General features: G+C 35.4%; 3 protein-coding genes and 1 pseudogene across 3 annotated transcripts; 2 read left to right on the top strand and 2 right to left on the bottom strand.

Moving 5' to 3' along the window:
- Positions 1-21,837: 21,837 nt before the first annotated feature.
- LOC146888274 (uncharacterized) lies at positions 21,838-25,319 on the top strand (annotated as a pseudogene).
- Positions 25,320-40,019: 14,700 nt separating this feature from the next.
- On the bottom strand, positions 40,020-41,424 carry LOC114174174 (peroxidase 5-like). Its single transcript, XM_028058956.2, has 2 exons — positions 41,114-41,424; positions 40,020-41,030 (listed from the first exon to the last, which is right to left on the bottom strand). Exons 1-2 carry the CDS (start codon positions 41,336-41,338, stop codon positions 40,263-40,265), a joined length of 993 nt encoding a protein of 330 aa, XP_027914757.1. The 5' UTR covers positions 41,339-41,424; the 3' UTR covers positions 40,020-40,262.
- A 1,603-nt stretch (positions 41,425-43,027) lies between these two features.
- Positions 43,028-44,942, top strand: LOC146888275 (uncharacterized). The gene is made up of 2 exons (XM_085668688.1): positions 43,028-44,376; positions 44,688-44,942. The coding sequence occupies exons 1-2, from the start codon at positions 43,245-43,247 to the stop codon at positions 44,720-44,722; spliced, it is 1,167 nt and encodes a 388-aa protein (XP_085524814.1). The 5' UTR covers positions 43,028-43,244; the 3' UTR covers positions 44,723-44,942.
- A 3,847-nt stretch (positions 44,943-48,789) lies between these two features.
- LOC146888276 (putative ascorbate-specific transmembrane electron transporter 1) lies at positions 48,790-52,293 on the bottom strand. Its single transcript, XM_085669648.1, has 4 exons — positions 52,141-52,293; positions 52,008-52,056; positions 49,138-49,337; positions 48,790-49,047 (listed from the first exon to the last, which is right to left on the bottom strand). Exons 1-4 carry the CDS (start codon positions 52,291-52,293, stop codon positions 48,790-48,792), a joined length of 660 nt encoding a protein of 219 aa, XP_085525774.1.
- Positions 52,294-72,089: the final 19,796 nt, after the last annotated feature.

The following is a 72,089-nucleotide window of genomic DNA, read 5'->3' on the forward strand; positions in this document are numbered from 1 at the left end:
ATATACAATTAATATATTAATATATAATGGGAGCATATAATGTGAATATACTTGTGTATTTGAGACAATAACCGTCATATTAATTAATATTAAAATATATTTAATATATAAAGGGAATGTCTTTAGTGCCACTATACTTATTGACATGAGAATAATAATAACTATGACATTAATCAAAATTAAAAATATAATAAAGAGATAAAATTAAAATACATAAAAACACTAAATTAAAATTTACATTCATTAAATAATGAATGGAAAAGGGACAGAAAAAAAAAAAAAAGATAGTGAATAAGAGAGTATGGTGTTGGTTTCTGAGTCATTTTGGATGACTTTTGATTAAAAAAGAAAAAAGAAAATTGTCACTAAGAATGAGGAGAAAATCACCTCAATGGAACAGTAACTTGTATTGTATCGAATTCGATTGTATTATTAAGATAATAAATGTATTAAAGTCATTTTTATATTTACAATTGATTATGGATTTGTTTAATCATAATAATAAATTTATTAATAAAAAATTAAATATTTTCTTAATCATTTTTACTCTTTTTCGACTCACTTTAACAACTTCATTTCTTTTATTTGTTTTTTGCTTTATTTTCTGCACACTATTCAAATCAGGCATACAATATTGATTCAACGCAAAAATAAATATTTAAAAGATAAATGAAAATAATCATGTTTTTGAAAATGTGTTTTCTAATAAATTTTTACAGATTTGATTGATAGGTGGAGTTAATCTAAATTCTTACAGATTTGATTGTTAGGTGAAGTTAATCTAAATTCTTAAAGGATTTTAATTTTAAGAATTTAATCCAATAATTACTATTAAGTGTTCGCATTATTTTCATATGAACAAATATACTCATTATAAATAGATTTTAAACTCTTGGAATGGACGCTTTGTTTAAATTATACATTTTTACATTTTAAATTTCTATTTTTATGACCCATATATGTATTTCAATTTTTAGGTAATATATCACATATAATTATACTAAAATTAAGAAATATAATTAATTGTATTTTTAATTAATAAACCATTAAAAAACAAAATTTATTGAAACACTTTATATTTTCAAGTAATAATAGTAAGGAAAATTCTAAATGAAATGTATACATTTTTAAAATATTAAATAAAAACTAGTGAAAAGACATTGTTTTCACTTTTTTTTTTACAATAAAAAATCATAAAATTATTAAATTATTGCTGTTTTTATTATTATAATTATAAAATTAAATATAAATAATTTTTATAATTTTATTGTAAATATTTTTTATTGATTTTTATAGATAAAATAACTAAGTTTAAAAAGCGGTATAATAATCTATATCACTGTATTAAAAGAACTTTTCCTTTTTGATGTACACAATATTTTTCAATTTTATTCTTCAAATAATATTTTTAAAATTAAAATATTTATTTTATTATTTTTACTCTTCAAATTATGATTAATTTAAATTTAACTATTTTTTTAAACTAAAATAAATATCATATTGGTATAATTATTCGTATAGTACCTAGTTTGGGGCTAAGGTGTCAAATAGGTACCTGGTTTAAAAAAAGTGTCAATTACATCACAACTTTTAAAAAAGTGCTTCAATTAGGTTCCTTTCAGAGTTGACTAACGCCGTTAGTCAACGTGCCACCTGTCAGTCTCTAGTTTTTTTTATTTTTTTAAATTATTTTAAAATTTTTAAATTTTTTTAAATTTTTTGAAAAAAAAAATAAAAATGCCACATGCCAAGTCCCTGTGCGTGACACGTGGCATTGTCAGTGCCACGTGACATTGCAATGCCACGTGTCAGTGTCACTATCAGATGTCATTGTGTTGATTTTGATTTAGTCTCCATATATGTATTTTTGTTTCAATTTAGTACCTAAGTATGTGTATCTATTCAATTTTGTCCCAATTTTTTTTAATAATTAAATGTTATTTATTATGTGTATCTCCATAAATGTTATTTTCAATTTAGTACCAAATTTATTATTTATATAAATGTTATACTAATATTTTTTATTAAAAACGACTTTTTAACATATTACTTTATTAATTACTTTTTTATTAAGTACTCATGTTTTGTTAATTTTTTTTTTAAAATAGAACAATATTGTCTCTTACTAATTTTAAACCAAAATTTCTATTGGTTTGAATGTTATACTAATCTTTTTTATTATTAAAAATGACTTAATAAAATGACTTTTACCACTAAATTTTAATATAAATATCAAATACTTAATTTTTGTTAAACTTTTATACTTAATTACTTTTAATTTTATAAAAAAATGGATTTTAATTATTAAAAAAATTGGGACAAAATTGACTCAGATACACATACTTAGGTACTAAATTAAAAAAACCACAGACTGACACGTGGCACGTTGACTAACGGCGTTAGTCAACTCTGTCTGAAAGGGACCTAATTGAAGCACTTTTTCAAAAGTTGGGATGCAATTGACACTTTTTTTAAACCGGTACCTATTTGACACCCTAGCCTCAAACTGTGTACTATACGACTAATTATACCTATCATATTCATTTTAACCTTTCAAGTTGTATTGTCCATCAATCTTGATATGAGAATATTTAAATTTTGCCTTAGCTATATGTGTCTAGTACAAGTGTACACTTTCATCACTTCTTGAAGTAAAAAGTTATGCAACCGAAAAAGATAAGTGTTGCCAACTATCCAAGATGACGCATGTAGAAGAGAAAGGAAAATAATGCCACATAGAGCACATTCAATGTTCTTAATGATCAAGCTCGACAAACAATTGATAGAAGAAAAAGAAAACATTTAAAATGAGTTCAAAACTATTCAATGACTATAAAAAAAATGCAACAACTACTTTTTCAAAGGTCTATTTAAGGAAACTCCTTTAAGAAGAAGAAGATAAAAATAATACTTATTGTTTGCAAGTGCTAAAACATTGTAAAATTTTCTCTATGTCCGTCTTAAAAGCTTTATAAGAACAATGTTTGTATTTGTTAACATGAAACAACAAATGCATCGGTTGCAACGTATCAAGTGATAAATACCTTTCTCTCTTAAGGGGCTTGTGTGACACTTGACAACTCTTGCAATTCATAACTCAATTCGACAACAAAGTTCACAAAAACACAGAAACTTTTTTTTTTGTATTTTTATCAAATAGTTGGTGTACGACAAAAATTAACATAGAGCATTTATAATTGTCAATATTAGATTTCATCCACTTCATTTCCATGCACTCACAATCAACTCAATTCTATATTCATGTCAAAATCAACTCACAAATATACTAAAATTCTATTCCTAGTGACTTTGAGTCTATGATAGCTCATCAATTCAATACATTTAATATCAACAATAAGTTAGCTCTCCCTGGTGGAGAACCTAGGGTTTACAAATTGAAGAGATAAGAAAGAAAATGAAACCATATAGAAGCAGCAAGCCCTTTCCTAAGGTTTATAGCAGTTGCTTCATGCTCTAATCAATTTGCACACTTTGTCAAGTAAGGGAAGCTAGTCTTGATTTGTTGGTGTGAATTTATCAAATTGATGTTGAATGTTGTTGCTCTTTTGAATTAGGGATGAACTTTGGTTGTGATTGATGAACCTGGTATAACATGTATGTAATCTTTTGTGATTTGAATCGGTTTTGTATTGAATGTTTGTGAATTTCTTTGGTTTGTGAATGAGGAAATAAAAATTTGTGTAATTCATCCATTCGGTACAAGTTTTATTTGATGAAAAATTGTTTTGACTCAAAGTAATATAAAAGGAGTACCAAATTGATTCATTTGGTAGGTCCAATTTTTCTATATCACAACACAAAAGTTTTGGGTTTCTGATACAACGCTGAGCCTCACAATGACATCATTGAGTGCCAGCTTTTACGAGTTGATTGGTAGTGCACTAGCCAGGTAGCATTAAGTGTTGAAGACCTTTGTAGGTCTAGGAACATTTTAGCTCTTTAGCGTTGAGCGTTGATATGTCGGCACTAAGCATCCATTTTTATGAGGCAAATGACATTGAGTCATATGCCCTGTTTCACCTATTTTTCAATGTCTGGCTTTTTTTAGTGTTATGTGGTTGATGTGAAGCATGTTTATGGGTTTTCATTATGATGAATTGATTAAAAGTTGTTATGGTGAGCATGTGTGATGAAGTTTGAAGGATTTCAAGGAAATTCTTAGTGATGATATTTTAGTGTATGCCTTGATATAAGAGATGTTTGGAAGGAGGTATCTCACTAGTGCAAATTGGGGTTTTTAACTCGCCTTATAGGCCTCGGTTACTACGGGACCGAAGCCTATAAGGAGGCGGTGGCATTTTTGAAAATTTTCTAACCCTTTTGCCTCGGGTCCAAATTCAACCGAAGCATATAACCGGTTTTATGCTTCGATTCTCCATCAACCGAAGCATGTAACCCGTCTATGGCCCCTAGTATTACAAAATTGCCATTGACAGCGCATGATTTGGCCTCGGGTAACAAGGGACCGAGGCCTATAACAGACGATTTGGCCTCAGGTGGCGAAGGACCGAGGCCTAAAACGCTTTATGCCTCGGGTGTTTACAGAACCGAGGCCATATCCTTTATTTAGGTTCCCAAATCGTGCGAACTCATCACTGTTCATCATCTTCTCTCTCGTGAACCCTCTCCGCCACCGTGCCCTCCGTCACGATTTGCCCTTTGTTGCCCTCCATCGCCAATTACGCCTCCGTCCACGAAGCTAGTGTCGCCGGTCTTGCTCCGCCACCGAACAACAGGCGAAAAGGAAGCAGATTTCGCCACCGTCGCGCCACCGTCGTGCCCTCGTTGCGACCTCTATCGCACCACCGTCGCGCCACCGTCGCGCCTCCGTTGCGCCCTCTTGCGCACCACCGTCATGCCGCCTCTGTTGTGCCCTCTTTCACGCCTCCGTTGCGCCTTCTGTCGTGCCATCCGTCGTGCCTCCGTCACCCCACTTCGCCACAGTCCCCCACAGCCACCACTTGGCGACAAACGTTGCACTGCTGCTCCGTGTCACTACTCCGGCGAGTATCTTGCACCTCCTTCGCCATTTCCAACCACCGTTGCACCGCCAATTTACCCGGGGTAAATTCAAAACGCGTTATTTTTTTTCCGTTTTGTATATTTTTTATGACTTAGGTAATTGTTTTGAATTTTCATGAGGTTTTTGGTTGATTTTTGCGTTGTTCTTTTGCTATTTTTATGGTCTCTTATTTATTTTATTATCTCTTATAGCTCTTGAAGACCTCAATATCGTGGGTGTGCATCATCTTCCATTGTCATTCAATTTTCATGCTCCCAGGTTCCTAATTCTATTATTTTGTAAGATTTTGTTGTCTATTATGTATTACTAATATGTTATATATATGTGGTGTATTATTTACTTAAATATTTGTTTGATTTGTGAGTTAGCCTTAGTTTCCCGTTTGAGATTCAATACGAAAATTATGTATTGTCCCCGAGTTTTCATTTTGAAAAAACTACATTTTTTTTTAAAAGTAGATATAAGGGGATACAATACTAATAATTTAAATGTATTGAATCTTGAATTGTCTGATTGGACAGTTTAAGAAGATTAATCACTTTCTAGTATTTTATTAGTACATATATATATATATATATATATATATATATATATTTTTTTAAAATACATATCTTAAAATTCATGAATATTTGTGAATTGGGTTTTGTATTGATCTTCGGGTGCATATTTGATTGTGGTTTATAATCACTTTCATTTCGTGTATCCTGAAGGCCAATGTGAAATGCTGGCAAAATTTCGTGAATTTTAAGATATGTATTTTAAGAGTAATATGTACCAATAAAATAAAGAAAGTGAATCTTCTTAAATGGGATAGGGTCACACCTTGATTACGACGTGAACATTGATTCAAAGATTACTAAAATTGTTCACGCAATTTCAGTATGGATCGAGATTGGATTAATTTACCATGTATTAGCGTTGAGTATGAGAATGGAGTAGAGGAATTTATAAAATTTGCGCAACGTTATGAGGGGAGAAGTGATGATGAGGTGAAGTTCAGATGTCCTTGTGTCAATTGTTTGAATGGAAGAAAATTGAATGCAACTCAAGTTAGGGAACATCTTATTTGTGATGGTTTCCTTAGAAGTTATACAATATGGACATGGCATGGCGAATTAATACACATTCCAATTGTTTCTCGGACTGAATATCTTGCCAATTCCTCCATGAAAGAGCGACGGGAAGAGCGACGGAAAGAGCGATTTGAAGAGCGAGTAGAAGAAGACAATATGGAGGACATGATACGGGATGTTGGCGCATAAGCTTTTGCACAAGCGCATGTGTATGAGACGATGTTTGCTGATGCGGAAACTCCGTTGTATGTTGGTTCAACTAAGTTCACGCGATTATCAGCGGTTTTAAGACTTAAGAATTCTAAAGCGACCAATGGTTGGACAGATAAAAGCTTCACAGAATTGCTCGTGCTCTTGAATGAAATGCTTCCCGAAGGAAATACTCTACCCACTCGAAACTATGACGCCAAGAAAATTCTTTGTTCGATGGGTATGGAGTATTAAAGGATACACGCATGTCCTAATGATTGCATATTATACAGAAAAGAATTTGAAGATTTGAAAAAATGTCCAAAGTGTGGGTCATCACGGTACAAGCAGAAAAGAAACAGTGAAGATAATGGTGAAATAAAGAAGGAAGGATCTGCTTTGAAAGTAGTCTGATACCTTCCAATCGTGCCTAGACTTAAGCGTTTGTTTGCAAATCCTAAAGACGCTAAAAACCTTAGATGGCATGCAACTGAGAGAAGATGTGACGGACTCCTTCGTCATCCAACTGATTCAATGCAATGGAAAAATATTGATCAGGAATTTCCCAAGTTTGGTGAAGAATGTAGAAATATTCGTTTTGGCTTAGCTACCGATGGAATGAATCCATTTGATAATTTAAGTACAAACCACAGTTGTTGGCCTGTTATATTATTCAAGTCGATGGAATGTAGCAAAGTCATTGATCCTTTAAAGTTAGATGAACTTCAAGCCGAAATTGTTATCATCTTGTGTCAGCTAGAGATGTTTTTCCCTCCATCATTTTTTTACATCATGGTACATTTACTTTTTCATGTGGTGAGAGAAATCAAGTTTTGTGGACCAATATACTTAAGATGGATGTATCCCATTGAACGTTACATGAAGATTTTGAAAGGGTATGTGAAAAATCAATATCGTCCAGAAGCTTCAATGATCGAAAGATATATTGCTGAAGAAAGTGTCGAGTTTTGTTCAGATTACATGGCAAAAGCAAAACCGATAGGAGTTCCTCACAGATCATGGTTGAACAAGTGTTCTACAAGTAATAGCATCTGAGGTGTGAGTGTGGTTACCAAAACTCGCGAAGAGTTGATGCAAGCACACCTATACATATTGAACAACACAAATGAGGTAACGCCTTACTTATCTACACACAAAGTCATTGTGAAAGAGAACAATCCAAGACAATCAGAGAAATGACATTTGATCGAGCATAATAGAACATTCATGCCTTGGTTTAAATTTGAGGTTTTGAAAGATTCGCAATGCTCTGAGACTTTGATGTGGTTAGCAAATGGGTTGAAATTTGATGTCATCTGTTGTACAGGTTATGGAATCAATAATTGCACATTCTATACAAAGTCTCTTGATGATAAAAGCACAGTACAAAATAGTGGAGTCAGTCTTGAAGCTGAGTCGCTACAATTTTCTACATCTAAAGATCAAAATCCCGTAGTAGGATCAATGACATACTATGGTGTAATACAAGAGATATGGGAGGTTGATTATACCATGTTTACTATTCCACTACTCAAATGTAAGTGGATTGAGAAAAAAATGGTGTCAAAATAGATGAATCAGGAATGACTCTAGTGGATTTTCGAAAGGTGGGTTATCGAGACGAGCCATTTATCATGGCACAACAAGCATCTTAGGTTTTCTATGTTAAAGATCCTGCGTCTGAACATTGGTTTGTCGCTCTTCATGGAAAACAACAGATTGATCCTAATGAAGAGAATATGAGTGATCTTAATATTGTTGTCACCCACCCATTTAGAAGAACGATAAATGTTGATGAAATCCATCTAGTTGATTATGTACATGCAATTCGAGAAGATCACGATGAAGGAATATACATATGACCAATCAATAACTTTATGTATGAATTTCATATTCTTGTTAAAATTTAGGTGTTTTGTTAAATAATGTTTTATATATTATTTTATATGTTGCTTATTAATGTTTTTTATGTTTTCATTTCACAGATAGATGGCTGAACATTATACTTCATCAGAGGATGAAGCACCTACTAAGAGACCCACCAGAGGAGCCACTAGGTTGAGAGAGCTCTTAATTAGAAGAGCTAAAGGTCAGAAAACACATATTGATATTAACGTCGACACTGGTGAGCCTAGTGGTCGTTATGGGGACGTCTTCAAAAGCTATTTAGGAATGTTGGCACGAGAGAGAATATCAATCCTTACGCCATCTTTTGATCATGTCACTGAAGCTGATCAGGAAATGATATGGCAAAATTTATTGTAACTAATATTAATGTTATTAACGTTATACTTTGATTTTGTTGATAATATGATAAATATTGTTGATGACATTTTCTATATTGCAGCTAACATTTGATATTTCAAATGTGTCGACGCTTAAACAAAACTGTTTGTCATCGGTGGCTGAGAAATTTCGTGGTTTTAAGACCAAGTTGACGTCTAGGTATGTCTTTGGACATAAAAAGAATGAAAATCTATTGTTGAAATACACTTGGATTGATGAAGACACATGGCGTCAGTTTCTTGAGCTTAAGACATCTGGGGGATGACAGGTATGTTTATTTGAAATCATCAATAGCACAATTGATAATTATGCAAAATTTTAACAGATTCATAAAGTGGGTTTTATATGTTACATGTAAAGAGGAAAAAGGCTCAAAGCATAAGTGCTCAAAATAAAAACCCGCACATTTTATCTCGTGGTGGGTATAGAAAACTTGAAGAGAAGATAATGACAGAAAAGAAAAAATCTAGGCCCCCACCTTCTGAGGGTGAAGATACTGAGCCTCCTTCACCACCATCACGTCATCAGAAGTGGAAGTTAGTCCGTTTACGCTCATCGGGCAACTACACTTCTGAATCTACACGAGAAATCTCTGAGAAAATTGTAAGATACAATTCTTATCTAAATAGCTCGTTCATGTTTTATATTGTACCTTTTTTTATAAATTTTTTTGTTACATTGTAGGATTCGTTGGTTGAGCAGACCTCCCAAGGAGGATTCATTCCAAAAGGTCGTCATGACATACTTGTTGCTGCAATTGGACGACCTGAGCACCCTGGACGTGTGCGTGGTGCTGGATCAGGAGTCGGCATATGTCAATTTTTTGGTTCCTCCTCTCGTCAGTCTTCATGCAGTCATGGTGCTGATTATGAACAAAGACTAAAGGAATGATCACGGCGCATGTGAGAGAAGAACTAATGCGCCAATTTAAGCATTATGGCATTCGTTCGCCAGTGGATCATCCGCCAGAACTAGACCCATTTGTGCCACCCACGGGTAAATTTGTTTTCTATAAGTTATGAATTGAATAAATGATTTAATAAAGTAATTGAATAAAATTAATAAATCGTTGACTCTAACAGGTAGAAGCGGAAATGGGAGTTGTTCAGCTCCACCCGGGGATGACATGGATGACACTTATCCATGTCAGCTACATATTTGGGATGGTACAGAGAAGACACTAGTGGCTCGTGGAAAAGTATTTGAGGCAGCCACAGTTCTTCATGGCATGGAGTTATCAGAGGATGAGGTTAAGGTCACGGTAGAGGAGGTTCTCATGCCGTTTGCTTTAGTTCTTGTGCCAACAGATGAGGTGTATACTATGGCACAGGCATTCCAGTGTTTCCTCGCCTGGCCTAGAGATTTGGTTGTTATTGACCCCCCGGTATAGACTCTTAAACCCACAAATATACTACATTTTTAAGTTTACATGTTTATTATATTCAAACTTAAATTATATTCCATTTTAACTGAAATTGCATCAATATAGGAAAAACCTCAATCAAAGAAGATTCTTCTCTCTTTGGACGATCCTCTTGGTGCATTGCTCCAACTTGTAGAAATCATAGCTGATAAGCCGATGCAGGTTCCTTGGGATGCTAACATTTTTGGGAGAGATCTTGACATCCCACTTTACTTGCATTCCCAAGATGTTTTGGAGCTTGCACGGGGACAAGAGGAACTCAATATTACCATTATTCAGTTATGGATGATGTAAGTCTTCTAGTCATTATATATAATTATTTGATATATTTATCTATTTACTTATATCAAATCAATTTTTGGTTTAGGTATCTGTCTGGTGTCACTGAAACTATGGGGCTGAATGATCTATATAGGTTTATAGACCCCTAACTCACCCATAAAGGCAACAAGTTTGATGACATCCAAGCATATGTGACCAAATGCTTTCAACGTGGAAAAGAAATTTATTTTGTCCCTTATGTTGCTGGGTAAGTCATTTTTGTTAACTTATGAATATAATCAGTCATTTTAATGCATAACAATGAATTTATTTTCTTATCAGGCGTCATTGGCAGTTACTTGTGGTTTCCCTAAAGGAGAACCTTGCTGTGTGGTTTTGCTCTTTGCATCGCCTTCCCCCCAACCATCTTAGACAAGTGATAGATTGGTAAGAACCTCAATATCAATCTTATGAATATGACATGTTATATAAAAATATCCTAACTTATTCCCTATATCATAGTTCAATTGCTGCACATAACATGTTGTTAGGGAGATCAAAGGCTAAGGCAAAAGGTCTTGTATGGTGTTCTCTCCAGGTTTGATATTTCTATCCATATCTTTATAATTGTTTGCTTGATTTTCTTCCTTAATTAATTGTAACGTTGTTGATATAATGTAATGTAATAGACAAATCGGCTCATATGAGTGCGGTTACTATATAATGCAATGGATGACAACTACTATGCGTGCTCGTATTACAACAAATTGGGAAACGGTAATATATATTTGAATTAAAACGAATACTTTGCAATATTTCCATTTTATATACTAACTTAACTTAATCTATTATTTTGTAGACATTCAAGAGTCCTGCAGCAATTCCCGCAAAGTCCATCAAGTTTGGTAGGATAGCATGTGCCAAAACGAATACTTTGTAAATGATTTGTATTTGTCTTTTAAACGAATTTGAATTGTGGATGTGTTATAAAATATTCTGTTCTGGTCTGTGTTGGGTGCTGAACAAAATTTGCAGGTTTAAATGTGGGAATAACACCAAAACAGAAACTACATTAAAAAAAACACCATATTAGGCCTCGGTTCATACCAGAACCGAGGCAAAAAGATGACATATGGCCTCGGGTAAGACCAAAACCGAAGCCAAAAGGTGACATATGGCCTCGGGTCATACTAAAACCGAGGGCAAAATGTGAGCTAATTTTTTAAAAAAGTAAAAATAAGTTGCACATATGGCTTCGGTTAGGCCTGACAACCGAGGCAGAAGAGGTGCTCTATGGCCTCAGGTACGCTGGAACCGAGGCAGAAGAGGTGTTTTATGGCTTCGATTGACAACCGAGGCCAAAGGCTATCATCCTTTGGCCTCGCCCCAATATGCTTCAGTCTGGGAACCGGTGCAAAATATGAAAAATAACCGCTGCCATTGGTGTATTGAACTCTAATAACCATTCACACTCAAATATAGTAGAATGAGTTATGTGATGAGAGTAGCAGGAGATCCTAGCCTTTGGATATGTTCCTTGGTCCTAAGCACAAAATGGACTAACCTTTGGTTGGGTGATAACCCCTTTGTGGCTTTGTACTCTACGAAGTCTAGAAACCATTACAAATGCACACCTTAGTGTATCATATGTAAATGGCATGTATCCAGATAATTGAGTTTTTGTTATGTGTGTATAACCATGTATTGTAATTATATTGATGCTAAAGTGATATGTCTTAATTTCTTCTATATAACTTTATATTGATGCTAGCTTACCATGTGGTTTTTGTGTTGTTTGGTTTCCTTTTGTTTTTCTTTGCAATGATCACTTATTTGTGTGAGCAGATGAGGAGACAGGTGAGGATGCTCCTCTAATGGACAATAGTGAGACTACTGAATACAATTAGATATTTTGAAGATGTTTAGGAATATTTTCCTTTTTGAAAAACTTAGATGCTTTTGGTCTGATTGTATATATTATATTATATAGTTATTTGCTTTAGATAATTGTACTAATATTTTATATAGTTATGGAGGGGAGTATTCTGTACAAAAAGAGGTCGAACCAAGGACACGTGGGGTCGTTTCTGCAAGGGTGAGGGAAGGAATACGAGTTTGATCAATTGTGGTGCAAGATGACTCTAACATTTTTCATTTGAGCAAAGAGAACTCGGTAAGGGAAGCTGAGTAGTTTAATCTCTTCCTATGAAAGAAGATTTTAAGTTTTGTTTGATTGAATTATTGTTTACAACAAAAAAAAATATGTGATGCATTTGTTTTATATTTTAGAAATTTTGATTGTAATGGTAATATAGTATCATCAAATTTTCGTTTGAATGTTAAGTATGTGATTGGTGAATTTTAGTAATACGAAATCTAATATAGCAGGAATGCATTGAGGTTTTCTTGATTTGTGGGTGAACAATGCAAAGGAAAGGTTGGGGTTTATGTTTTTTCCTTTACAGTAGCGTGACTTGGGGTTGCATTCTAGAGCTTTCATTTTTTTAGTTATATGAAAAAGTACATAAATGTGGTGTTATGGTTTGTTATAATATTTTAAGAGGATATTTTACGACATTCATCATCTAGTAATTTATATAATATTAAAGAAAAAAAGGAAACAAATTACCTGCTTTGGTGTAGAGCATCGATTACACTAAATAGTTTTTTTAATATATATATATATATATATATATATATATATATATATATATATATATTAAAGAAGGTTAGAAGTGGAGTTCGCTTTCCTTCTTTTTTTTTGTTGTATTTGATACTATATATGACTTGTAGCTTTTCGGTATTAAGCTTTGTTAGTGACTAAACTTTTAGTATGCTCTAGTTAAGGTTTTAGAATAATTAGTAATTTTCTTTGGTAGTGTTTTCTTATAGAAATTATGATGTGGTATAATTAGTAATTTTTAATATATTATACAAGAGGGGAAGGGAATAGTTATAGAAAGTGATTTATAATTGGGGATTGCAGAGGCGATTTTATTAATTTAAGTTGGTATTTAATTAATTGGCTTTAGTTGCATTCGACTTCGGTGCATGTTTAGAGTTCTTCTTCTAATCACAACACATTTTTTTATTATTATTATTATTATTATTATTATTATTTATTATTATTATTATTTTATTTTACTACTATTATTGTTATTGTTATTATTATTATTCTTATCATTATTATTATTTCTATTATTATTATTATTATTATTATTATTTCTATTATTATTATCCTTAATATTATTATTATTAATTTTACTATTATTATTATAATTATTATTGTTATTTATATTATTATAATAATAATAATTATTATTATTATTTTTATTTTTATTATTATTACTATTTTTATTATTACTATTTTATTTTACTATTATTATTATTTTTTTATTATTACTATTATTATTATTATTATTCTTATTTTATTTTATTAGTATTATTATTTTATTATTATTTTTTCATTTTATTTTATTATTATTTTCATTAATTTTATTTTTATTTTATTGTTTCATTTTATTATTATTATTATTATCATTATTATTATTGTTTTTGTTATTTTTATTATTATCATTATTACTATTTTGTTGCCTGTGCGATATTTTGGGACAATGGTTATGTGTTCTTCTTGGTTTGTATATTGTTTGGTTGTCCATGATTGTGTGTTGGGTATAACACGTTTGTTTTGATAGTTTTATATGAATTTAGAAAGGGATAGATGTATGCTTATAATTGAAGGATGCATATGAGCTATGATGTTGTAAGTTTGAGTATATGAAGTATATGAATGCATATTTTGATTTCTGGATGTTTGAGAATATAATTGTTAGATGCTAGGAATTGAGTTAGAGTACCTAAAACAAGTAGTCACATTACTAGTGTTGCTCCTGACGGTGCAGAGTGAACCGCCAGGCGATAGCAAGAAATAGGGAAGCCTTATGTGTCGTGGCGGATGACGGTGTTGTGGAACTACCAAGTGGTCTACACTAACATTTCACTTGGCGGTGCTTAGGCTACGCCAGATGATGGTGTAGTGGCAATGTGCGTTTGTGATATGTTTTGCATGGCTTATTGTATTGGTCTTGGTTTGGGATATGCTTGACCGTATCACGAGCGGGTAGGTTCGAGATTGGTGATGGAACGCGTGGTTAATATGAGCGAGGAGGTTCATATTATTTATACTCTTGTGTGAGGATACGAGCGAAGAGGTTCGTATGTTCTGTGCTCACACTTGCGAGTTGCTACGAGCGGAGAGGTTCGTAGCTTGATGAATCACGCGTGTTGGACTACGGGCGGGGAGGTCCGTAGAGTTGGACTACGAACGGAGAGGTAGAGTTGGACCACGACCAGCTTGAGTTGTATCTTGTATAGGGTAATGTGTTTTTCTTAATTTCGTTTTAATGTGTTGCGATGTGGACTTGGACATGAGGTGCTTAACCGTGTCATGAGCGGGTAGGTTCATGGTCGGTGGTGAACACGTGATAATATGAGCGGGGAGGTTCATATTATGATACTCTCATGTGAGGATACGAGCGGGGAGGTTCGTATGTTCTGTGCTCACACTTGAGGGCTGTTGCAAGAGGGGAGGTTCGTAGTTGTTGGATCACGTGTGTTGGACTACAGGCAGGGAGGTTTGTAGAGTTGGACTACGAACGAGGAGGTTCGTAGAGGCAGGACCACGAGTAGGCAGGTTCGTGGAAGCATATATATCCTGGGTCCATGGTCATGAAATTATGGGTTGGAAACCTTAGGGCAATAAGGTTTCTTGGTTAAGCATTGACTGAAATAAAGTAATTTTAGGGGGAACTTCTATGTATTAAATTATACATTTATATTGTTACATGAGCTCACCCTTTTTGTGTGTGTTTGGAGATGATCGTGTAATTTGTTACACGAGAGCAAATGTTGTTTCAGGTGGAGTTGATGACACTTAGAGCTAGAGAGGAGTTAGCTTGGGAAGTTTTATAGACTGTATTTGATTATTTTGTAAACATTTAGTTGATCATTTTTGAACTATGTAAACATGGAGTTTACTTTATGGTTTTGAGTTTTGAGACATTTTAGTAAGGTTTTAATTTTCCCGCGTTTTGGGGAAGAACTTTGAATAATAATGACATATTTAATATTATTTTACTTTATTTTATTTAAATTAGTAATATCTAGCCGGGATGTTACATTAGTTGTCTATACTATTAAATGAGATGTTACATTTTTTGTATCAGAGCATTTCGTCCTTAAAATGACTTGAGGGTTGTGGGTTTGTCATGTTAGGCTTGTATAAGAATTAAAGTGTAGTAGATTTTGTTTACAAAACTAGAAGTATTAAGAATAGAAGTCATCTTGATAGAGTAATGAGGGTGCACACTCATAGCTATATCAGAGATAATTTTCCTTTCTTAATTCTAAAGGTTTGGGAAAGAAGAGTGATAGACAACATGTAGCTGAGAAAAAGTGTATAGAATAGTTAGGTTTGTTAGATGGAGAGTTAGAGTTGTAGTTCGACTCTTGTCTTCTATACCTTTTCTTGTCAAGTTAGGCCTATATGGTTTGTGTTCAGTGTCTATAGTGGTGGAGGAATGCAGATTCAAGGTAAACTTAACTTGCTTACCTTCACAAGGGTTGGTAAGGCCTTTGAGACAATCTTTTGCCTCAAAGATTTGAAGATGTAGAATGTGGTATATCGGTAGAGGAGGAAAGTTGAGTTTTGGTTTAGTGGGTTGAGAAATGATGTTAGAGTTCAGAAGCATTGCTTTGGACTGAGGGTAGCTTCAAGAACGGGTTCTTTATAGTCACCATCATAGTTTATGTTAGAAAACTATGGAAAAACCATAAAATAAGACATGGTCTGTGAAAATTAGATTTTGGTTTAGGAATCAGTTACATGTAGAGCCTTCGTCCTAAGATTGTACCTTAAAAGGATGTGATTTTTCAAAAACATTTAATTTTCCCTAAGAAATATTTTTTCTTAAATTTTTATACCAGGCAAGGACTAACCTCACTCATACGTATGGATCATATAGGTCTTAAGAAGAACAAGGGTATTTGAGTGTTGATTTTTTTAGTTTTTGAAAAAAAAAATTGTATTTTATATTTTTTTATTTGTTGAAATAGAAAGGTCATAGTACTAAGAAGACACATGTGGTCACATGAATCCTTGTACTTTATCTTAGGATATCTAAAAGAAAATGGGAAATAAGTATTTTAGAAATTTTTATAATAAAATGATTATTTATGATTGGGAAAATGACAACAAAACAACCCAAAAATAAAAGTCAAAGCATGCAAGGAAAGCATGTTCCCCAAACTTGCAAAAAACTATGAGAAGCAACAATAACAAAATAAATAACAATATTTTAACGTCGCAAAACTCTTTCAATGTGAGAAGTAAAAACCCAGAATATCAAGCCAATCAATCATGTCGCACTAAGATCAAATATGGGTATAAAAGAGTAAAACCAAAATACAAACAAATGTCCACAACCAGCCAATACATTAAAGCAATAATACTCTCAAATATGAAGAATAGAAACCTAAAATAGAGCAACAATATGTGATTGGTTTACCTAACTGCAGAACTCCAATTAATAGTGAATAAAACAGGAATTGACAATTTCTATAATCAAAATAGAGCAATAGTGTGAGACTGATTTCTATAATGAAATACCTCCAATTGACAGTTCCAACAGTCAAATAGAGTAACAATATGTTGCAAACCAATTGTCAAAATTTTAGTCCTATCTAATGGTGAACGAAGCAAGAATCGCAATTTTATTGGGACGACTTGGGGAATATGGCAACAAATTTTCTCTTTATTTTCTCTCTTCCAAAGGGTGCAACTTTTATTTTGTGATAAGGGTTGGAGGAGGAATATAGAAGTTCGATGAGAACTTTCCCTCATTATCTTAGGATTTTCTAGTTTAAAATAAGGTGTGTCTCTCTTGATACAAATTAGGTTTTCATAAGAGAAAATGTTTCGGGTTTTTGGATGTCGTTGTAGCATCATGAGCCACAAGGAAGTTGGTCCAAATGCTTAGAGTGAATTACGTAAATCCTCTCCTTCTTCCTTTACTCTTTTTTTTTTTGCTTTTTTTCTTTTATTTATTATTTACCCACCTTTTTTCGATTTATTCTTCATCATTTATTTTGTTGAATTTTTTTTATTAATTTAAAATATTTTTGTAAAACTTTTATCTCACCTCTTTTTTATTTACAACTATATTTTGACTTTTTTTTTTCAAAATAAATTTTATTTACCTAGATGAAATTAGATGTTGATAGGTGGCAATAATTTAAAGTATTTAAAAGGCTTAATTACTCGCTTGGTCCCAAGTTTGTTTGGAAAATTTTAAGCCGCTCCTTAATGAGATTTTTGTTCAATTTTGTCCCAATTTTTAAAAAATTAACTCAATTAGGTCTTTCTGTTAGTATCATACCAACTATGTTAAAGACATGTCACGTGTCACTTCCTAGTTTTTTTTTTGTTTTTTTATTGTATTTTTTTTCAAAAAAAAAAATTATCCATGTGTCAAGTTCATGGCGTTTGTGCCACGTGGCAGTGGCAGTTGTTGACAAAAAGAAGAAGATGGACATCTTCCTTCAATAAAGAGTTTTGATGATGATGATGATGATGACTTATGGAGAAATGTTGAAGACTTAAAGAATGCATGAAGCTTGGATTCAAGAGATTAATTGAAGACTTAAGAGTTTAGTTGTTTAAGTCTTGTAATATGTGTATGTTATTTAAAATAGTTAAATTAGTAGGTCAAGAGTCAAAAGGGAGAACCCAAGCAACAAAGCATTGAGAGAAGGTTTTATTTTTATAAAACGCACTATGATAATCAATTATCATAAGTATTTTCTTAATTTTTCAGAAACTACTTTGGAATAATCGATTATCACTTATGATAATCGATTATCTATGGTAGTTATGTCTTAAATTTTCATATTCTTAACCTATTTTCTAAATAGACTTATATAAATAAAGTGGTAGGCTTTCATTTGGAAAATCAAAAGTTAGAGAAGTCTGAGTACTTAAGAACTCTTTGTGGGAAGACTTTGAAAAACCTACTGCGAGTAGAACGATAACTTTCATCGAGTAGGATCTTGAGTGATTGAATGTTGTTGTTGTTGCTTAAAGAAGCCAATCATCCTTTGTGTGATTCAAATGAGGTATTCATTCCTTGTGTGATTCAAAGAAGGTGTTTTCATCCCTTTTGGAATTCAAGGGAGGTGTCTTCATCTCTTGTGGCTTCAAGAGAGATGTTTTCGAAATCCTAAACTTTTTTATCTATGATTGTATTTGTGGTTTATTTTAGTGATTAAGTTAATCTCATTTTTGAGAGATTAACAACTAGACATAGGATCTTTTGATCCGAACAAGTATAAATACCTGGTGCAATTTTATCTTCTCTACTCTCTTTATTTTATTGTAATTTTAAAATAAAGAAAAGATTTTTAATTGAATTTTGATATTAAAAGGGAAAAGTTTTAAAAGCATAATTTTTATTAATAACCCAATTCACCCTCCTTTTTGGTTTTTGTCCACACGTGAATCATTACGCTACGTGATTTCTAACCGTAGTATCACATGTCATTGTCTTATATTCAATTCAATCCCTATATATATATATATATATATATATATATGTCTTTTTAGTCCAATTCAATCTCAATTATGTTTAGATTGAAGCTGTAAGACCCGAGAAAAATTAAATAGTTAATTAAATAATTATTTAATAAATGCAGGTAATAGGAGCGTTTAAAGTATTTAATGCAAATAGCTATGACGTGGAAAGGTATTAGCTCAAGTGGTTGAGAGTACTTTATTATGTGAGAGGACTTGAGTTCGAGTCTTATGTGTGTTATTTAATTATGAATTTTTAAGTTTTATATTTTAAAGAGTGATGTGATCACATAACCTTAAAATTTAAGGAATTATCATAATTGTGATTTGGTTGAATTGGTTGTGCACTTGCTTTGTAATTGCAAGGTTGTGAGTTCAAATCTTGTTGAGAATTAAATAATTTCTATTTGCCAATTTTTCCTTTGGCATGAATATGAATGGGTTAGAAACTTAGCAGCCAATAGATGGGTAGGGTTTGGGCGGAGGTTTTTCAGAAGCAATTCTTGTTTTGCCATGAACCGCCTGGCGGCGATGAATTTCTGCCAGGCGGCGCGACACTGTTCGTGTTTTCTTTGATGGTTTTAATGTTGTTTGTGTGGGAATCAATGTGATTACTAAAATTGATTTGTTTAGCTTCTATTGGATACTTTGTTGGTCAGAAATCAATTGAAATTCGGGGTATGGCAACGTTCTAGGTATACTCGTGCATGAATTGAATTGGGTTATTCAAGAGAGTAAAGATCGATAAGCCTATATGAATTGAATTAAGAACAAGAAACTAGTCCTTTATATAGGTATTGCCGTATCTGGGTGAAGGTAAGTGATGGGAATGAATACTGGAAAAAGGGTAGAATCTGTCGTAGGTATGAAGAAGTCTGGTTTGTGCAGGCACTGTTACTCCGCCTGGCGACAAGCATAGCGCCGCTAGGTGATGACACGGTCAGGGGTTGTTCTGCGAAATTCTGGTAGCAGAAACTGAGGGAGGAGCTTTGGAGGGGGTGAGGGTTAAGATAATTTGGTAGCATAGAAAAAGGACAAAATATTATGATGATTAATTGTGTGGATGGTAAAGAGTGGATGCATAACTAGTTATGGTGTTGGATGGAATATTAAGGGAAGAAGGGGAGAAGGGAAAATTGTGGTTAATAGATCATGTTTTTGGAAGCATAGCATTTGTTTACGTGTGACTGGATAAGGGCTGATTATGACTTACCGATTTTAGGTAACAATTGTGGATATATTCAATAGTGGATGATAATTGGTTATGTTATATTGCATAGGGTTAAAGTTATATGCACTGGAGGAAAAATGTGGTTAGGTATGGCTATGCATGAGGAATCATGGGAAAGTATTCTAAGACGATTGGGAGTAAAGTTTTGCTTATTACAGTGGAATATAATTGGGAACGTGATTGAAGGTATTGAATTGTTGATTGTGTTCATAGATATGGATGAAGTTGCTTTACTATGATAATGATCATGTATTGTGAAACTTGTATAAATGGATTTACCATTGTAAAGTTTAGGTGTTGATACTTATGTTAGTTGTAGACTAACCATAATGTGCATTCCATAGAGGAGTCTTTATTTGGGGCTTGGAATTGAGTCATGTATCATATTAGACTAATTGAGGTGCTAAAAAAAACCAAAGGGGTTCTGCTGCTCATACAGAGCCTGGCGGCACGGGTAGGTGCGCCAGGCGGTGGGGCTAGCGTCAGGGGTCCCTGTATTGCTTAGCACCTGGTGGCACGGTGTGCTCCGCCAGGCAGTGACAAGAAAACAGTAGCTCTGGAAGGACGCTGGCGCCTGACGGTGAGTGGATACCGCCAGGCGGTCTAGAACGATTCTCCTAGTGGTGTGTGGGTCGAGCTAGGCGGAAATGCTGTTGTCCTTTGTTTGTTTGGTGCGTTGTTTGAGCAATGATGCTACACTTGGATCGGGAGATGCTGTGCCATGAGCAGGTAGGTTCATGGATGGTGGTTAACATATGATGGTATGAGCGTGGAGGTTCATATCCAGTTACTCTCACGTGGGGATACGAGCGAGGTAGGTTCGTATGTTCCGTGCTCATGCTTGAAAGATGCCACGTGCGGGGAGGTACGGGGCTGGTGGATCACATGTGTTGGACTACGGGCGGGCAGGTCCGTAGAGTAGGACTACGAGCGGGGAGGTTCGTAGAGCAGAACTACGAGTGGGGAGGTTCGTAGAGGCAGGACCACGAGCGGGCAGGTTTGTGTGAGCATCATATTCCCGAGTCCAAGGCTAACCAGTTGTGTGATTAGAAGGCTATAAAGCCTTGGGGTTAACATCTTGGCCAAGAACTATGTAGAATGAATAAGATGGATGTATGATTTATCTTGCGTATTTTATATCTATTATTTTATTTTCTCAGCTCACCCTTTCTGTTTGTGTATGGCGATGATCGTGTGATTCATTACACGTGAGCAGATGTTGATACAGGTGGTGCTGAGGATGTCCAGGCGACGGAGTGAGGGCTAGCTTTGGGATTAGAGCTAGGGTTTTTCTCACATGTGTTTTATTATGTTTTTATTTATGAACACGAATTTTGGAACCTTGTAATACTTTATTATTTATGTTATAAGTTTTGGCGCGCGTTTTTCATGAATTTAAATTTTCCCGCATTGGGAGTATTATTTAATGCGACGTTTGATATAATTTATTTCTTTTATTATTTATTTTATGTAATATTCCTTAGGGATGTTACAGGAGCAATGTTATCCCTCTCCAAATTAGGACCAAATTTGTTATCTATATAAATATTAAACTTTTTTGTATATATTTTTTTGTGTGTGGGTTGGGATAATCCAATATTCTTTATTTAGTATATTTGTTTTCCTCTATGCACATAGGATGAGAAACTCGTATTCACCGCTTGTCGACATTCTGTGTCAGATCGTTGATGAGAGAATCCAGGAATGGTCACTAAAATAGGATTATTTTATGTGATTTCTAAAGCTACTGATTCTTCTATCATATTAAGTGATTCTTCTTCTTCTTCTTCTTCTGATACTTCTGATAAAGATATTTTATGTCACGGACATATTTTAAATGCTTTGTCTGATAATATTTATAAAATATTTTGCCACACCAAAACTGCTATTGAGTTATGGGAAGCACTTGAACTTAAATATGGATCTGCAGAAAAAGGTTTATCTAGATATTCTTGTGAAAAAGTTATTGAATTTCAAATGGTTGATAATAAACTCATTTCTGATCAAATTCATGAGTTTGAAAATATTGTCCATGACATGAAATTAAAAAATATTATTTTACCAGACATTATGCTTGTGGCTCTTTTGATCTCTAAGTTGCCTCCTTCTTGGTCTGATTCTGCTCGAAGTTTAAAACATAAGCCCGAAAATTTCTCTTTTGATGATTTGCTTGTGTGTCTTCGTATTGAGGAAAAACATCGTTTTTTCTCAAAATTCTGTTCAAAATTGTCAGTCTAAAGCCTTTTTTTGTTGAGAACTCTAATAAATCTGAGAACTCTTACAAGCCTAATCTTAAACAATTCAAAAGACATGGTTTTAATAAAAATAAGTTTATGAAAAAACCTTCTTTCTCTAAACCAAAGAACAACTTTTCTTATAACAACAATAAAAATAAAGATAAAAATATGGGGAACGAGATGTTTTGTTTTGTTTGTGGGTGGACTAATGATCTAGCCAAAAATTGCTTTCAGCGTCGTCGCCAACCTGTGTCTAATTCCAAACCTGAAGCTAATACTATTACTATGGGTGTTGCCTCTGATTTCCCATTTGAAAGGTACCATGTCACTAGCCCTGAGTTAAATTATGTTTTTAACTCAAACGATTGGTTTATAGACTCTAGGGCTAATGTTCATGTGTGTGCTGATAGAAAATTATTTTCTCTATATCAGGAAACAAGCACACGCACCATGAGTATGGGAAATTGGAACATCACACATGTTCTAGGAGAGGGTCAAGTGAAATTAGAGTTGTCTTCTACAAATTATATTATTTTAAATGGAGTCTTTCATGTTTTTGAAATTAGAAAAAATCTCATAAGTACTTCTTTGTTAGTACAACAAGGTTACAAAGTTGTTTTTGAGTCCAATAGAGTTGTTATTACTAAACATGGTGTTTTTATTGGTAAAGGATATATTTGTGATGGTTTGTTTAAATTAAGTCTTATGCCTTTTTCTTCTAATAAAATATATGATAGTTCTTCATTGACTATTACCAATGTTGAAAGTTGTGATATGTGGCACGCTAGACTAGGCCATATAAATTTAAATTCTATTAGAAGAATGATGTCTCTTAATCTTATTCCTAATTATTCTATTGATTTGAAGAAAAAATGTGAAATATGTGTTCAATCAAAGCAACCAAGAAAAGGTTTCCATACATGCATTAAAAAGAAAACTAATCTACTTGAATTGATACATAGTGATGTATGTGATAGTAATGATGTTTTAACACGTGGTGGTAAAAGATATTTTATTACTTTTATTGATGATTTCTCCAAATATTGTTATGTGTATTTAATAAACCACAAACATGAATTTTTTGAAAAATTCAAAATATATAAATCTGAGGTAGAAAATCAATTAGAAAGAACAATTAAAATTCTTCGTTTTGATAGAGGGGGTGAATATACATCTTTAGAAATGAATGCTTTTTGTGAAACTAATGGTATTATTCATGAAACAACACCTCCCTATAGTCCTCAATCTAATGGTGTAGCTGAAAGAAAAAATAGAACTTTGCTTGATATGGTGAATGTTATTGTATCACACCTAGCCGGTTCCGCTAGCATATCAACACATATCACCCTTGACCGACACCTATGTCGGTCAAGGCTGGGGGACTGGTGTACCACACCAAGCCAACTTAACAAAAATAATGATAAAATGATCACCATAACAAAGCATTCAAGTAACCGGTCTAGGCTGGTCCACCCGGCCAAAACCAGTAACCTACATGTCTAGGGGAACAACCTGCCTAAGACAGCATATGAGCAACACAAACCACCAAGGGAAGTAGTCGGTTTAGGCCGACTACCTCAATATACTTAGTAAAAGCGAAGCCCCCGTGTTCAATAGGTCCTAAGGGCTTGGGTTAGGGCCCAAGCCCACTTAAAGCCCAAGCTAGGGCCCAAGCCAAGGCCCAGCCCATGGGATAACCAAATATAATTAATGCTCTATAAATACACGTGGACCCCAATAATTAAAGGTATGCATTCATTAATCACAGATTTGACCTTTTTGAGAGTTTTGACTCACTTGAGTTTCGGAGTCCCTTCTGCAGGTAACCCCTCCTGGGTCCAAATCGACATGTACCAACCGGGAAGAGGCCAACTAAGGAGATAGCGTACTACATGGGTAAGGTGACGCTTGTGCCTAACTTATCTTGTTTGTTCTCTGCAGGAACAATTGGCGCCCACCGTGGGGCACGAGACGAACACCTTTAGTACCCGTTTTTCTCCGAAGATTGTTTCCACCCGCAGCAAAGCTGGAGTAAACAAGCAGGTGGATGCTGGTCCCTCAGGACCTGCTGGCATCACCCCTGACCTAGCCGCCATCCTGGACGGCCAAGCGAAGATGCAACAAGAACTGGCAGATATGAAGAAACGCAGCGCTGATGAGATGGAGGCGCTGCGACAAGAGAACTCTCGCCTTAGGCGAAAGATCGAAGCTGATCCCACCCTAAAGGGAAAGGCCAAGGAAGCCTCTGAAGCTGCAAGGTCCCCGGCCTTCCAGCCCACAGAGGAGGAAAGCGAATACAACCCCACCCCTCACACCTTCACCACCACCCAACAAACACCCATTCCTTCCACCCATCCCACTCACTTCCCATCCAGTCAACCAGGGCATACTGGAGCCCCAACCCCTGCCGCTACCCTCCCTACCACCCAGATCCCCTACAACATACCCACCACCCTACACACCACACATGTTCCACCATACAACCCGCAATACCTTCCAACAACCCACATCCCCCCTCACAACCTTACCTCCACCTTCCCCGCTATGATCAATCATCCCATCCCACCCCATCTGCTCCCTCCCCACCAGCCCAGACGTCGTCACCCGTTCACTGACTTTATCGCCAACACCCCTCTTCTTGCCCAGTGGGAACCCTTCACCCTAAACCGCTATACTGGCGAAACCGACCCTGACGAGCACCTCAAAGTCTACATCACCCATGTCGCCCTGAAATGGTTCACAACCCTTCCGCCTTACTCCATCGACAGCTTCAACGTTCTTTCCCACATGTTCTCCACCCATTTTGCTGGCAGCCGTCCACACCAAACTACCACAATCTCCCTCCTGGGCATTAGGCAGGAACAAGGTGAACCACTGAGAGCGTTCGTAGATCGCTTCAATAAGGCAGCTCTTCGCACCCCACACTTCAACCAGGAGATGATCCTCTAGTGCATGGCACTTACCCTACAACCTGGCCCCTTCGCCAACAACGTCTACCTCCACCCACCTGCCTCTATGCACGAACTCAAATTGCGTGCAGCCGACTATGTCCGCATGGAGGAGATGCAAACCCTCCATACCAAATCCTGCAATGACTATGCAACCACTACCGCCTTGATGCCAGCCCACGCGAGCCCCGCTAACCTCGCTTCACCAGATATGCCCCTCTTACCGTAGCCCGCTCCCGCATCCTTGATGAGGCCCTACAAGCTGATCTAATCCCTCCACTACACAAGACAACCAAACCTCCTCACACTGATATGACCAAATATTGCCGCTACCACCACAACCATGGCCACACTATAGAAGAATGCAAAGCACTCTAGGATAAAATAGAAGAACTAGTTCGTGCTGGTCACTTCCTCCGTTTCATCCGTAGAGATGACCATCCCTCTCGATCCGACCACATACGCACTCCACATGACTCCCGTCACGACAAATGCCCTCCACATGAATCCCGTCACGACAGACGCCCCGCCCAACCCACCAACCAAGAACCCGAACCAGCCCGCACCGACATCACCCCAGTCGACCCTCCCTTACGCGGCACCATCAACACCATCTCTGGTGGCTTCGCTAGTGGAGGATCCACTTCTTCTGCTAGAAAGAGACACCTCCGCCATATCCAATCCATCAACCATATCACCCATTTCCACCATAGACGCCGCATGCCTCCCATCATCTTCACAGATGACGACTTTCATGGCCTCGACCATCAACAAGATGACCCCATGGTCATCACTGTTGAAATCGAAAACTACGTCGTTAAGAAAGTCCTTGTCGATCAAGGCAGCTCCGTTGACATCCTCTATTGGGCCACCTATCAAAAACTCCAACTTCTGGACACCGCCATGGTCCCGTATGACGAGCCGATCTATGGCTTCTCTGGCGAACAAGTATCCACCCATGGCTACATCGACCTCCACACCGTCTTTCGTGAGGGGACCCAAAGCAAAACCATCCCAATCCGCTTCTTTATCGTCGACGCTCCAACATCCTACAATGTCCTCTTGGGTCGTCCTTCCCTCAACACCCTTGGTGCTGTCGTCTCCACCCCCCACTTGGCCATGAAGTTCCCTTCCCCTTCCGGTGACATCCTCACCATCCACTGCGACCAGCGCTTGGCACGCGAATGCTAATGGCCAGCCTATGCCCACAACTCCCAATTCAACAAACCAACCACATTGAGCGACCTCTTGGCTCCGGCATCGCTCTGTTAGGCGAAGATCTAGACCCCAGAGTAGGCCGGGATGTTCGTCTCGAACCAGTTGAGGAGACCTCCCGTCTAGAGCTTCCCAACGGTCACTCTATCAACCTAGGCACCGATTTGAACTCTGACGAGCGTGCCATCATCACACCCATCCTCACCAGCAACACAGACCTTTTCGCCTGGTCAGCCGCTGATCTACCTGGGGTGGACCCTCTAGTGGCATCCCACAAGCTATCCATCTACAAAGAAGCCCGCTACGTATCACAGAAAAAACGTAAACTTGGCAAAGAGTGTCGACTAATAGCTAAGGTTGAAGCCGATAAGTTACTGAACGTAGGATTCATAGAAGAAGCTCAGTACACCACTTGGCTTTCTAACGTAGTCTTGGTGAAGAAAGCCAATGGCAAAGGGCGGATGTGTGTAGACTACACGGATCTGAGCAAAGCCTGCCCTCGCGATGCCTACCCGTTACCCAATATCGATCGACTTGTTGACGACGCGGTAGGGAATAAGGTGCTTAGTTTTTTAGATGCATATTCCGGGTACAACCAAATCCCCATGGCCGTATCTGACATGAACAAAACCGCCTTCATCACGGACGATGCCAACTACTTCTATAAGGTTATGCCTTTTGGTCTCAAGAACGCTGGAGTGACCTAGCAATGGCTAATGGACAAGGTTTTCAGTCATCTAATGGGACAATGTGTCGAAGTATATGTTGACAACATGGTTGTCAAGTCTCCAAGCCACCATCAGCATGCCGAGGACCTCTCAGTAGTCTTCTCCGCGCTACGCCAATACAACCTCCGCCTCAACCCTGACAAATGTGTATTCGGCGTCGACCGTGGTAAATTTCTTGGGTTTATGTTGACCCAACGCGGCATAGAAGCCAATCCCAAAAAATGCAAGGCCATTATTGAGATGCGCAGTCCCACTACCATCAAAGAAGTCCAACGCCTCATAGGCCGCCTCACAGCCATTTCCCGTTTCCTACCCAAAATGGCCGAACAAACCCAACCCATCGTTCAACTACTAAAGAAATCCACCCGGTTCACGTGGACTGATGATTGTGAACAGATCTTCCAAAAACTGAAAATAACCCTTACCTCACCACCTATCCTCCACAAGCCGAACACTTGCCAACCCCTCCTTGTATACATCACGACCACCGACCACACCGACAGCGCCGCGCTCGTCCAAGAAATAGAAGGCACGCAGCATCCTGTCTACTTCGTTAGTGGAACGCTGCAAGATCCCGAAACTAGATATCAAATGGTTGAGAAACTAGCCCTATCCTTGGTCCACGCAGCCCGTCGTCTACGCCCATACTTCCAAAACCACAGCATCACCGTCAAAACCGACTACCCAATCCAAAAAATATTGCAAAAACCAGATCTAGCCGGACGGATGTCATCATGGGCCGTCGAGCTGTCGGAATTCAACATTCGCTATGAACCCCATGGCCCCATTAAAGCCCAGTGTCTCTTAGACTTCGTCAACGACCTCCAACACACCCGCAGAGGACCAATGGACACTTCATGTAGATGATTCCTCAAATCCAAAAGGTGCCGGCGCTGACATCGTGTTAGAGGGCCCTAACGACATCCTCATCGAAAAAGCCCTTCACTTTGCCTTCAAAACATCAAATAACCAAGCCGAATACGAAGCTATCCTCGTCGGCCTTTCCCTTGCCCGCAAGGTAGGTGTTAAGACGCTAACATGCAAAACCGACTCCAAGCTCACTATAGGGCACCTAAATGACGAGTTCCAGATTAAAGACCCCATCCTTCTACAGTATTACCATCTAGTCCGTGCAGTCATTCAATCCACCTTCGAACGAGTCCGCATCGAACACATCCCAAGGACCGATAACATCAGAGTCGACATCCTCTCCAAATTGGCCAGCACCAAGTTAAAAAGCCACCATCAAACCCTATTACAACAAACATTATCTACACCCTCCATCACACATACCTATCAAAACCTAGCCCATACCCCAGCTGACAACATCACCCCCTTCCAAAGCTATAACTGTACCACCCCCTTTATCCAGTACCTAAAAACCGACAACCACCCTCAAGATGCGGACAAAACTTGGCTAGCTAAGGCCGCCAGGTATACCATGATAGGCGATGACCTTTACAAACGCGGGTACGGCCAACCCCTCCTTAAATGTGTCACAGAAGAACAAGCACAATATATTATTAAAGAGCTACACGAAGGCATTTGTGGCTATTATTCCGGCGCACGTACCATGGCTACCAGAGTTCTCAGAGCCGGATACTTCTGACCGACTATAGAAGCAGACTGCCAGGATTATGTCAGAAAGTACAAACCATGTCAGAAACATGGCAACCTTATCCACCAGAAATAGGAACAACTACACCACATACTATCCCCATGGCCATTCGCTAAGTGGGGAATGGATATTCTTGGCCCCTTCTCACCCGGCCAAGGGCAGGTGAAATTCCTATTTGTAGTCGTCGACTACTTCACCAAATGGATAGAAGCCAAACCGCTAACCACCATCACGGCCCAGCAAGTTCAGCAATTCGTTTGGAAAGATATCATATGCAGATGTGGCGTCCCACACACCATCATCACAGACAATGGCCGACAATTTATAGATAAGGAGCTAGCCAAGTTCTACACTGGCCTGGGCATCAAACACATCACAAGTTTTGTAGAACATCCACAAACCAATCGATAAACAAAGGCGGCAAATAAAGTTATCCTGGTGGAGCTACGTAAGCTATTAGATACCGCCAAAGGCCGATGGCCCAAAGAGTTAGTAGAAGTGCTATGAGCTTACAGGTGCACCCCTCAATCATCAACAAATGAATCCCCATTCAGCCTAGTTTACGGTGCAGACGCTATGATACCGGTTGAGATTGGCGAACCATCCCTGCGCCGAGAACTATACGACCCAACCCACAACCACCAAAACATGGCTATGCATCTCGACCTCCTACCCGAACTCAGAGAAAAAGCTTAGATACGCAATTTAGCTGCCAAACAAAGAGCTGCCAGAAAGTATAACACAAACTTATGTCCATGATCGTTCGCAATCAGGGACTTAGTATGGAGAATGGCCAGCAGTGCAAGAAAGAAGGATGGCAAATTCTCCGCCAATTGGGACGGCCCATACCGCATACGTGAAGACGCAGGAGGAGGAGCTTATCACCTTGAACATTTATCCGGGAAAGAAATACCTAACACTTGGAATATATCCCACCTCAAACTTTATTTCAGTTAAATGTACGCTGCAAAAAGCCGAACACTTGTAACCCCGGGTGTACTCTTTTTCCTCACCTGGTCTTTTTTCCCTAAGAAGGGTTTTGGCCAGGGAGGTTTTAACGAGGCACCCCATATTCAATATATAAAACGAAGGGTTCTCAACTATACAACTTTCCTACGTTTTTACTCTCATATTCATTTAAGTTCCCCACCCTTACCACAAGTAAGCGGCCTGGGTCGAACACCCTTAACTTGTGCTTAATTCGTTTAAGTTCCCCACCCTTACCACAAGTAAGCGGCCTAGGTCGAACACCCTTAACTTGTGCTTAATTCGTTTAAGTTCCCCACCCTTACCACAAGTAAGCGGCCTGGGTCAAACACCCTTAACTTGTGCTTAATTCGTTTAAGTTTCCCACCCTTACCACAAGTAAGCGGCCTGGGTCAAACACCCTTAACTTGTGCTTAATTCGTTTAAGTTCCCCACCCTTACCATAAGTAAGCGGCCTGGGTCGAACACCCTTAACTTGTGTTTAATTCGTTTAAGTTCCCCACCCTTACCACAAGTAAGCGGGCTGGGTCGAACACCCTTAACTTGTGCTTAATTCGTTTAAGTTCCACACCCTTACCACAAGTAAGCGGCCTGGGTCGAACACCCTTAACTTGTGCTTAATTCGTTTAAGTTTCGCACCCTTACCACAAGTAAGGGGCCTGGGTCGAACACCCTTAACTTATACTTAATTCGTTTAAGTTCCCCACCCTTACCACAAGTAAGCGGCCTGGGTCGAACACCCTTAACTTGTGCTTAATTCGTTTAAGTTCCCCACCCTTACCATAAGTAAGCGGCCTGGGTCGAACACCCTTAACTTATGCTTAATTCGTTTAAGTTCCCCACCCTTACCACAAGTAAGTGGCCTGGGTTGAACACCCTTAACTTGTGCTTAATTCGTTTAAGTTCCCCATCCTTACCACAAATAAACGGCCTGGGTCGAACACCCTTAACATACAATCAAACGCGCCATACATACACCACAAATCATCAAAACCCATCATACACAATTAACATACATAACCATAATCACATTTAACAAGAGTGCAAGAATGTACCAATGTAATGTAATGTACCAAATATTGCAAACATAGGCTCAAATAATATTCTGAACTTAATAAAAACCGAGATCCTATTCTGCTGCGTTAGGGGCCACCTCCTCGGTATCACCTGCTTCCTTCAGCTCTTCATCCGCCTTCTCCTCCGCCTTCTCCTCCGCCTCCTCACCCACATTGCTCTCATCTTCCTTCACAAGCCTCCCATCAATCACATCCTTGTTAACATCAAACTTGGCATCCGTAATATCAACCTCCTCATGGAAAAAGGCTGCTTGACGTAGTCCTTTCTCAAAGCCATTAATGTGTTCTTGTATGATACAATTCTTCAGGTCGTCAAGCTCACCGACAACACCGTCATACTTGTCCTTCAGTTCGTCGTAGTCTTCCTCCAACTCCCTTATTCTTTTGTTTAATTTTTCCTCAGAATCCAAACAGCGAACCCTCCACGTGGCCAACCTCTTTCTCTCTACCTCCTAACCCCCCCTCTCCTTCTTCCATGCAGTCCTTTCTTCCTCAAACTTGTCCACTTTCCCCTACAACTCTTCTACCTTTTCCCGACCTCCCTCCTTCACCTCCCGCCGATATAAGGACCCCACACGGCGGCCTTGCTCCCAAATTCCACCATTGTCCTTACGATATGATCCGCCTCCATATCGTCGATTGAGTTTATAATGGTATCCAGGAGGTTGATCGCGATATCCTTTCTCACGAATATTTCCGGCAACTCAATTAAGCCAGATTCCGGTCCTTTCTCCCCACCAGCCGACCCCGCCCCACTGGCCGACCACGCCCCAAGCAAGACCGCCCTTACTTTCTTCACATCCTTCCCCTTGCCGGCGCGAGGCGGCAACTCGGCTTTCCTCTTCGTTCCACCATGTACATGAACTTTCACCACGGACTCTTGCAAATTGGGAACGTCAACTTTCCCAGCTGCCTTAGCCTTAGTGGCCATCTCCTTCCTCAACGACTGGAAGAGCGCCAAATTCTTCTTCCCTAATTGCACCATGTGCCTTACAATAACACAGTAAACCCCAGATTAAAACAACTTAGAATCATTAACACAGTTTAAGTAACAAACAAATACCTTCAATATCTATAATCGGATGCACCGAATTATAAACTCTAACTAAGCCCTTAGTGGGCAACTTATCAACAAACTTCATTAAGATCTTCACCACCTCCTTATCCCTCGTCGATAACTCATCGGTCCCCATATCCTTGTACCGAGAAGGGGTACCCGTCCAGCTAAATGGGAATTTTGTACTCCCATCAGCGTTCAAGAAATAAGGCTTGTCTTCTTCCTTCACCACAACTTTGAAGTACCTGTCCTTAAAGTGCTTGAAAGACTGGGAAAATGCGTCCAGTCTGCTGATAGTAGGACGACTTATCAGAGACAACCAAGTAGTCGGTCGACGGGGTCTGGTGTCATAGAAGTACAAGAAAACGTAAGGAGAAGGCTCCAGGTATAGAGATTGGCACAAGATGCGAAAGGCTTGCAAGTAAGCCCAACTATTCGGGTGCAATGTGTAGGTGCCACGTTCAGCGCGCGCAACACACCCATAGTGAAATCATCTAACGGTAACCGTACATGTAATTGAGAAAAATGACACATGTACATGTAGAAGAACTTCTCCGTAGCCTCCTCCTGCCTGTGACACACACGGTCAATAGCGCTAACCCTCTCCAAGGAAACGACATCCCCGCTTACACCCATTGAGATGACAGGCATATAGTTCAGCCAAGAGTTCAATAAGCGAGACCACCGGAACAAAGATGATTGATTGCGGACATCGGCAGCCACCCACCCATAACCGCCTTTGGCCGGCCATTCACTCTCGGCCAACTCCTCAGGGGGATCTTCTCGAACCTCCCTCACTGTCTCCATGGGGATCCCACTTACCATACCTCCAGAACTAGTACCCTCTTCGTCAACTTGCCTACCTCTACTACTCTCCGACCCCATACTCTCACTATTAGACGTGGACAACGACATACTATCGCTACTAGACATACCTTTTTTCGTGTTTACGGAAAGATGTTGGCTGAAATTGGGAACTAGTCGGACAGTAAAATGCACACAAGACCTCTGAATACAAAACTCTCGCAAATGAACCAGGTAACCCCTCACTCATTTTGAAATCCATATTTATAGCCCAGAATCCCAAACGGCGAAAATCCCTTCCCGCCAAAACAACAACTCATACCAATCGACACCATCATTACAAGAGACGTGACTCTTAAAAATGACGACGCTATAACTTCCTGATTTGACCCCTGACACCCCTTCACCTACCTTCAAACGGTTACCACTTTTTAGCCTTAACACTGGTCATCACACTTAAAGTTAGGGGATTGGTGTATCACACCTAGCCGGTTCCGCTAGCATATCAACACATATCACCCGTGACCGATACCTATGTCGGTCAAGGCTTGGGGACTGGTGTACCACACCAAGCCAACTTAACCAAAATAATGATAAAACGATCACCATACCAAAGCATTCAAGTAACCAGCCTAGGCTGGTCCACCCGGCCAAAACCGGTAACCTAGACGTCTAGGGGAATAACTTGCCTAAGACAACATATGAGCAACATAAACCGCCAAGGGAAGTAGTCGGTTTAGGCCGACTACCTCAATATACTTAGTAAAAGCGAAGTCCCCCGTGTTCAATAGGTCCTAAGGGCCTAGGTTAGGGCCTAGGCCCACTTAAAGCCCAAGCTACGACCCAAGCCAAGGCCCGGTCCATGGGATAACCAGACATAATTAATGCTCTATAAATACACGTGGACCCCAGTAATTAAAGGTACGCATTCATTAATCACAAATTTGACCTTTTTGAGAGTTTTGACTCACTTGAGCTTCGGAGTCCCTTCTGTAGGTAACTCCTCCTAGGTCCAAACCAACAAGTATCAACCGGGAAGAGGCCAACTAAGGAGATAACGGACTACATGGGTAAGGTGACGCTTGTGCCTAACTTATCTTGTTTGTTCTCTACAGGAACAGTTATGCTTACAAGTTCTGGTTTGCCAAAATATATGTGGGGTGAAGCTTTATATTCAGCTTGTTATATTCTCAATAGAATTCCTTATAAAGATTGTGATAAAACTCCTTATGAGTTATGGAACTAAAGAAAACCTTTACTAAAATATTATAAAGTGTGGGGGTGTCTTGCAAAGGTTAATATACCACCTAATAAGAAAAGAAAATTAGGAATTAAAACAATTGATTGTGTTTTTATTGGTTACTCTCTACATAGCATCTCTTATAGATTTTTGGTTATTAACTCTGAAGTGAATGAAATCTCTAATAATACTATTATGGAATCTAGAGATGCAGTTTTCTTTGAAAATGTTTTTCCTTTAAAAAATAAAATGACTAAAACTCTTTATGATACTTCTACATTTGGTTTGCCTTCTGGTGGTAATGTTATTTGTGATGGTTCTAGTTCTGTTTTTCGTTCAAGTGAAAATGCTAATAAAAGTATTCAAAATGAGCCAAGAAAGAGTAAAAGAAAAAGAAAAGCTAAAGATTTTGGACCTGACTTTTATTCTTTTATGCTTGAAGATGATCCTAAAACTTTTGGTGAAGCAATGAGATCTATTGATGCTCTTTTCTGGAAAGAAGCTATTAATAATGAAATGAATTCTTTTAAAGAAAATTAAACTTGGTTTTTAACTAATCTTCCTCCTAGTTGTAGAAGTATTGGATATAAATGGATTTTTAGGAAAAAATTAAGGACTGATGGGTCCGTAGATAAATTTAAGGCAAGACTTGTTGTTATTGGTTGCCAACAAGTAGAAGGTGTAATTTCTTTGATACATATTCACCTGTTTCAAAAATCACTACCATTAGAGTTTTGATTGCTCTTGCTTGCATTTTTAATTTACAAATTCATCAAATGGATGTTAAAACTGCATTTTTAAATGGTGATTTGGAAGAGGAAATATATATGAAACAACCTGAGGGCTTTATTGAGTCAGGGAAAGAAAATAAAGTGTGTAAGCTTGTTAAGTCTTTATATGATTTAAAACAAGCACCAAAGCAATGACATGAAAAATTTGATGAAGTTATTATTTCATATGGTTTTCATATTAATAATAGTGATAAATGTGTGTATGTAAAACAATATGATGATGGTGTTTATGTTATTTTATGCTTGTATGTAGATGACATATTAATATTTGGTAGCAACATAGATGTTATAAATGATGTGAAACATATGTTGTCCAGTAATTTTGATATGAAAGACCTTGGTCCTATAGATGTATATTGGGTATTAAGATTTTACAAAAAGATGGTGATATTATGTTAACGCAGTCTCATTATGTTGAGAAATTATTGAAGAAATTTAATTATTTTGATGTGAAACCTGTTTTAACGCCTTTTGACCCATATATTAAACTAAAGAAAAATTTAGGTGAAGGCATTTCTTCTCATAAATATTCTCAAATTATTGGTTCCTTATTACATTTGACAAATTTCTCTAGACCTAATATTGCATATGCAGTTGGTAGATTAGGGAAATATACACATAATCCTGATCATTCTCATTGGACTGCATTAGAACGGGTGTTTAAATATTTGAAAGGAACCATTAATTATGGAATTCATTATACAAAATTTCCTACTGTTATTGAAGGATATAGTGATGCAAATTGGATTTCTGATTCTAATGAAACAAAGTCAACCACTGGTTATGTTTTTACTTTGGGTGGAGGTGCAATATCATGGAAATCTTCTAAACAATCTATTATTTCACGATCTACCATGGAAGCAGAGATTATTGCTTTAGATACTGCTACTGCTGAAGCAGAGTTTATTAAAAGTTTTCTATATGATTTACCATTGTTAAATAAACCCATACCTCCTATTTCAATGCGTTGTGATAGTCAAGCTGCCATATCTAAAGTTTCTAGCAAAAACTTTAATGAAAAAAGAAGGCATCTCAGAGTGAGACATAAATCTATTAGAAACTTGATTACTAATGGTATTATTTCTCTTGAATTTGTTAGGTCAGAAAGAAATATTGCGGATCCGCTTACCAAAGGGTTGACGCGTCAACAAGTACTTGAGTCATCGAGGGGAATGGGACTAAAGCCCATAAATTAGTTGCAACAATGGACACCCATCTCCACATGAATGGCGATCCCATGGAATGGAGTTCAATGGGTAACAACGAAGTTGTTTGTTGACTAAAGTACACCAATTGATTTGATTAAATGTTATGTCTCATTTCTATGGCGAGGTGTACTATAAATTGTGACAATAATAAGGTTGAGGTATATGTATTATTATGTTTTTTTTTTTGTAAAATACCTCTTAATAAACCCAATGACAATTTTGTAGGGGTGTGAGTCACAAACCACCCTTTGAGGGTTTACCTAGTGAGTGTGATGGTGGGGCTGCCATTGTGAGACATGGGCAAAGTCTCTAAATGACACTCATGACACAAGATACATGCACAAGGCCGTAACGTGCAATCACTGATTAGAACCTATAATGAACACCAATATTGTATGTGTTATTTACTAAAACCCGGTTACATGGGATGTAGTTTAAGACAATCAAGTGTCTGCATTTTCTCGGGTGGAAGTTTATAAGCACTAGGTGTAAGACTCAAACCCGAAAGGTCCCTTATACTGAAATACAATATTTTGTTTTAAAAGATAATATTTTTTTAAATTATGTGGGGGATTGTTAGAAATATTAATATAATTTAAAAAAAAATTAAAATAAAATATTGTTGTTACTGGGGTTTTAATACAATGTTAATTCCAGAGTTAAATTCTATTTATGTATAAACAATTTTTATTCTTTTCATTGATTTGAAATTATTTTTGGTTTAAATCAGTTTGATGGCCATTTACTCTTGTGTCTCCTTTTCTCACCTATAAATACCACCTAGTTTCATAAGGAATAGACACAACAAACACTAGAGTTCTTCCTCTCAAAAGTGTTTTTCTTTTCCTTCTCTATATTATCTCTTAAAACAGTGGTGTTCATAAGGTTTAGAAATCCTTCACTGCACTCGATCGATCTGACGGGTTGTTGTATCTTGGGGGAGGAACACATAATATTGAGTATTGCCTTGTGCAGTAGGGGCGTTTTCTCTCTAAGGATAGCGCTCAGCGTGCCTCAACCTAGGCTTACTCTATCCTTATCTCATTTACATATTTACATTATCTTTATATTGTTATTGTTTGTTATAAGAACAATTTGACTTGATCATCTCTTTTATCTATATTTCTATATTGTTTCTGGTTTATCATTATTTTATAATAGTCTCTAGATATGATGTTGACCTACGTGACATAGCACATGACATATGCCTTCGGGTCTGAGGTTCCATCTTGTAATATTTATGACAACTCATTTCGGCATATGAACCCTCTCTATCTCTAGGGTGAAGTAATGCAAACCCTTAATTGGACCACACATGGTTGTGTCAAGCTTGACACGCGAGATAACAGAAAATGGGATGTGTTGATTACATTTAGACTCTCATACGTTAGTATCATCTTTCTCTCTAACTCTCGTCGAGTGCTCTTGTCCTCAACTTGAGGTGGTATGCGCGACTCAGGGTCTAAGCTAGATGAATTCAATTTGGATAATCACGGGCATTTACAAGGATTGGCTGCCAACATTGTTTTAGCTTTTTTGTATGTAGGGGTAATTTTTTAGTATCCAAAGGGTGTATTTTTCTTTCTCTCAAACATGTATTGTGGGCTAACATGGAATGGCCCAAAGAGAAAGAAATTAGGTTAATTTGGTGTTTTGTAACCATTGGACTTCCATGAATACTCACTTTCAACTTTTCTTTGCAATGGAGTATTGTTGATTCTTATCATTTCCTTAATCTCTATGCATTTCCATTCACATTACTTTGCAATTTAGTTTAGTTTTTTAGTTTTAAGATATTCTAGTTTGTTAAGTTTGGAACTCTTTTGTCTATGGTTTTCTTTTCAATGTGAATCGTTCATTTTTTTCCTTAATTCTAGTTTTTTAATTCCATTCAATTCTCTCTACGGCTATAGTATTGTTATGTATTCAAATTTTACGTTTCTGCATTGTTTTTGGATTTTAGGTCATATGTTCCCATCCTATTTCACATTAATTTAGCTTGCTACTTTTTTGTGTGACTCTTGTTGTTTCTGTTTTCTTCTGTTTGCAGGACTTTGTGTTATTTCTTGCTTTTATAAATAAATTCATGTTCAATTAGTTTTTGTTTCCAAAAAAATCTCCGTTATAGTTGTGTTTTAGCTTTCTAGTTTTAGATAATGAAGTTTCACTTTTAAAATTGTTATAATTGGGTTACTTTGCTACTTTTAGAACTTGTACATTTTAATTTAGTTCTCCAATGCTTTTCTCATTTCACACGTTGAATTATTATTTTTAGTTTGTATTTCTATCCTAGCTTTATCATTTACATTTTATTTGTTATTAGTGTTCCTGCAGAGAACAAATAAGATCAGTTAGGCACAAGTATCACCTTACCCATATTCGCTATCTCCTCGGTTGGCTTCTCCCCCTTTTTGTATATATTGGTTTGAACTCGGGAGGGGTTACTTGTAGAAGGGACTCCGAAGCTTAAGTCAGCCAAAGCTCTCAACCTGATTTGACTTTTGAGAGCTTTGGCTGACTTAAGCTTCGGAGTCCCTTCTGCAGGTAACCCCTCCTGAGTTCAAGCCAATATATACAAAAAGGGGGAGAAGCCAACCGAGGAGATAGCGAATATGGGTAAGGTGATACTTGTGCCTAACTGATCTTATTTGTTCTCTGCAGGGACACTTAGTTTTATACTTTAATTTTGATGTAGTTTAATTCAACATTTTACTTTTCATTAACGTATTCTTCTGTTTAAATCAATGAACTTTAGACTAACCTGCATTAATCAATGAACTTTATATTTATATTGATCAAGTTCACAAACTTGAGTTATCAATCTTAATCTTAGTCAACAAATTTTAGTACAACTTATAAATCAATATTACATTAATGAAACCAAGAAAACATATAATCTATTTTAAAAATTTAATTCATTTTTCAAAAACGATAAGAGATTTTTCCAAAATATAGATCTTTCTCTTTTGTCTCCCTATGGTAGCATCCCTTTCATCCTTATTATCTTCATTGAACCACTTGAAATAATTGCATCCTTTAGATTCTTCATTACAACCACTTTGCTATTTACATAAAATTAAACAAACACAAGAAATTTGTTAGGGCAACCCACAAATTGCTTTCCACAAACACAAATTATGGAAACAAAAAATTAACACCATAAATCATACCTTGTAGTTAGAGCAATTTAGAAATTGTTTTCCACAATTCTTAATTGTTTTAGCCACTCTCAACAATGCAACCTTCCCATAATAGCAGATTGGTGTTCCACCCAGATCCCTATACAAAACAACATGGTAGGAGACACTATGCTTTTGTGAACCCTATGAAGAACACGCATAACCCTCACTGCGAAACTTCAAAGGAGAAGAAGAAGAATATGTCTAAAGGGAAAAACTGTTTTAGGGCAAAACAAACACATTCAATTTCTTAAAGCAATATATTGTACACGTAACACTGTACAATTATTTTATTTTACACATATTCTTTAGTAATTGACACGTATCCATTCTTCATTGTCACACCACTATAATCTTAATGTCGTTTCTGATAATCTAACGGAATGGATTTGATTGATGCACTTAAACTAATTTGGGGACCAAATTGACACTTTTTAAAAGAGGGATACTGTTCCAGTCCGGAATATAGGACCGACCAGAACTACGTGAATTAACTCTACTGTATCGAATTTCTTTTCCCTCACTCGTCTCCCATTAACCTACCTTTTCTTGATTCCGCCTCTCTCTATATATAATATGATCAGTTGTTAAAACTGCCCATCCGATTTTTCTGCCTATCAAACTTTAACCAACTAAGCCACTACTTTGTTAACATTCTACTTTGTTAATTTTTTCCTAAGATATAGGGATATTTCTTTCCGGGTCTAAAAGGCACGTGTATGAAAACCGAATTATTTCTTTGGGCCATATTACTTAGCCCATCACCGATCTATCCGACCTATCCGACCTGCCGAGCTGACCTACTTGTCCGACTTAGAATAGTCAATTATGGAAACTTGGGAAACTAGGTCGGACTCCAACCTGAGGCGAGGAGAGTACAGATACCAATTTGACACACATCACTCAAAGTCACTCAAAGTGAGTACTATTCGAGTAATTAACATTTCTAGAAAAAAAAATGTATAAAAAGAATTAAACAAGAAAGAATTAAAGTGATTGAGCTGGTTTTCCAGATGCACTTGTGATTTGTGGACTGGTGAATTAATTGACAAAGGTGCAATGGTTCCTGATCTCACCGTTGGAGTCGGTGAGGACCTCTATGGAACCCATTTGCACCATTGCCTTGCCAAACTTGTGAGACCAACCAGCAGCATCGTTGGCATTGGTGAGAACCATTTCCCTGGTGGACTGCGAGTTGAAAAGCGTCTGATCCGACGTGAGCAGGCCACGGTGGTTGATGAGTCCGTCGTAGTATTTGGTGTCCAAACGAATGGGAGTGGAAGGATCAAGAGACACTGTGGGGTCTGAGATGGAAGGTGGCGCAGGACAGTTTGCTTTCAGGGTTTCAGCGTAGGAAGAGTCCATTGATGGGTCTTGCGTGAAGGTGTCATTGAAAGAGTACAAACGCTTGGAGAAGGCAGAACAGTGCGACACACCAATGGAATGGGCTCCTGAAAGTGTCACCATTTCATCTCCAGACAAACCCTTTCGTGAAAACCTACTCACAAGCTCATCGGCACTCAGTGTTGGTGCAGGCAGATTCTGTGCCGCTTCATCGGCGATAGAGACACGACCGTCTCTGCGTCCTGTCGGAACGTCGTAGTTTATGCCACCCACTTTGAGAGCACTGTCTCTTGCTGCCAAGGCCAATATGTCTGCACACGATACCGTTTGAGGACATGCAGCCTCCAACTGAGCCTTGGCGTCCTCAATGACCTCGAAGCCACGCAAGCTTGGGTTGTTGGCAAAATGGTCTCTTTCTGCTGGGTTACCCGGCGTAGATGCTAGCAACACGGAAGCGTCGCAGCCCTGAAGAAATGCACGAACGAAATTGATGAATCGGAATTGGAAAATATGATAATAGTTGAGAGTGGTTGAGTGATTGATTTTACCCTGACAAAGCAGTCGTGGAAATGCATCCTTATGAGACCAGCGGCTATGCCTGCGTTTTGAGAAATGGCTTTGTTTACAGCACTTCTCACTATTTCCTCCGCGGATGGACAGGTGGAGGCGTAGAAACCCACTTTGAGAGACGCTGAGGCGAATGAAGAAACCGAAACTAGAATGAGAACCAAAGTTGAAATGATTGGAAGGAGGCGTGGAGTGTTGATATCCATTGTTGTTGTGGGTTATTGCAGAATTTATGAACGAAAGTAAAGTTAAGGAGAAGCGAAAGGAAGAGTTGTGATTTGTATATACTTTGTTGTTGAGGAAGAGGTTGAGAGAAAGAGAGGCGAAGGGAAACTATTTATAGGTTGTTTTCAAAGAGCTCGTTGAGACGGTCATCATCAAAGTGTCTGCGCTTGAACTCTTCTCTTTTCTTCTTCTGCCTCACTTTCTCTTTTAGTGTTTCATTATAGGAAAATTAGGATAACATATATATATTTACCACTTGCAGACTTCCACTCAGAATTTTTCTTGGTCTTGTGGCTGCATGCATGTGGCATATTTAATTACTGCAATTTGATGTTATTCACATTTTGATAGTCAATGGTTCGTTTCTTCAAACCTTTTTTGGACATAGACGGCTTCAAGAGGAGTCCACCGGATAAATTAACTATATAAATCTCTCCTTAAAACAATCACATTTCTCACATTTTTAATCACCTTATTATTTCCATTATTTTATTTTTAATACAAAAAACAATTTTTTTCATCAGTAACTAAAAGAAATACAGTTATAAAAACAACTACAATGTATTATAATGTATAATAATAAAAATTAATGATTAATAACTTAAGTAAAGTTATGACCTAATAATAACTCTAATAAATAAGATAAACCTTATACATGGTTGTGCATAAATAATATTGCATAAGAAATAATAGAGATGCAATTATATTAAAGTTATAAATTTCATTACGTTATTTTAATATATATATATATATATATATATATATATAAGTATTTTGTTATTAAATTTACAACTTTTAATCTTTATATCTTTATTTACGGCCTGCCCAAAAAAAATTATAAAAAAGAAGTGGTTTCATAATATTTACTTTTATATATTATTACAGAAATTAAATTTCATAAAAAAAGTTTATTAATTACTTGTTAAAGTCCATTTTTTGAAATAAATATAATATTTAAATTTCTTAGGTGTTTACCTTTAGAATACAATTATTAATTTAAATAAGACAACTATAATTTTTAAAGTATTTGGGCCATACACTATAAAAAAACTTCAAAATAGTAAAAAGTTTTAGTAACTAATAATTATTAGTAATTATAGTGATTAATTTAGATACTAATTTATCAAACTAAAAATTATTGATTACTAAAATAGTTACAATTATGAATAAAAAATTATAATTAATCACTATATTGGTCTTTAAAATTAGGTATCATGATTTTGACTAAAAAAAATTATTCACTAAAAATTAACTACCTAAATTTGAATTATAAAAATTGAATTATGTATACTTTAAAAGCCTTATCGAAAATTATGAAGTCTCAACAATAATGTATTGAGGATGAAAAGGAGAAGGAAATAAACATATTATAATAAGTAGTTGGAACGAAAATTCATTGAAAAAAATACTTTATTACAATAAACTTTGATAATAACATATAAACCCGGAATGCAAAATGTCAAAGTGATAGCATCAGGCTTCAAAATAACTCCTGTCAAAATGCAAAGACTGACACGTAGTTTGGGTTCTCTTGCGTTCAACGTCACTTATTCAATACGTGTGCATGGGCCTCTTTTATCCACCGCACTAAGCCTATTTATACGTGCTTTACTTCTTTCAGTTTTATGTCATTTTTATGACTTTCTTTCTTCTGCGTCTTATTTCTTTAATCATGCAATCTTCTGCCTATCTCATTTGTTCGTTATCGTGGTATTACGTGAATCAATCATGGCGCTGCAACTCTGAGATGGTATCAGAGCACTTCTTTTGAAGTGCTCTGCTGCGCATCTCTGACTATCTTTTCTTCTTTCTTTTTTTTTCTTTCTTTCTTTGCTCATCTTGCTTTCTTGTCTTTTCTTCAATTTGTTCTGTTTTTTTCCTTTCACCATGAGCAAAGAAGTATCTGATAATATCTCCGTTTACAGTTTCTTATATTTGCACCCTAACGAAAATTCGGCTGTCGCTTTAGTTTCACCAGTCTTGGATATCAACAATTATCATTCTTGGAGCAGATCCATGATTACTGCTCTCATTGCCAAAAACAAACTCGAGTTTGTTGACGGATCTGCACCTGAACCCGCGAAAGGCGAAGACACTTATCAAACGTGGAGAAGATGCAACAACATGGTTGTGTCTTGGATCGTCCACTCAGTTTCTCCTTCCATCCGTCAAAGCATCTTATGGATGAGCAAAGCTGAAGACATTTGGAAAGATCTCAAATCAAGATATTTTCAAGGGAACCTCATACGTGTTTCAGACCTTCAAATGGAAGCCTTCTCGATCAAACAAGGTGATCTCACTGTCACAGATTATTTTACAAAGCTTAGAGTTATTTGGGATGAGATAGAGAATTTCAGACCAGACCCTGGCTGTTCTTGCAAAGCGGAATGCCCCTGTGAAGCCATATCCGTGATATTGCAAAGAAAAGTAGAAGACCTAGTGATGCAATTTCTCAGAGGTTTGAACAAGCAATACAACAATGTGAAGTCTCATGTGCTCTATATGGATCCAATGCCCTCAATCAACAAAGTTTTTTCTTACGTTGCCCAACAAGAAAGACAAATCATGGGAAGCAACATGCTTAATGAAAGCGAGGTCAAAATTAATACAGCTAATAACCAGTTGAGTTGCACTTTTTGTGGGAAAAATGGCCATCTTGAGGCAAACTGTTATAGGAAGAATGGGTTCCTGCAGAACAATGATGCAAAAGGGTTCAAGAATTCTAGCAAGAAGGTATGTGTTCACTGTGGAAGGACTGGACACACGATAGATGTATGCTACAGAAAGCATGAATTCCCTCCAGGGTACAAGTTCTCAAATAGCAGAGCCAATGCTGTGAAGACTGTGGATGCTCAACAAGAAAATGGTCAAGATAGTACTGGACAAGAGCAAGATTTTCGATTAACTCAACAACAGTACCAAGCCCTCATGAGTCTGCTGCAGGAAAATAAGGAAGACACACCAATAGATTCCAATACTAGTAAAGTCAATACCGTTTGCAAGGATTTATCGCAACGAGGTAACTCTTTTATTAGCTCTTTTTCGTGCAAACGTGATATTTGGATTTTAGACTCAGGAGCAACAGACCATGTCTCTTGTTCTCTGAAACACTTTGCTTCTTATAATAAAATTGAGCCCATTATTGTTAGTCTTCCAAATAACACTCATGTTACTGCCACTCACAGAGGTTATATTAAGTTGAAAGATAAACTCTTTTTGAAAGACGTTCTTTTTATTCCATCTTTCGTTTATAACTTGGTTTCCATCTCCAAACTTGTATCCACACTTAACGTGGAGATTGTTTTCACTTCTAAATCTTGTGTGATTCAGGAACAAATTTCGAAAGAGAAGATTGGTATAGCTAAATCCAATCATGGTCTTTATGTCATCGACAACCATGCTGCTTTGCATACTACATCTCATAAATGTAACAGTGTAGATGTTAATCTTTGGCATGATAGATTAGACCATATGTCAGATGAAAGACTGGCTATTTTGAAACAGAAACACTTGTATATCAATTTCGATAAGACTGGTAGATGTGATTCCTGTCATTTTGCTAAACAGAAAAAGCTCCCTTTTCCTAAGTCCACCTCGTATGTAGCTAATTGTTTTGACATTTTGCATGTTGATATATGGGGACCATATTCTATACCCTCTTTGCATTCTCATAGATACTTCCTTACCATTGTTGATGGTCATTCACGTTTCACATGGGTATATTTGATGTGTAACAAATCTGAGACACGAAAACATCTTGAGCATTTTGTACATCTTATTAAGAACCAATTTGAAAAATCTATAAAGATTATAAGAAGTGATAATGGTCCTAAGTTCAAATGAATGAGTTGTACGATGCTGAAGGAATCATACATCATACTAGCTACGTGGAAACGCCTAAACAAAATGGATTGGTCAAGCGTAAACATCAACATTTGATGAATGTGACTCGTGCTCTTCTTTTCAGGTCACATGTTCCTTCTAAATTTTGGTGCTATGCTCTAGAATACGCTACTTACCTTGTGAACATCACACCAACGCCTTTATTGAAAAATGATTCACCTTTTGAAAGACTTTATAAAAGAAAACCTGATCTTGACAATTTACGCATATTTGGATGTCTTTGTTTTAGTGGAACGTTAATGGCTAATATGACAAAGCTGGATCCAAGGGCTGACCTTGGTGTCTTTCTTGGTTTTAAGAAAAATACAAAAGGATACTTAGTTTTAATCTTAAAACTCATAGTTTCTCTGTTTCAAGAAATGTTGCTTTTCATGAAGACGCTTTTCCTTACTATGATAAGTCGAATGAAAATGGTGATATTAATGAGAATTCTTTACCTATGGTTAGACCTTTTCCTGATAACATGAATATAGATATCATAGATTTTGATAGTAATTCAAGGTTGTGAAAGGGATAGAGAAAATGTGTAGATAGTAGAGTGTGAAAGTAGTAGTTGGAGAAGTGTATTTGTAGTTGAGAGTAGTTGTATTGGATGTTGTGTTAGTTGTTCTTGATGTTACAAAATGGTAGGATACATGGGTATTTATAGACCCATAGATTATTCTAGAAGCTTCTAGCTAGAACTTGAGCAAATAGTTCTAGATTTTTCTACATAGTAGAATGTTCTTAATTTTTCTTCCTATCCTAAGCTTTTCTCCAATACTCTAGAAGTTTCATTACATTTCAATAACTCTATCTTATATTTTTTAGATTCTTCTAGAATTTGCATTATACTTTAATAGATTTTCAGCCTAAAGCTGACACGCACATAAACAACAATGAAACTAATAATGAAACCCCAAATGATAACAACAATGATAACTTGGAGCAAAATCGTGTCTCTAGAATTAGAAGACCTCCATCATATTTGAAAGAGAAATGATAGGTTGACACCCACATCTTACCATTTTTTTTACCACCTTCATAGGTTACAAGTTAAATTATCTTGAGTTACAAGTTAATTTTAAGGTGGTAAAAAAAGTGGTAAGATGTGGGTGTTAACCTATCATTTCTCTTGAAAGATTACCACATCTTTTCTAACACCTCGAAAGTTGTTAAGCATCCCATTGAATCCTATGTTTCATATTCACGTTTATCTCCTCATTTTAAGAAAGTCATTTGTTCTCTCAACAGTAACAAGGAACCTACCACTTATGAGGAGGCTGCATGCATCAACGAGTGGTGTGTAGCCATGAATGAAGAGATACAAGCCTTAGAACGAAATGGAACTTGGACAGTATTGGATCTACCACCTAACAAAAGTACTATGGGATGCAAGTGGGTGTACAAGGTGAAGTTCAGAGTTGATGGTACTGTTGAAAGGCACAAAGCACGCCTTGTTGCAAAGGGGTATACACAGATGGAGGGTCTATACTTCTTGGATACTTTCTCACCCGTGGCCAAATTAACTACCATTCGCCTTCTTCTCTCCCTTGCTGCAATAAATAGATGGTACTTAAAATAGTTGGACGTAAACAACGCTTTTCTCCAAGGGGAACTGAATGAGGAAGTGTATATGGACCTTCCACCTTGTATAAGTTCTGCCAAATCCAACCAGGTTTGCGAATTGCATAAGTCACTATATGGTCTCATACAGGCAAGTCGTCAATGGTATGAGAAACTCACAAACCTCTTACGAACTCATGGTTACAAACTATCAAAAGGTGATCACACTCTTTTCGTAAAACATTCTAATGAAAATATGACAGCTCTTTTGATATATGTTGACGATATCATATTGACTGGAAATGAGTTGAATGAAATTAACAATATCACCAAAGTTCTAAATGACACTTTTAAGATTAAAAATTTAGGGGATTTAACCTTTTTTCTTGGTCTTGAGGTGGCACAGTGCAACCGAGGAATTCATCTTTCGCAACGAAAGTATACTTTGGGCATTCTGTGTGAGACTGACATGCTTGCCTCGGCACCAGTTTCCACTCCCATGCATCTCTCCAAACGCACTACAGTAGACCAGGGAGTGCCTCTTCAAGATCCTACATCTTTTAGGAGGCTTAATGGAAAACTCATATATCTAACAAATACCCGGCCAGATATCACGTACGTTGTACACAACTTGAGCCAACATATTATGTGCACCAACCAACCTGCATCATCAAGCTGCTCTTCGTATATTAAGATATCTGAAACAAAGTCCAGGAGATGGAGTTTTTCTTGCTGCAAACAGTGAGCCCAAGCTCAATGGTTTTAGTGATTCAGACTAGGTTGGATGCCCTGAAACACGTAAATCCTTAATTGGATACATTATTTATCTTGGTCGTTCACCCGTTTCTTGGAGATCTAAGAAGCAGAACATCGTTTCAAGGAGCTCTTCAGAAGTAGAGTATAGAGCTCTCGCTTCAACGACGTGTGAATTGCAATGGTTATTGTATCCTCTAGAAGATCTTCACGTTCAGCACACTCAACCAGCATTATTGTTTTGTGACAATTAATCAGCATCTCAAATTGCCATGAACCTTGTGTTTCATGAACGAAGAAACACATTGAGATAGATTGCCACGTTGTCAGAGAAAAGGTTCAACAAGGAATTATCAAGCTTTTGCCTATCAGTAGTAAGGAACAACATGCAGACATCCTTACCAAAGCACTTGCTCCCTCGGTTTTTCATTTCATACGTTGCAAGCTGGGAATGTTGAACATCCACTCCCAGCTTGAGGGGGGTTGTCAAAGTGATAACATCAGGCTTCAGAATAATGCAAAGACTGACACGTAGTTTGGGTTCTCTTGCGTTCGACATCACTTATTCAACACGTGTGCATGGGCCTCTTTTATCCACCGCACTAAGCCTATTTATACGTGCTTTACTTCTTTCTCTTTTGTAACATACACACAGTACCTTTCTTTTAGTTTTACGTCATTTCTTTCTTTCTTCCGCATCTTATTTCTTTAATCATGCAATGTTCTGCCTATCTCATTTGTTCGTTATCGTGGTATTACATGAATCAATCATGGTGCTGCAACTCTAAGACAAAAGAATAGCGTCGGTTAAAAGCGAACATGAGAAGGACAAAGCCAACACTAATGGAAAAGTAGTGTCATTCCAAAGGAAATGGACAAAAAAATCATGGAAATTAGCCTTAGTAGTGTCGATCGACTGTGGTATTCTTGTAGTGATAAAAGTTTTAACATTGAATTGAAAAAAATTTGTATTTTATCAAATGAAAAATAGTAAAGGTGCCATTTGATTATATATATTCCTAACAGTGATACTACAAAAGTAAACCCTAACCATAAGTCATGGAATTGTGAAAATGGAATATTGAATTATGGAGTTCGCTTGGATTTACTCTGGAGAGAGTAAAAAGAGAAATGAATATATTGAGTTGTGACAAGATGATACAACATGATAATTAAATTACATAAATTTAGTGATTGGTGCAATGAAGAAGCTTAGATAGTTCATGAATAACTAACTTCTTGGGAGAGTGACAGAGAAAGCAACAAAGAGAGCATAAAGGAAGAGTAAGAGAGCAGTGGAATTGACTATGAGAGCCTCTTGGCTGCGAAAAAGGTGTAAAAACTGGAAATATTGAACCAAACCAGTTTCAGCTGTGGCAACTGCAAGAAGGAATATGGTCATGCCCATAAACCTGTGCCATGGCATAAGGGAAGCTCTAGTAGACATTTCTGCACCAGGGAAGAAGTAAGAGAAGAAGCCCATGATATACTGAAAGGGAAAAATTATGATGAGAAAAATATGAGAAGAAAATTGGAATTATCTGAAGATAGAATGATTAATGGATTAATATAGGTATACTTGTAAACCAAATAGGCATATTGTTGAGATGCCTAGCCAAGAGTGTAAGGTATACATATCAGGAAGATGAGCTTCTTTCTTTGATTTGAAAACTGCAGTGATCCCTAGAACTCCAGCCACCAGAGCTACCAGATGCAATAAAAGGTGAACCACTTTCACTGACCTCCTTTTTTTAGGCACAGACTTGTATATCATCATAGCTGTTGCAAATAATGTTGTTCTGTAACTTATACCAAAAAATGGAGACACTAAACAGTCATGAAATTGGGTTTATATCACTACTATTTTAAAATTTATGTAATTAATTTATTGTAAATTTGGATATTTTTAATTAAATGTTTATATTAGATTTTTTTTTAGTTTATTAAGTATTTAAAATCTTTTTATTTTTCAATTGAGTAACTGCTATTTAAATTTTTTCTTAGTTGGATGTCCTTATTATTATTATTATTATTATTATTATTATTATTATTATTATTATTATTATTATTTTGTTCATCATCTTGCTTAATTGTTTATACGTATTAAAAAATGTAAGGTTTTTTTTACCTTAATATAAATTGATATTTACCGTTAACATATAGCATGAATGATAAGTGCTTATATTGGATAACACATGATTGATACTATCGCCACCTACCTAAATTACCTAAATAATGGTGACAACGAGACTTTTTTAATCTTCTTTAATCGTTATACACTAGTGTAAAATAGGTCTACCACAATACTAGATAAAGACGATTATCCAAGAACCGTCTTGAAAAAAGTACAGTGGCACATTTTGTTATTTTCACGTTATTTTCAATGACGGTTATACGAATAACCGTTAGTGTTTTTCCAACTTAATATATATAATGACGGTTACATTTAAAAATTGTTATCGTTTTTCAAATTTATCATATATGACAACAATTTTGAAGGACAATCGTCATCATATTTGCCCTTCATTTACACATTTACAGTGAATTTGTCCTAGTTTTTCATTGCAGCTTGTAACTTTTAAAGGTTCCACCATGTTACATGGTGATATATCCTCTCACTTGGTAAAAGGTTATGATAGATACTATATTTTATGGTGATACTCCAGTTCCTATACCAACATCGGAGGTTGGTATTGTATCACAAGCATTGCAAACCTTCATTGTCTCGCCCAAACGTCACATGAGGATGACACCACAGATGGAATTGGTTACACCACACATTACATCAGTTTGTATCTCTACTAATATTGTGACATATGTAATATGTAGTATCCTAACTAGGGATGTCAACGAGGCGGGTAGGGTATAGGGTAGTAGCTCCCTCGTACAGTACTGTCTACTAGATAAATATCTGTCATGTACTCATATCATATCCGTGCGAGTATCCATTATGGGGTACCCACATACATTTTTAATATTCACGGATATCCATGGGTACCCGCAAGTATTTACAAAAGAAAATTTTAATATTTAACAACAAAACTTAATCATAAATTCAAATAAAAATACAATGCATAACATTTATAAATTTCATATAACGTGTAAATAATTCATTTAAATAGTGTTGAATAACGGTTTCTTTGTAAATGACGATTTTTCAAAACCAATTGATAAAAATTAACTCATTCAAAATCAATGTGTTAATATTATAATCACATTTTTTTTTTAAATTTAAATTATAGTATAGCGGGTACGAGTACCTACAGGTACGAATACTATGATAGCCATAATCACTATGTTAACATGCGGGTATAAAAAATACCCATACCCGTTACCTGCGAGTATCCATTTACAATATTCATTTCCTACCCATTATGGATTTTATCCGCGGATACCCACAAATACGAATAGTTTTGACATCCTTAATCCTAACTAGTGTCATGTTTGTTTTGTGTGTAGAAAAATGAAACAAAAATGAATGTATCAAAAAATTTAGAGGTTCCACTAGCAACAATGACAGAGCTTACTACAACCATAGTTACAGAGTTAGCTTTGTTCCTTAGGATGCCAATGCTTTTGGTAGAAATCTTCCACTGTTCATATATAAATATGATTTGATAGAGATATTAGCAGACAATGAGAAGTTAACTTTTAAAATTATTTTTATTCTTTAGGTCCATGTTAAAATATGACTTCTATTACATTCACCTTGAATATACAATATCATATTTTCTGACAGTGATTGCTTTTTAGTGCAAATTGGCATAGTATATTAAGTGGTAAATCAACTACAGCCAACACTAAAAAGGTTACATGGATTTCCCTCAAGGTATTTTTTATATTGTATTATTCATTTACTTTTTGTATTATTATTTATTTATCTAAATAGTTTTACTTTGGGTGTAGTGTAAAAAACTAATTGGAAGCTATGAGTGTGACTATTACATTATGCAATAGATGGCAAACCTTGTGCAGTCTAGTTATCAAAGTGATTGGGACGAAGTAACATGTTATATATAACCTACTATTAACTTTCATATATACTAATTTTAACTTCAACTCAATTTTTCAAAATTTCAAAGACCAAAGTCCAATGGATGCAAAAGGCTTAGACTATGTTCAACAAGCGTGGACAAACTATTTTCTTCATAGATATAAGAATATATGGAGTAGTTGACAATTACTTTAGAACACTTTTTATATATATGTCTTCCTTAACTTTGTTTAGAAGATTAGTTATTCTTTTGTTAACATTTTGATATCTTTCAATTAATTGAATTTTTTTTATTGTGGTTTTGAACTGTCTAGATGTGGTTTGTAGAAATTTTGTACAGGTTTGGGTTAAAACAAAATTTCAAACGATACATAAAAAAAAAAGGTTTTATAAAAGAAGAAATTTATGATGACAGAAAAATCATGGTAATTTGGCATGAATAGAAATTTGCTCACCTTGCCCACCAACTAGAATGAATCCAATCACCATTAGAAGTGGATGGAGCTGCATATAAAAAAAAAAAAAATACATGTGAAAAGTCAGATCACACAACAACATCATCAATTAAATGGTTCATGAACAACTCACATTGAAAATCTTGGCTGGGTTGGAAGAGCTGAAGAAGGCAACACCTTCTCGGAAGTGTAGCAGCCAAAGTAACATAAGGGTTGTTATTGCTATGAACAACAAATTAGCAACTATGGTAACTGAAGCTGCTCGAACTTGGAACCCACGAGGCATTTTTCTTCAATCTTTCAAAGAGTAGAATTTGATCGCAAATGGATCTAAAAGAGACTAATAACTAGGGCATCCCTTCAATGGTTATGTATATATAAAGTGATGAAAGAATCAAATTGTAGGCATATATTTGCATGAGGATGGTAACAAAAACGAATATGGAAAACGGTTTGGCCGGCAACGACAAATGGGACCTTAATCTGATGTGGTTGTAGTTATATCAACGAAAGGTAGTTGTTTATAGTTTTGGAAATTTAATATTAAGGGTTAGATGTAGGAATTTTTCTAAAGGTAAAACTAAGTGTTTACTATGTTATTTATTACTACGGTAACAAATCGGAGAGCGGGTCAAAAAGAAATTGTGGTTATTGTTAACTTAGCTCAAAATCTTAATTAAAAATAATTAAATTTAAAATAATTTATATATAGTTGAGTTCCTTAAAAATAACTAAATTTAAAATAACTTATAAATTGTGGTTATTGTTAATTTACCTCAAAATATTATGCTATATTATATTTTAGAAAACGACAAGTTATTATCGAAGACTATAATTTAAATTTAAATCATTTAGAAATTTAATTAGGTTTATAATTAGATCATTTAAGAAATTTAGATGTATAAGTTTAGTTTTTAAGTTTATTTATAATGTTTTTATTGATTATGTTTTGTGAATCTGTAAATTCTTGTAGTTATATGTTTAACTATTGGTATTATTTTAGGATGTTTGATTTGTAATAAAGTGCATTGTTTATATTTTGGAAGATTATATTTTAAGTGTTATGATGTAAAAGTGTTTATAGATTTGTCTACATTCAATGAATCTTAATCTTCTATTTGATATTCAATAGATCATTTTCTTTATATAAAAAAGTGAAGTTAGTAATGATAATCATTATATATTATATTAATTAGTCAAAATATATAGTTAAAAAATTTAAGAAGATTAATATTTTTTAATATTTTATTAATACATATGCTTTGATATTCATTTCATATATGTTACGAAATTTTCGTTGATATTATTTTATGTTTATCTTAAAGTACATTTTTTTTGGTGTTATTGATTTAATGTTACTTCTATTTCGTCTCTTAAAAGGCAATTGTGAAACAATAAACTATAAGAGATCAAGATTAAAATTTGTCTAACAATCACTACAAAAATAATTATTTTTAGTGGGGATTATATTTGACGTTTCTAGAGGTTTTAACCCCTACTAATGATTTTACCGGAGGTTTGCAATTCTTTCGGAAGAACAAGCGTAGCTAACAGATTACCAGAGATTTTTAGCAATCCCTGGAACTAACACAACTTTATTGGGGGATTTGAAAAACCCTAGTTAATACCTGGGGTTTCGAAAACTCTCGTTAATGCATGGGGTTTTGAAAACCCCCAGTAATGTCTAAGGTTTCGAAAATCCCCAGTAATGTCTAGGGTTCCGAAAACACCCAGTAATGTTTGGGGTTGAAAACCCCTATTAATGCTTGGACTATAACCATATTTTCCATTCAAATGGTACCACTAGTGAACTAGCAGTCATTGAACCTTGGTGGATTATATGCAATAATTAATGTATAACTTGTTGATTAAATGTTACTAAACAATTATATTAGTCTTACATGTTCACAACCAATTACAATGACATGTCATATAATGTGCCACATTATATTAAGTGTTTATAAATTATAAGTGTGTAATTGTCAATGTACAACACTACAACCTTTTCAATTAAAAGAAAGTGATCATAATTTTACAGACCGAATAAATAATATTTTGTTTGTAATTTGTAAACTCAGTAGTAGTAGGCATCAATATTTCTATCCATCATGTTTGGGATCAACAAATTTTCAACCGTAAAAATATTTATGTTTAGAATAAGAAATAGAAAAATAAGTCATTGTCAACTAAAATTAAAAGACCTACACTCTCTTTACATCATTACATTCACAAAAGAAGTTTCATCCAAAAGAAGATTTTGATACATGTATGTACCTGCAATAATACAAAACTTATATTAGTAATAATACAAAAAGTATTATGCAAGTAGCTGGCTTTACTCATTCAAAAGAAACTAGAATATATAATGAACAATTAAAGTCATTAAAATTAAAATATAGAATCCTTCATAATCTTTCTCAAACAAGTTATATATTATTCGTCTTACATCTATAAATATTATAAAAGGTCACAACAGTATAGTTATACACACATTAGTGTATTAGATGTAAAATATTTTTCACAAGACTTACCGAAATGTCACTTATTGAAGCATCAAGCAACTCATCCACCAAGTACAACATTCCTGTCAGCCAACCTAATCAATGAAAAATACCAATAAAAAAAAAGTAAAACTTTGAAAAGATATATCTAAATCGAGTGAGGCTCTACAAATATATCAATCCAAGCATTGTACTTATATCAACCTACACTATACACATTCATCCATGAAATCAATTACTTTGGCTCATAAAGTTAGATACACTTTCATGTATTTTTGTCAAATGTTAGAAACAAGAGCTAGATCAACATTATTTACCTTGGCTCCAGTAGGAACAAGAATCTGTAGGATTCTTGAGGTGCAGATATGAATGTTAAAATATAAATACTACTTTGTACCAAAAGAACATAGGTGGTACGTGGGGGTTGGACAATTATGTAAGGCATGTTTTTATGGCTGTCACAAAATTTGCATATTCATCAAGGGCCACCACCAAGTATTGTATTGTCCTTGATCTCCCTGCATTGCATCAGTTCAGACTTTGCAATTAGAAAACTATCTCAATTATCAAAAAATTCCAAAATCATAAAACAACATAAGACACCTAATATGCTACTTAGTAACACATGAACTAAACCATTGCATCCTAGTCTTGAATTTTAACTAAGAATACTATTAGAGAAAATAGGAGAATTAAAGAGATCACCAAAGTACTGAGAAAATATAGGTGTTTCTTCATAGCATGGTAGCTCATATCCAAGTATTCATTAATCACAAATGGTTTGATCAAATCATAAAGCTAAATTCTAATGACTAAGAAGCATTTAATTGACACGTAAAGATCATCCTATATCCCTTAGCAATACTATATTGTGATACCCTTCCAGTTCACAAAAACCCAAACTAAACATCATATTCTACATTAGAAAAAGGTGAATATAACAAGAAGAAAAAAAGAATGGCAAAGAAGCAATTAAAAAGTCCGTATTTTTAATAAATAAAAAAGAATACACTCATCAAATAAAACAATAAATTGTAAAGTAAGCAAACAATAATATAATGGTTATGGACACTACTCTGATGTTTGTGGGAAGCAAGCATTGGGTGATATACACTCATCATTTCGTGAAATGAAGAATCAGTCAAATAGTGTTAAAAGACAAATGAACAACTTAGCATTACCCTAGTTTTTTTGTAAGCAGCCATAATTCCTTCAAGTATTCTAAGCCTTGGCTCAACATCACCCTTATTGGTGCCATCTTCAAATAATTTCTCCCCATCTCATAACTTATCTACAATAGAAGGAAGAACCTCTTACCAATCTTTGTAGTAAAAATGTGATAAATATTTTGAAAGTGATTTACCTTAATATTTTTCCAACCAGGGTCATTGTTCAACCTAAGATGAACAAAGTAATGAAGTGCAATTAACAAGACAACCATAAATTCAGTTCCAAGAGTAATGACATTTGAGCAAAATATGAGCAAAATTATTAGGCACAAACAAAACCAAGTGATTTAAACATCTTTGTTGGAAGTTTAGAAAAGTAAAGGGGAGAAAGGAATGTGGAAAGAATCAGTTCAACACTACCAAAGTATGTAGAGAGATCAGGTATCCTCTATATCAAACAGTCGACCACTTATGAAAGAATGATACTAGATATGTGTTAAGAAACTCTCTATAATTGATTCATTGAATTCCCTAAAACACAAAAATGGGAAAGAAAAAAAATTCTACTGATTGTTAACCTTTCTATGAGATAGAAGTATCACAAACTCTCAGTACCTTCAACTATGAATTGCTAAATATTCTGCATTGGAATAATACATTAAAACTTACATGGAATTGCTTCCTGTCTAGCACACACAAAAATTTTATGACCTCTTGGATTACAAATTGCAATTCATCTCTAGATTAGTATAATAAAATACAACAAGTAATTGAGAACCTCACTGACTTGCAATGAATACACAACTTTCTACATGTGTCCAGGCATAATACTATATAATATGATAATAGCATATAACTTCATTCTTGTCTTCATTATCACACATGTTCAGCTCTTTTCACCAAACAAAATCACAAAAATTAGTATAAAAACAAATGACTAGTTGTTATACAGTTATAGAGCTAGTTATAGTGAACGAGCCTGTTATACAAGAATGTTCTCATGATGAATGTTAATAGTTTTGTCCTAGTTCCACTGGATCAAACAAATGCTCAAGCTCTTGACAAGTGCGTACACAGTTTCTTGTTCAAAGATTAAACTCTTTTTCTCTTGCCATAGCTAGAAAGATGCATAAATTCAGCTATGAACATGTGAAGTTGTTTTGAACTAACAAAGCAATCGTGTTCCATAAGCATCCATAAACCCCTAACGCAAATACTAGAGGCACTGAACCCATAAAGTAGCCAGTCTCAAACACACAGTAGATCTGGAAAGAAAATGCACCTCCTGAGAACAAATCTCTTCACAAAACTAAGCATTGCACTAAGTGTTAGATGAATAAGCAAGCTAACATTTGAGAAATTGAGAAAGTGAAAAACAATTTCGGAAAACCAAAGAGGGAAAACGAAAAATCGTTACCAATTGAAACTTTTGATTGTGAGACGAAGATCCTGAGTTTGATAGATGAAGATTTGTTGAGAGATAGATGACATTTTAGGGCACACGAGCACAGTGATATGAGTATAGGATATACTAAGAGAGAAAAGTTAAAAAAATGAAGAGAAGGAAGTTACAAAAATTAGAAGAAAGAAAAGGAAAAAAAATGAGGCGGGAATAAAATGTAAGGGAAATTTTCACGGGTTTGTGAAAGGAACTACTTACCCTTCTGAGGGTTTCAAAAACCTCTGTGAGCTGTATCATTTACTGGAGGTTACTGTAACCTCAAGAAATAAACCCCAAGTAAAATTAAATTTTGTTGTAGTGAATAAAGAAAATTAAATTTAAATGTATGATCACTAGTGCAAAAACTGCATTTGAAATCATCTAATAGGCTTTGATTCAAGAAAAATAAAACTTTTCAAAATACGGTATCATTTTTAAAATTATCTACATAACCATAAGTTTTGGCTAAAGTAACCGAAGCCTAAATCCATTCTACAAAGAACCGAAGCCTTTTCTTCTGTCTATGATTAAATTTTTAGAAAAGCTACTTTTCTGCCACAACAATTTTAAACTCCTGCTATTGTGAATCCTTCGTTTCTAGGTTTTCTCTTTTTGCTTTCCCTTTTTTATTTCTCTTTCTCATTTGCTTCCTTCACTCGTAGGTTCCGTCTACATAGGTCCTCATTGCCATGTTTAAAAGGGTCTTTAATGTTTGTTGTTCAGATTTGTTGTCTTTGTTTATTTGTTCATCATTTGTTCATTGTTCGTTTAAAGAGTTTTCATGCTTGGGTGATTTTACATAGTGAATCGTTTAAGACTATGTTCCCAAGTTTGCATTTCCCTCTTCAAAAACCTAAAATCGATATGATATGTTTGATTTATTTCTTTTTGTATATGTATCGTAAAAGCATGAAATCTGTATTCCAGTACTAGTTCTTAATTTTTACCTTTGTTGCTTGTTTTTTGTTCATCTGGTGGTTTAAATTTTGATTTAATTTTTCAGGTTGTTTAATACAGTGTTGGAGTTACTCAATGAAAATACTTTTCTTTTTTAAATACCACAATAGGCTTTGGTTGATTTTCACAACCAAAGCCTATTATTTATTTACCTTTTATAATTTTTTATTGTTTTGGGCTTTAAAGACAATCGAAGCCTAATGTCAAAATTTATGCTTTGGTTCAAAATCGAAGCCAAAAGTCCCCATCCCTTTTTACCTGCCTTGGTATGCTTCAGTTCGGAAATCGAAATACAATGTCCAAAATAACTAGTACCAAAACCTTTCGATGCATAGAATTTTACCTTTGTATGTTTAACTATTGATATTATTTTAGGATGTTTGATTTGTAATAAAATGCATTGTTTATATTTTGGAAGGTTATATTTTAAGTGCTATGGTGTTAAAAAGTTTATAGATTTGTCTACATTTAATGAATTTTAATCTTCTAGATACTTAATACATAGATTTTTATAATATACCTCAAATCTGAATTGTCCCTTTCATTTTTTCTTTTATATAAAGAAAAAATAAGTGAAGGTACTAATGATAATTGTTCTTGCAAGGACAATAATGTGATATTATGAGACTTGAATCTTATCTTACCCTAACCTGGGAATCTCTTGGATGGGTACTCTTCCACTTTATTCGGCATGTCTTCATGTGCTCTTGTTGAGTGGAACATTTTGGAGATTACCTGCAGAAAGGACTCCAACGATCAAGTCAGCGAGAGCTCTCAAAGTTAAATCTCAGTTTTATGTATTAATCTCAGGTTCACAACAATAAAAGCATACAATAGAAGATGGTTTACTCATGTTAATGAATTTCCTTGACTCTAGTCGACTACCTAGTTGATTTTCGTGTTCTGCGTAACCTATGCCTTCTCTATTCAGTACACTTTTTTGGGAACCTAAAATTGCATCCAAATTATTTCTTCCTAGAGTGAATCTAGTTAATGTACTCATTAGATATTTAATTTTTTCTAATTGTTTGGAAAAATTTTCACAATTAATCACACTATTCTTGTAATTACAACTTTTATGCTTTTCCATATTTTCAAGCTCAATTTTCAACTCTTGATTTTTTGTTTCAAGTTGTTTTAATCTGTTTTCAAGCCACCTATTTTCACCTTTATGTCTATTATTAGAATATTGCAACTTTCTAGCCTCTTCATGCAACTCATTATATACATCAAGTAGTTGATAGAACCTGCTTTCATAGCTTTCATCAATGGATTCAAGATTACTTACACCGTTGGCAGAGGATTTTGTATCAACCATCAAACATAGATTTGTTTCTTCTTCATGGCTTTCACTTGAATCACTAGAGGTGCTAAACTCATTGTCCTCCCAAGCAATATATGCTTTATTCACTCTTTTAGACTTGCTTGTAGCTTCACTCTTTTCCTCCAATTTCTTTTGATCTTGAGAATTGGACAATCAGGTTTGATATGCCCAGATTTGTCACACTCATATCATGTTGGAGTGCTAGGTGAATCTTGCCTCTTGGAAGGGAATCTTCTATTTCCTGCAGCTGCATATTTTGAATTAGACTTATTTTTATACTTCAAAAATCTTGAGAAACGTTTTACCATCATATTCAGTGTCTCAGAAACAAAATTTTTATCCTCTTGATTTGTTGTTTCTTTATCTTTGCTGGCTTTGCTTCTGCTTTCAGTTTTTGTGGTAGCTTTTAATGCAATGCTTTGTCTTTTCTCCCTTTCCTCTTCCTCTTTTAGTCGTCCAAGTTCCAATTCATGTTCTCTTAGTTTTCCAAAGAGAGTTGCCATACTCATTGTGGTGAGATCTCTTGATTTTGATATTGTAGTGACTTTAGGCTGCCATGCTCTATTCAGACTTTTCAGAATTTTGATATTCAGTTCTTCCTTTTCAAAAATCTTTCCCAAGGCTATGAGATGATTCACAATATGAGTGAAACTTTTTTGCACATCATAGATTGTTTCTTCAGCCTTTATCCTAAACATTTCATACTCTTGGATTAATGTGTCCTTTCTAGCTCTCTTGACTTCATCCGTGCCTTCATGAGTCACCTCTAACACATCCCACATTTCTTTGGCGGATTGAAAAATTGATACCTTGTAGAATTCATCCAATGTTAGTATAGATGATATTATATTTTTTGCTCTCACATCATAATAAGCACGTTTATTATCATCAGGGGTCCAAGATAAGAAATCTTTAGGCATAGTTTTTCCTTCCACAATTTTTGTAGGTATGAATAAGCCATTTACAATAGCATCCCATACACCTTTATCAACGGATTCTAAAAAGATTTTCATTATAATTTTCTAGAAGGGATAGTTATCTCTAGAGAATAAGGGTGGTCTGTTTATTAAAGCCCCTTCAGAAAATGTCTGTGAAATATTGGCCATCTGTCAGGATCTAGTCGACTATGGATTCGACTAACCAACTTTGGTGCCACTTATTAACTTTGATGCACCAATATTTCATAACCAAGAGGGGGGTGAATTGATTTTTCAAACTTTTGATTGTTTTTAGACTTGAAAAATAGTTTTTATGAAATCTTTAATCAATTGACAAAAAAGGAGTTTAGGAATGCATATTGCTCAACCTTTATACCTAGGAAAAATTAAAAGAGAATGAAAGAGAGCACAAGAGACAACAAGGTTTATACTGGTTCGATTCAAATGAATCTACATCCAGTCTCTAGTTTTCCTCACTAGAAATTTCACTATATCAACAAGAGAGGGAATACAAGAAACACCTATGTAATTCCTAGACTCTAAAACCACACTTTCTTGAAAACATCCATTCAAGAATTGTGCAAACTGTAATGCTCCACACAATTACCACAATCATAGTGATAACACACAAAGTTTTTGATTCAAGACTTATAAGAAACTGATACATAATTTGATACAACAACTGATACAAAATTTGACACAAAATAGTGGACAGTAATGAAACAAAAACACCTGATTTGTACACTGCTTTAGTGCCAATATTACACTTTGTTCACTTGATCTTGATGAACACATAAGCCATTGTTGCAGTATATTCTCCAAGAAGATTTCCAGCTCTCTTTTTCACTTTCTTTCTGGTTGAAAACGTAGTTTTTAGAAGGTGCAGGAAACTATTTTTATCTAGCAGTTGTTGTCAGCATGAGCCTAGTCGACTACAATAGTTTGCTAGTCGACTACATTAAGGCAAGGCCCAAAACCAAGTTCCAGAACTAACCTAGTTAACTAGATTAGTATCCTAGTCGACTATCGAGGCAGCAAATTAACATTTTCAAATTATCACATGCATGACATGTTAATCATTGTCATTCAATTATGGACATCATCAAAAACTTACAACATCACACATACATACATTTAATAGCAATAGAGTAGGCGACCCCTGCTGGTATCTAACCTTAGCCGCCATGTATGTATTGTCTTTCTATATAGTTGATCAATGATATGTACCAAACAGGACTATAAGTTGACGGCTAGGGTCGGGTATTCAGTATTACTGGTTTTATCCGCCTAGTATAGTACAATAATCATTATATTAAATATTTAAAAATTTAAGAAGATTAACATTTTATTAATACATATGCTTTGATACACATTTCATATATTTTACGAAATTTCTGTTTATATTATTTTATGTTTATCATTAGGTACAATTTTTTTTTTGTTGATTTAAAGTTACTTCTTTTTCGTGTCTATTAAAGACCATTGTGAAACATTACCAACATTTTGAAATATAAGAGACCATGATTAAAATTTATGTAGCAGTAAACTATAAAATAAAATTGAATCATATTTAATGAGAGAAAATCGTGCCTTTAATAAAAAAAATGAAATTTAAATGTATGATCACTAGTGTAGAAAATGCATTTGAAATCGTCTAATAAGTTTCAATTTTAAGAAAAATAAAATCTTTCAAAATATGGTGCTATTTTTAAAATTATTTGCATAATTATATATTTCGGCTCTAAAATAACCGAAGGCTATACTAGTATAGGTTTCGGTTCAACTATACTTATTTCCCTGCCACAATAGTTATAGACTCTCGTTGTTGTGAACCCTTCGTTTCCAAGTTTTCTCTTCTCTCTCAATTTCTCTTCTTTCTTTCTTTCTTTCTTGGTTTCTCTCTCTCGTTTGATTCCTTCATTCACAGGTTTGTTCTTTGCAGATTCTCATCCCCAAGTTTAAAGAGGTCTTTAATGTTCGTTGTTCAGGTTCGTTGTTTTTGTAGTTCATCCTTTGTTCATCGTCCGTTTAAAAACCTCTCATGCTTAGGTTTTTTTTTTCTATAGTGAATAGTTTAAGACTATGTTCTTAGGCTCACATTTCCCTTTTCTAATGAGATCTCTAATCAACCCATGGATAATGGGAGTGTCATTAGAATCATTTGAAGTAACAAATAAAGGAACATTAAAGAAATGGTGCTTAACACTATTTTTTCTCATGCCCAACGAAGGTGCGCTTAGTGACATTTTTTTATACGCTCAGCACCAATGTGCACAACAATTCACTTGAGGAAAAATATGCATTGAAACAGTTGAACTTGACGTAGCGGAACCTTGGAGTCTATAATTTACATTTAGCTTCCTTCGTACACTTTGATTAGTAGATAACTTTCTTCATACTCTTTTCTTAATCATAATTAGATTCGTGATCAGGGAAACCTCTCTTCTTTTATTTATATATATATATATATATATATATATATATATATATATATATAACTATAAATATATATATATATAACTATATATAGTTATATATATATATATAACTATATTATATATATATATTTATATAAATATATATATATATATATATATTAGTTATATATATATAATTATATATTTATATATATATATAATTATATATTTATATATATATATATAATTATATATATATATATATATATATATTTATATAACTATATATAGTTATATATATATATAGAGAGAAATTTGTATCATATTCAGATTTGGATTTTAAAAGAAGCTAAATTATGCAAAAATTGAGAGTAAATTGTTTTCTCTTGATCACGAGTCTCATTTTTTATTTTGAGCTTCAAAGTGGCGACTCTTTCCTTCATCGTCTTGGATCATCTCTAAGTGGCGTGGCATCAATCCATTCCAAGTTCCAAGCGTTCACATCGTTATCATTTGTCAAGTGGCTTCAATCACATAAGTCTTATTTTCCTTTCTAGTTCTATTATAGTTTTGTTTTTTTAGAACATATGGTGTGCATTGTGCATAATTGTTTCTTTCTTTTATTAAAAATAGTTATAATATTTATATATAATATTATTTTATATTTCTTAAATATATATTAAATTCTTTTATAAAGATTGTAACTATATTTTTATTATTTAATTATATTTATATTATTCTATTATCCTATAATATTATTATCATAATTATAATTTTTAGTGTATATATTTAAATATATTATTTTTATAATATTGGTATTGATAAAAATAACTCTAATACATTGCATATGAAAAGTGTTGTACGGTTAAAACATTTGGGTGTTACAAAACCAAAAACATTATATTATAAAATTTGAGATGTTACACTATGAAATGGTGGCATAAAATTATAATGGACATTAGGCTAAACAAGAGGTCACTAATGGTCTCGATTTAACATGTTGCGTGTGTGCGTGGTTTGTTCCTTCTCATTATAAGAAGAAACTTTGTTAAAGTTCCAACTTCAACAAGGTACACGGAGTGTGGATGAGTACTATAGATCTTCTTGGAAGGATAAAAATAAATTTGAAAATGAAAAATCTGCTTCCAAGTTCTCAAGATTCATCAAAACAAAGTTTAAATTTAAAGTAAAATTTGTTTTAGAAAATTTATCTTCCGTAGACAATATTTATTCAGCAACAATAGCAATTAATTAATTTTATCAATATTTATAAAAAGTATATTTTATATCAAAATAAATTTAATTTTATAAACATATATACTTTTAAACAGAAAATATCGATGCATGATTCACTTTATATACCAAGGACAAAATTTGTAATAAAAAAAGGTTAACTAAAACCTTATATACGTGTTGTTTATATTTTATTTGAGTAATAATGTCGGGACTATGATATTTAAACATATAACTGATTAATAATTTTATTTTAAGTCATCCATAATTCATTTTATATTATTACAATATAATTATTAAATAATTATTTTGGTTGTCAAAGTATTATTTTTTATTTTATTTTATATCTTACATAACATATGGTTAATTTTTAAAGACTATATTTGGCTTAGTAAGGAGAAAAAGAAATATAGCAACAAAAACATGACCAAAGCAAAAGTATTATTTATTGACCGAAAATTATTTGTGTTGTTTTCCTACACGTCCTTATGAGAATGCTTGATACGAGACTCTTTTACATTTTTTTAGCATATTTGCTTGCTGTTAATTTTGTTCAGTATTTTTCTTAGTTCATTTGTTTCATAAGGTAATATCTAAAAATAATAATTATAATAAAAACACTATATTAAATAATTATTACTTAACATATTACTGTAAAATTAAATTTGATTCTCATAAACAAAATATCGTGTTCTAATGTATATGAAAAAAATGTTCTTTAAAAATCAAATTCCAAGTTACTACTTCTCCAATGAAAATTATTTATGTTCTTGCGCAATAAGAGATATTAAGGAACACAAATAATATCTTACCTCAACTCTGGACCTCTCGAGCCGACTTCTTCTCGACTTGTGCATGCCATTTGCTAGCATATACTGTCTGGACCCTTAGGGGGTTACCTGCGGAGAGGGCTCTGACAATCAAGTCAACAAAAAGGTTCTCAAAAGTCAAATCTCATATCAGGGAATTAATGAAAGCGTACCTCTTAATTATTGGAGTCCACGTATATTTATAGAGTTATTAATTATGTCTGACATCCTTATGGGCTGGGCAAATATTTGGATCCTAGATGGGTTTGGGCCAAGCCCAAGCCCTGTGTTAGCGTTTGTTGGTACTAGGGACCTTGTTTTCGACATTCTAAGTTTGGTGTTATTGACTTATTGCATATTGTCCATTATAGTGGTGGCCTGGGCCGCTATGTTCTGCTTGACTAGTCATTGACTTATTAATTTTATTTGTGGGACTATGTCTAAGCGGTCTTGGCCATGTACTTGCCTTGGTCCGCCTATGTATAGTACAATTTATTAATAAAATTGGTGAAAATTTGGGTTATTATTTTAATTTTAATTTTCTTAAATAAATATTAATGTAACACATCTACAAAAGAAATTATAAAATAAATATTCGAGGTTTTCGTTGTATAAATCCACATTACCATTAGTTGTTTTGGTTTTTGAAAACAGTTGTAACTCATATATTCAATTACCTTGATGTACATATGCACACTTTCGGTAATGAGAAAATACATTGTTTTCTCTTTAAATTCCTTTTCTCTAATATTTGCCTTGCATATGTTTGTGTTGTTGCCTCAATCGCTCTATCAGGACTAACAGTGGTATCCAGAGTTTCAGGTTGAACGAAGGGTTGTGTGGCTAGAAAGAAGCCACCAAGGTGAAGCTTGTTGCTCGTATTGGCTTCCATGGTTATTGGAGGATTGATACATGGTAATCTGCATGTGTTCGATGGCAATTGTTATGAGGATTGGTGTGTCAAAATGGAAGCAATTCTCGATTTCCAAGAAGTGGTTGAGATAGTGAAGAAAGGGTTTCAAGAACCCTCCAAGAATGTCACAGATGAACTAGAGTGCATACAAAGTAAGTGAAAGATAAGACTGCAAAGCCAGAATGTTATTGCATCAGTGTGTGTCATTTGCCATCTTTCAGAAAATATCAAAAGCCACGACGTCAAAGGAGGTATGGGATATTTTGCAAGATACGTATGGTAATTCTAGGAAGGTGAAGAAGGTTAAATTGCAGTCCTTACAAAGAAATTATGAGCTATTGTGACAGAACAGGAGTCAATTGCAGAATATGTGGGAAGACTGCAAGTGTTGACTAACTCTATGAAAGCTTGTGATAAACTAGTGAAATGCAACAAGGTGGTGGCCAAAATACTTTGAACCTTGACACCTCAATTTAATCATATGATTGTGGTAATTGAGGAATCTAAGGATCTTGAGAAGATGTTTGTTGAAGAACTCCAGAACTCATTAGAGGCTCATGAACATAGAATACTAAGAGAAAGAATAAGGAAAAAGGTGTTGATCAAGCATTCCAAACCAAAATTGATCATCAAAGATTTAAAGGTTGTGATAGTCGAAGAGGAAGAGCAAGATTTAGGGGTGGAAAAAATGGAGAATTTTCTAAGCAATTAGGTGAGGAGAATGGAAATACCCAGAAAGAAAGGGCTAGATCTAGAGGAAGCAAACAAGTCTTACAACGAAAAAAGGTTCAATATTATACTTGTGAGAAATTTGGTCACTATTCCTATGAATGGTGGCACAAGGATACAACCAAGATGAAAAAAAAAAAGGTGGCAAGGCCCATCTAGCACAATATGAAAATGATTCTAACTCAGACTGTGTAGTAAGGATAGTCACTACGAGTAGTGGAGATGATGATTCCTTCTAGTATTTAGATATGGATGTCGGAAGTGTAGGGAGAAATGGAGAATTTTTTGAACAATCAAGTGAGGAAAATGGTAATACCTAGAAAGAAAGTGTTAATGCTAAAGAAGGCAGACAAGACAGAGGTAGGGGCAAGAAGCCTTACGACAAAAGAAAGGTTCAATATTATACTTGTGAGAAATTTGGTCACTATTCCTATGAATGGTGGCACAATGATACAAACAAGAAAGGTGGTGAGGTCCATCTAGCATAATAAGAAGGTGATTCACACTCAGACAACGTAGTGTTGATAGTTACTAGAGCAGTGGAGATGATGATTCCTACTAGTATTTAGATATGAGTGGCAGAAATAGAGGCAGAAATGGAGAATTTTCTAAGCAATTAGGTGAGGAGAATGGTAATACCCAGAAAGAAAGTGTTAGATCTAGAGGACGCATACAAGGTAGAGGCAAGGACAAGAAGCCTTATGACAAAAGAAAGGTTCAATATTATACTTGTGAGAAATTTGGTCATTATTCCTATGAATGGTGGAACAATGATACAACTAAGACGAATAAGAAAGGTGGTGAGGCCCATCTAGCACAATATGAAGGTAATTCTGATTGAATCTGCGTAGTGTTGATGGTCACTATGAGTAGGGGAGATTATAATTCTTATTAGTATTTAGATACGAGTGACAAAAGTGGAGGCAGAATTGGAGAGCTTTTTTAGCAATCAAGTTAGGAGAATGGTTATACCTAGAAAGAAAGTGTTAGATCTAGAGGATGCAGACAAGCTAGAGGTAAGGCAAGAAGCTTTATGATAAAAGAAAGGTTCAATATTATACTTGTGAGAAATTTGGTCATTAATCCTATGAATGATAGCACAATGATACAACCAAGATGAACAAGAAAGGTTGGAACGCCCATCTAGCATAATATAAAGGTGATTATATGATGTGATCCCAATAAGGCTTATAGCATTGGGCCAACGCCTAGGCCCTTTCTTTTTGTTTCTTTTATTTTTCTTTATTTTTAATTAAATAAATCTGTTTTAATTGGTTTGTTTTTGTTAAATGCAGCCAATTATTGAAATATTTGGCATTGAGCCTACGACCCAATTCGTTTCCATGCCTCCGCACCACTCACAGATTCTGATATTCTGCCTTCACGTATTGGGTTTCCAGCCCAATTCCTTCAACGTCTCCGAGCCCATTTCTCTCTAAGAAGCACGCTGCCAATGCTTCCAGCACACCAATCTTGCTACAGTCCACATCATGCCTAATTGAGCCTGCATAAATTTGCAATTCATATGTGGCCCAATTCACTCACGCATGGTCTGATGTTCCATTCGCACACCTCCGTTGGCAGCCAACAACACTTTGTTTCCTCCACGCGTGCAACCTTCAAATTTGGTTTGCAACCAGCAGCCCAATATAAATTAGCATATGCCTTCTTTCACGCAGACATCATTTTCTGTTAGCATACTGTTATTGGGCCGAGCCCAATTCTTCCAACCAGCTTCTCTCCACCTCATTTTCTCTGCCCAACTTGCAAGGTGCGGCTAGGGTTCTCTCATACTTTTCCTCAAGCCTTCACTAATCACACTGTTGTTAAGGTCACACGAATTCTTCCTTCACGCGAGTTCGCTCGCTTCATGTGTCCACCCTAGGGTTAGTTCGGATTCATGTTTTCCCTTTCTCTTGCCGATAGGATCTGTGTTAGATGTCATCCATGTTTTCTTCTCTTCCATTTTCTTTCCGATTGCCATTTGTTCTATAAAATGGCAAGCCATCTCGATGTAAAATTTAGTTGAGATGAATGTTAAAATTTGGTTGAGAACACTCCCCTTTCGTCTATGCTCAAACCTTAAACCCTTGATTAGGTTTTTACCTCTTCGGGTTGCCAAAGCCAGTGAGAAGCCAGAGAGAACTGAGCGTAAACACCATAACCGAGTCTTTCACTGTGTTTTCCCTCGCCTTTCGCGAGTTTCAATCGGTGGAACGCCGATTGGAAAGGCTTTTTGGCGCGTACCACGATGAAGGAGCCTCATCAAGTGGTATCAGAGCCAGGTTGGTTCTCGGCATTGTCACGAGATAAGTTTCTTCCTTATCTCTGTTATTTTCTTCTTATATGTTTGTTTCAGTCTTGTTCCTACTTTGCTTGAGTTTGATTTTCTACGATTGAGATTGATCCACTGTCTTGTTCTCATTTTCTAAATCAATATCGTGATGCATTGTCATAGATCTCTAAATTTGTCGTTCAAATGCATGTCAAGTAGGTTTAATTTCAATTTTGATTACCTAGCTTTGAATTTTATAATCTCATGTTTTTGTCTTAGGTGTTGTTTAGTTTGTTTTATATGTTGATAATTCCATAGTAGTGTTGCCTAATTTGAGTATTGTTCACTGTTTTGTCTCTGTTTCAGTCATTGTTTCATTCGTCATATGTTGAGTTTAGTCTTTGAATTTGTGTTTTGTTGAGTTCTTTAATTGCTAGTAGACCAATAGCAATTTTCTGTAGTGTATTTTTCACTGTTTCATGTTGAACTCGTGCTGCATTCTTATATTGTTGTCCAATTGCATTTCAGTTCTGTTTGGTTCTTGTGTTGTTTCTACATTTCCATTTTTGGCCAAGGATTGTGCTGACAAAACTGTAGTGTTCCACTAACCTAATTTTATATCTGACTTTGTTCAAATTGTTCAAATGGACATTCAGTATTGATTAAATCAGTGCATAGACTGTGTTCGCATCTATCTTGCACAGTTTTGTATTCTTTGATTGAGTTTGATGCTCATATGATGCATTCTACGTTGACTGTTTTGTGACTATCCTCTAAATCTGTAGATTTGTTATGCCATAGTACTCTTGTTGCATCCTTTTTGGCCTTTGTTGTTGAGTGCAAACGTTTTGGCCATTTCTGTTTCCAATTACTCAGCAGATATGTGTTTGATAAGGTATTTTAGTTTGTTAATTGGACAAATCCTGGTTGATTTGGTATGTGTTGTACTGTTTGACAACATTCCAGTTTATTCGTGCTTAATTATGTTTTGCTTAATTCTATTTGCTATATCACTATTTTTGTATCTGTGATTAGCCTAGTGTTTGGTGTTTTGAGATTTCTTGTGTATCTTGAGTGAAGTCATTTTCTAGCCTGACTTTGCTTACCAGTTTAAGTTTTATCATATTACAATCATTAAACTTGTTTCACTTTGTTGTTGGCTCATTCATTCTGTCACAGAATCAGATTTCTGCTCTGATTGTTCATGTTCTACTTTTGTTGCTTTGTGTAATCCCATTCAGTTGTTTTTCGAAAGCATCACTGAGTAGTTCCTTGTTCTGTGACATTCAAATCAATTGAGTGCTGCTAGTTTATTCTGCGTTCACAGATTTTAAATTCTAAAGTGTATGCCAGTCAGCCTTGTGTTTGATGCAGTAATTTTGGTTTTATTACTTCCAGTTCTGCTGTCATTGCCATTGTTGTGTCATTGTGCTCTGAGTTTGAACCATATCCATTTGCCTGCAGTCGTGGTATCTTAAGTGCTTCTGTTGCAGTCCTGATTCATTAAGTGCATTCACAATTTTTTGTGCTTTTGCTTTGATTTGCTGCTACTTTCTTTGATCACACATGTCCAAATTTTGAGACTGTCAAATGACTTAAAATGCTGCTAATTTTGTGATCTGTGTTCAAGTTTGGCTCAATTCTGCTGCATATGGCTGAGATATATCCATTGGCCGTTAGTTTCTTTTTTTGTATGTCTGTTTCAATTGTTTTTAAGTTGAATCAATCTTGAAATCTGTCATATGCATTTGTTTATTGATTTGGTGGTAGAAACTTGACCTTTGTGTGAGCTGTTCTTCAAGTTTTTGAGAGCTAAAAAGAAAATGAGGAAGAAATCAATGACAAGAAAAAGAATATGATGCGAAAGATAAACACATCTGAAAATAAAAATGAAAAAGTCTTGATTGAATTTGAAAACATTGTTTTTTAGCAACATACAATTTGTCTTGCCCAGTTCATCGAATGACTACTGCTTTTTAAATGTCAATTGCATATGCTCTTGATTCATCTTGTTTTGAGTCTTATTGATTTTGGTTTTGTTAATCGTCTTCTAGACCCCTTCTTTAGGTTCCTTTTGTGTGCCTTCTTTATTAGTTAACTTGTTTTCTTGCTTGTCTTTATTGGCTATCCTTTGAGTTTGTCTATTAAATCTTTCACTTGATGTTGTCCAATTCTTTCATTTGAGCTTTTCTTAACTTTCTGTCTTGGCTATTCTTAAGTGGCAACACTTGCTTTTTTTGGTTTTCTTTGCTTTGGACACTCACTTTTGTTTGGCAGCCCTAATAGGTGAAGCCTCTTCTTGTGGGGTGAGTGAATCTGTTGGGAAGTAAAACTGTCGAGAGGAATTGTGGGAGTAAGCTGGGACTTGAGAGCATCAACGTGGGAGAAACACTTGAGGGAGACACACTTTGGAGGCTGGATCGAGAGCTAGAGAAATATAGCTTGGCATAGTTTTTTTTTTTGTGCTTATTGTTGTTTTGATGTCACGGATTTTGGTTGTATATTGTTTTCCGTTTTTTGTTATTTCATTTGGCTTAGGTGGGAAAATGCTTTTGAGCAATCCCATCCTTAGCATTTAATTGTAATAGTTTAAGCGTGTTTAGTGTGAGGTTCAAGGGGTTCCAAAGGCCACTTGAATTTTCACTTAGGATTTTCATCTAGTTTATGTTTTCAGTCTTTATGTTTTCAATGTCCAGGTTTTGTGTGATTTGTATGATTGTTTCTATGTTTTAGGTCATCGTGATATCTAGGTGTAATGCGTTTATCACCTAGTTGACCTTCTTTTGGTCTTAAGTTTTCACTCTGTTCACACACTTTTTCCAATTGTTTTTCACACAATTTGTTTTCATTTGTATTTTTATTGAGAATTTTTGTGAAAGAAATTTAGAGATCTCTGGCTAGGAAAGACTTGGTTTCTAATCTTGTCCATGAGACTCACCTCCCTTTCCTGGGAGTATCTCTAGAAATCTTTTCCACTATTTTCTCTTTAGAAATTCATCAACTTCTTTGTGAAAAATTGTTTTGCTAAAAGTGTTTTAAAATGAGTTTTTCTTCTAGTCGTATGCATGTAGATAGGCATAGTAGTGTGCATTTAGGTAGGCATAGTAATCATGAGTTGCATCATACCATTCATAGTGACATTCCATTCTTTGGGGAAGATATAGGACCAATATCATTTAGAGATTGGATGTGGGATACTGAGAAATTGGTGTAACCATTGTTTAGTAAATATAGTCCAATAGACATTCTTAGACATGTTACTTCTAGGTTTGTAGGACGTGCATTTGATTGGTGGCAAGGGAGACGGTACAGAGTGAAAAAGGGGAGAGAATCATGCATTAATACATTTTATGAATTGAAATCATGCATGTGGAAA

The sequence above is a fragment of the Vigna unguiculata genome, chromosome 2, assembly GCF_037176805.1.
Source record: "Vigna unguiculata cultivar grain cowpea cultivar isolate G323 ecotype 2 chromosome 2, ASM3717680v1, whole genome shotgun sequence".
Lineage (NCBI taxonomy): Eukaryota > Viridiplantae > Streptophyta > Magnoliopsida > Fabales > Fabaceae > Vigna > Vigna unguiculata.

Excerpts from the sequence above, each read along its gene's own strand:
- LOC146888276 (XM_085669648.1), bottom strand. The coding sequence starts at position 52,293 with ATGCCTCGTGGGTTCCAAGTTCGAGCAGCTTCAGTTACCATAGTTGCT. Across the intron at positions 52,057-52,140 it reads ACCCAGCCAAGATTTTCAAT|CTCCATCCACTTCTAATGGT; the intron begins GTGAGTTGTTCA and ends TTTTATATGCAG. Across the intron at positions 49,048-49,137 it reads TATGCCTATTTGGTTTACAA|TATATCATGGGCTTCTTCTC; the intron begins GTATACCTATAT and ends TTTCCCTTTCAG.
- LOC114174174 (XM_028058956.2), bottom strand. The coding sequence starts at position 41,338 with ATGGATATCAACACTCCACGCCTCCTTCCAATCATTTCAACTTTGGTT. Across the intron at positions 41,031-41,113 it reads TCCACGACTGCTTTGTCAGG|GGCTGCGACGCTTCCGTGTT; the intron begins GTAAAATCAATC and ends GCATTTCTTCAG.
- LOC146888275 (XM_085668688.1), top strand. The coding sequence starts at position 43,245 with ATGAGCAAAGAAGTATCTGATAATATCTCCGTTTACAGTTTCTTATAT. Across the intron at positions 44,377-44,687 it reads CAAGGATTTATCGCAACGAG|GAACAAATTTCGAAAGAGAA; the intron begins GTAACTCTTTTA and ends TGTGTGATTCAG.